Source organism: Solanum lycopersicum, chromosome 5 (assembly GCF_036512215.1).
Source record: "Solanum lycopersicum chromosome 5, SLM_r2.1".
Classification (NCBI taxonomy): Eukaryota; Viridiplantae; Streptophyta; class Magnoliopsida; order Solanales; family Solanaceae; genus Solanum; species Solanum lycopersicum.
Window position 1 is genome coordinate 29,416,922 of NC_090804.1, and position 72,089 is coordinate 29,489,010.

Consider the following 72,089-nt stretch of genomic DNA (forward strand, 5'->3'; position numbering starts at 1 on the left):
TCAAATTTTTTATAGGAAAAGTTCACACTGAAATAACATGTTTTGTGCATGGATGGACGAACTCAATACTATGTGAACTCACATACCTCTTAGGAATGAATCATTAATGAAATGTGCAACAAAAATCTGAAGAACTTGATGAATCTTTACCTTACTCCTGTGTTCTCCGCTTGAGTTCTTTCTCTAAGAACCCTAGTGTCAAATTTGAGTGCTTAAACTGAACTAATATAGTTAGACACCAAATAAGATAGTAAAAACGAATTAGTATAATTGTGTACCAAAAAGACCAAAATGCCCCTCTAAAATCCGGGTGACTTTCCGTGTTTACACAGCCCGAATTAAAACATGCAAGTATCCCTCATACGAACCCAAAAATGAGTTAACTCAATGGATTTGGAATGATAATTCAAGGACCTTTTATTTAATATCTTTTATCTCACCTAACTCATCTTGTGTTTAAAGTTATGATCGTTTGAAGTTGACATAAAACTGATTCTAAACATAACTTGATAAATTGTAAATTTTCATTATTTCCAAAAATGGTTCTTTCTTAGTCTAGCTTTTCCAAATAGTGGGATGTTACAATATATCCCTCTTGGGAAGATTAATCCTCGAATGAGATAACTCTAAGTAGACTATGGGCATAACATCTAATATTTTTCTCAAACACCCAACAAGTAAATCTAAAACATCGAGTATTATATCATGTAAAAAGTACTAAGAAGAGAATTAGTACCTTGATCTGGATTCTTGATGGACTCAAAGATATGTGGGTATTTCTTCTTCATATCTTCCTTACCCTCCCAAGTAGCTTCCTCAACTAACTGATTTCTCCATAAGACCTTGATTTAAGCTACCTCTTTGGTTCTCAATTTAAGAAATTGGTAATCTAGAATTTGCTTGGGCATTTTCTCTAAAGAAAATCTATCCTTAGTACCAATATCTTTAGTAGGTATGAGCACTGAAGGATCGTTCATACACTTCTTCAACATAGAAACGTGAAATACTATATGAACTGCTGCTAACTCTTGCGGTAGCTTCAACTCATAAGCTACATTGCCATTCCTTTTAGATATTTTATAAGGACCAATATAACAGGGACTAAGTTTCCACTTATTACAAAATGTCGTAACACCTTTCATAGGTGAAACTTTCAAATATACTTAATTATCTACTTCAAACTCTAAGTCCCTTCTCCTAACATCTATGTAGGATTTCTGACGACTTTACGTTATTTTCAACCTTTCTTAAATAACTCTCACTTTCTCCATAGTTTGATGAACTAAGGATTGTCCTATCAACCCAGATTTTCCAACGTCTATCCATCTTATAGGATATCTTCATCTTTACCTAAAAAAATCCCCATATGTACTCTAGAGTGGTAACTATTGTTGAAAGTAAACTCAATGAGAGGTAGGTGATCATCCTAATGTAACACCTTGAAAATTCAAGATTGGTAGTAAAGCCTAATGTATGTGTGATAAGGTCTAAGTACTGTTTTTAATTCTATTATAATGAATATAGGTCATTTAGAAAGTTTAAGAACCAAAACGTTCAAGAACGTCCATCACCCGCGGGAAGTTGGATCAAAGGGATAATAGAATGCCTTAGCCTATTTTACTAACTTTTAGGAGTCGGAAATGTATGAAACTTTGTGGAAGGGTATCTAAAAGGTGTTTAGGTGGTTCCATGGTCGAAATTTATGGGTACGACTCCCCAAGGACCGACTCAGGGCCCTTGAGGAGGACCCTAGCGTTTGAAGCAACACTGCCTGGCAGTGTTGATCGACGGGGCAATAGACGGTCTATATGTGGACAAACGGGGATTCAATGCCACCATTGTCCCATACTTAACGATTATGAGGAAGCCCTTCACCTGCACAGTCTCTAACTAATTAATAGAGTGCAAGATGAGAGGGGAAGGGTCCGTAGACTCACAGATGGCCCGTCATTTGGGGTCTCATATGTGAGGGTCAACTTTTTTTACTTTAATTAAGTTTGTCTCATTTGATTAGTTAGGGGGATAGGTGATTTAATAAGGGGTTAAGAGAGTCTAATTAAGTTGATTTAAGACCAATATAAATACTCCTAACCCTCATTAATCTAAGAAAATTATCAAATATAAACTCTCTTCCTTCACTGTTCTTTCTCTGCCTACTTGAACTCAACATTGAAGACTAGTAGGGAGAAGGGTTTGGGGACGAAGCCATCAAAAAAAAATTATCAAATGTTAAGGTATGAGATCTAATTCACCTTTGAGACTCTTTACTCATAGGGTTCTGATATATCGTGGTTTCACGGTATTTTTAATGCTTTGTTTCTTAAGTTTATTGTGTGCCCAAAAGCCTTTTTGTATTAATTTTTATGTAAGTTTCTCTTTATTTGAGGAAATCTGTCTAAACATAAAAGCGGAAGTTTTTGAGCAAGAAATGCAAAAAAGTTACCACCTGCGGAGCTTGTGACGGTCTTGCGTGCCTCTGACAGTCTGTAGGTGGCATCGTAGTGAAGCTGCTGAAGAAAGATGGGGAAGTCTCACCAAGTGTGGGGTTACAAAGTAAATGACGGACCGTCGTAGCCATGATAGTCCATCCTGTTGGTTCATCATAATGATCAGAGAAGTAGTCCCAGTACCCAAATTGCAAGAGTATAAGTGTTATGGAATGGAGACCCTTGACGGACCGTCGTGCCTAATATGGTCTGTCATACCTTTTCGTAGAGGGTAATAAAGAAACCAGCCGAAAGATCTGTAAAGTATAGGATGACGGAGGCCATGACAGCCCGTCATGACCACGACGGCCCGTCACGAGGTCTGTCGACCCAGCCGCGTTTTCACAGATTTTCAGCAAATAGAGTCCTTCTTTCATTAGTTTTTTTTTTATATATATAGTTAAAAAAAACCTCATTTTGGGGTTAGACTCTCATATTGTTATACTTTTGTGGGTTAAACACTTTTATGTTAGAGTCTTTGTTAGTAGATTATTTTTGATATTAGACTTTGGATTGTTACACTTTTCTGTGGAGTTGATTTTTGGTTATTTTGTCGATTAATCAAGTAAATTTCTAGATTTTATTCTTTATCATTGAAGTAATTGCATTAATTCTTATATTATATATATATGAATATTTTGATTATGACAACGGGTAACTAGTTACCATAACTAGGGTTGTAGGAACCATGGGTGAATAATGAGGTAAAATCTAACTAAAATAACACTTCTAGAATAGAGTCTTGCATGTATTTATAATTCTTTGGTTAGAATTTTTAACGGATGGATGACGTTAGAACTCGCCTTAGTGCTACTTGGCGGACCAAGGAGGTAGATAATAGGAAAAGAATTATCAACATAGATTTAGTGTATACTATCTAATAGGCTAGTATTTATTGGTACGAGGTAATAACTAAGTGAAATATCAAATACACTGCTTAATGCGAGGTAAACGTAAGAATTAGTACAACAACACACGTAGCCGAACCAAGGTGCGGAGTAAAATTTTCTAGATGCCGGACCAAGGATTTAGAAATACATAACTTATCACTTTGCATGAAAGATACTAGGAAAGAATTGTTATAGTTAGAATTATCAAGTTAGGAACCTGTGGGGAACACTTAAACCCTAGTTACTTTTATTAATTGATTAAACTCCAACATTTGAATCTGTTAGTTGCCTACTTCAACTTAGCTAGCTATTTTCATTCATATAGAAATATAAAAAAACCCTTTTATTGTCGTTGTTTTTTTAGGAAATGATTAACTATATTATAGTAATAATAGATTGAAGTTAAGTCTGAACTATTTTCCTCGTGGGAACGATCCCAGCCTCATTAGTTGGGTTCTTTACTTGATATGACCGCTTTACTTCTTATTTGAGAAGTAAGTTTTAGCGTATCAAATTTTGGCGCCGCTGTCGGGGAAAGAAGCTTTTAGATCAACTTAAACTTATTACTATAGTTTAGTCGATATTTTCTTAATTTTACTTTGTCTATTGTTTTTTTATTCTCGCAGAACTATCTTCCTTGTATGCCAAATACACATAGAGAAAGAGAACCCTTGTTTCCCTACGATCACGAATTAGAGCGTATACTACGCAACATGAATCAAAACTTAGGTATTAATGATGATGATCCAAACCAGAACATCTCAGCTCCGGTTGATGTTCATGGTCAGTTATCACCCGATGCTCCGTGTGAAAACAAACAGAGGGGACCAAATCCCGCTCCACGTCCTCAAGAATACTACAGAGGCTATGACAATAGAAGACTCCAATGGATCAATTTTGTTGCCCCCCTACCACTAGGCCACACCTTTGTGGTAACTAGTAGCCTAATGCAAATGCTCACTGCCAGATGTTTGTTTTCAGGTCTTCCTTCTGAGGATCCACATGCCCGTATAGCTAAGGTAAGGGTAGTGTGTAAAAGTTGTGAAGGGAGGCCTGATTTGGATTTGGATGTAATAGGGCTAAGAGTCTTTCCTCTCTCACTGATGGGATAGGCTGCTATTTGGTTTACTGAGCTCCCTTATAACTCAATTTTCACTTGGAACCAACTAAGGAACGTTTTCTTAGCACGTTACTACCTGGTCTACAAAAAACTAAACCACAAAGACAGTGTGAACAAATCTGTGGCACTACCAAGAGAGTCAGTTAGTAGTTCTTGGGATAGATTCACCTCGTTTTTTAGAAGCGTCCCAAATCGCCGTATAGATGATGAGTCATTGAAGGAATACTTCTCTCGGGGACAGGATGATAATAATAAAGAGGTGTTGGATACTATAGCGGGTGGATCCTATGGGGAGTGTCCTTATGTTGAGATTGTCGAAAAGTTAGAGAAAATATCCTTGAACAATAAAGCTAGGAGTACTAGGAAGTCAAATACTGGGAGATATACCTTCGCAGTGCAATCCACTCACAACCCAACCACAGATGAGATTCGTGAAGAGATGGCTCAGATGAGAACTGAGCTTGGGTTGGTATTAAAACATATCACTAAGGGTGTAGAAAAGATAAATGTAGTTAACTACTTGTCTAAACCACCGCCACCAATTGATGATTGATATTATGAGGAGAATTCTGATGTGGTAAATGAACAGTCGGGGGGTTTTCGACCGATTTCCCAAGTCGCAAATCAGGAGAATTGGCGCAAAGGTCAAGAAAGCCAAGGTCGGATCTATGGTAACAATAACCGGGAGGGTCATTATGTCCGAGATGGAAACTACAACCGAGACAAAAACATCAACAGGGGTAACTTATAGTGACAGAAATGATAGGAATGGGCCCTATGTCCCTCCTCAAAATCGTGAAGTTACTCCTGGGGATGGTGGAGATAGTATGGCGCGAGTTGAGGATATCTTGCACAAACTGATGAGGAGGTTCGATGCTAATGATGAGAACATTAAAGAGTTAAAGAGTGATTTAGCGGGTATTGGGTAGAAAGTCGATACAGAAGCAATATCGATTAAGATGTTTGAGTTGCAATTGGCCCAATTATTTGCGACTGTGAACACACGGCAACCGGGAACTCTTCCTAGCAACACTGTCCAAAATCCAAAAAATGACGGACACTATATGGCAATCAATACTCAGGGTGGTAAGTAGATCATTGACCCACCTATGCAATCTAAGGAGGAAAAGGTGATAAAAGATAATGATAAGGTAGTAGAGGATAGTGATGAAGTAGAAGATAACACTGGAAAAGATGATGAAGTGCCTATAAAGGTAATTCCCATGCCTAGACCACCACCCCTTTCCTCAAAGATTAGTGAAAAAGACTAAGGATGGTAAATATCGGCATTTTATAACAATGTTGAAGAAACTTTTTAACAATGTCCCTTTGGTAGAAGCTCTAGAACAAATGCCTGGTTATGCCAAGTTTATGAAAGACCTGGTTACAAAGAAAAGATCGGTCACTTTCGAGGATGATGATAGAATGCAACATTGTAGTGCTATTGCTGCAAGATCTATCATACAAAATAAAGAAGATCCAGGTGCATTCACTATTCCTTGTATAGTCGGGTCATTACATTTTGTGAAAGAATTATGTGACCTGGGGGCAAGGATAAATCTCATGCCCCTCTCGATTTACAAGAAGTTGGGTTTGGGTGACCCAAAGCCCATTGCGATGCGGCTACTAATGGCTGATCGAACAGTGAAAAGGCCTATAGGGATACTCCACGATGTGAAGTCATTCATATTTCTGGTAGATTTTGTTATCCTTGATCGTGACGTCAATTTTGAAGTGCCTATTAGTCTTGGGAGGCCATTCCTTGCTACGGGTAGATCCTTAGTTGATATGGAAAAGGGAAAGATAAAATTTTGGTTGAACAATGAAGAAGCGACCATGAACATTTGTAGGTCCAAGAGGCAGACTGGTGAGCTCCAATCGGTATCTGCTATATCCCACAAAGAAAAGATGAAGAAGCACCATGATCTAAAAAGTGGAAAACAAGAGTTTATGGTTGGGGATTTGGTGATTTTATACAATTCAAGGTTATGTTGGTTTCCGGGCAAGCTCAAGTCCAAATGGACTGACCCTTACTTGATTACCCAAATATTCCATCATGGAGCAGTTGAGTTAGAAACCAAGGAGGGTGTGCGGTTTAAGTTAAATGGACAACAAATGAAACCCTATTTTGGGCATGCTGAATCAGCGAATGAAGGAATCGAGGCATACCATCTTGATGAAGTCTGAGTAATCAAGCGTCTTCAGTCGTGTCGCGACGTTAAATCAGGCGCTTGTTGGGAGGCAACCCAATACTTATAGTTTTATTTCTAGTAATGGTAGCATTTTCTACTAATGGGTTTTAAATTTGCAGGCACATCACTAGGAAATTATGCAGAAAATCACACTGCAACAGTCATTGACGGACACATCGACAGACTGTCACGCGCGCGATTGATCGTCGCATGTATCCATCGTGCCAGGTACGTCTTTCAATTATTTTCAAACTAGGGCATATGTGACAGAACCAATGATGAACCATCGCATTTGCGACGGAACATCATCAGGGTATCTTTGCGTCATTAATGAGCATACTCGACCCGACCCGGTTGGGGGTAATTTAAAAAATTGGCAACCTTTAAAAAACCCACCCCTTCATTTCACCCATTTCCTTCCCTATTTCTCCCATTTCCCTCCCTTTTCAACTTCCTACTTCCTACCTCTCTTCTCTATCAATTGATCACTTGCCCAATTCCCCAAATTGCTAAAATCTACCCTCTACTAGTCGGAGTCTGCTGCTGTGGTTCTATTCTTGCTAACCAAGTACCTTCCTTTCTTGTTTTTCTCAAATTCTTAACTATGTGTCTCTGATCTCTACCTATTTACATTGCATTTTTGTTTTTTTAATTCGTATTAGGTATTTCTTTTTGGTGGGTCTTCATGCTTTGATCCAATTTTGTCTGACCCAGGTAAAGAATCCTTACATTCATTGTTAAAACTCGAGAAATAGGTGATTTAGCATTGCTATTTTGCTAGGTATTTGGGTTAGAGACATGTAGGTTAACACTATAAATTCCATTTGAGTCATCGGGGATGATTGTGGCATCTACAGTTCTATCACTGAATGACAGAACGAGACCCCGATGACGGACCCTCGTACCCACTACGGATCGTTATAGGGTCTGTTCCAACATCCCACTGTACGTTTTCTCCAACTGTCCACCAACGGATACATATGACGGACCGTCATTCCCACAACAGTCCATTCTGCACAACCGTTCTGGTTGTTAGAGACCTTTTTTCTAAGGGTCTCCTACTTTTTCTAAGTGTCCTCTAACTGACGTCTACGACGGACCGCCATACCCTCGATGCTCCGTGCTGCACAACCATCGTGACGGTCAGAGATCCATCTCATGAGGGTCTCCAACTTTTTCTAAGTGTCCTCTGATGGACATCTACAACAGACCGTCACACCCTCGACGGTCCATCCTGTACAATCATCGTGATAGTCAGAGACCCCTCTCCTAAGGATCTCCACAATGGACATCGATGACGGACCATCCTGCTTATCCGTCATACTTGTCAGAGACTTTTTTCAGGGGTATCCACATCAACATAGTTGAAGTAAGACATGACGGACCCCATGACGGTCCGTCGTACTCACGACGAGCCTTCACCTTGTCCGTCGTGTTTCACTATTACTGCAGAAAAATCATTACAGCTTAGCTCTTATATTTATTTTATTTTTTTTTGATCGTCTTGTTTGCTCCTTCTTGTACTAATATTGATTCTTTACACGTACTATCTCTTATAGAACCAAAACAAGAGTGAGTTTACACACGTGGGCAATCAAAGTATGTCGCCCCATCTACCTGCCTGGTCATTGGCTCTGATAATGAGCGGGACCCCGAGTACGTGCCCCAGGCACTACGACTCCATCAAAGGTGGAATGTGCTACAAGAGCTACGCCCAAAAAGGTGCCGTCCAGCGTAGACACTACATCCCAGTCTGATGAGGATCGCAAACTGAACGGCACACCTTATGGGTCAGCTACTCATGAAGAAGGAGCATCTGGCTCATTAGGAGTTTCATGGTCGGAGGAAGCCTCCGGGTCTGCTGAAGTCCCTGCACCCGCCACACCTGCATAGTCTGCCTCATCTGATGAGGCTGACAGTTCTACATCCACTCCCGGCTCACCGATTCGTGCTCTCACCCCGGTTTCCCACCATCCCAATCGGTGGTGTGTCGACTGGACCCTTACACAGGAGAGACGGGTCCTTACGGGAAGTCTCCCTACCATGCCAGAGATCCACAATCTCTTCACCAGACACTGACTGGAGTGGACAGCGCGTTCTTTGGGCCATTATAGTGAAGAGTTTGTCTGAGAGTTCAACGCCTCTTCCGTGGCTACTCTCAGATCACAAATTGATAGGCGGACTGCCCCCACCAAACAGTCCCCACTTGAGAATGTCCGAGTATGTGGCATTCAAGTTGATATCTCTCTACCTGCCATCTGCTGGTATCTATACGGCGAAGATGTTGATGTCAACCGAACTACTCTCACCGTCGAGTTAGACTACCGGTGGCAAATTGTCAAAGATGGCCAATTCTCGCATGAGCCATCACTAAGAGAGACCACTAAGAGGTGGATAGCCCTGCACTTGTCTGTTTATGGAGAGGGTGTCGACTCGGTAACAGAGTCGAAGGGAGCCATCAAGAAGGCTAACTTGACCTTCACGGCTATGTTCTTATGGTTTATTGTCCGCCACTGCCTTTTTCCCACTGCTGCTGATAATATAGTCACATGGGATCGTGTAGTTCTGATGGCAGTGATGATAGCCGGGTTTGAGGTGGACTTTGCTTGGCTTCTATAGGCTTCATGCAGGAGATGGATTTCAAGGTCATTACTACTTACCTTTTCCCCTGCATGATATTTTCCTTATGCAGGTCCGCAGGTGTCCCTATTTGGCACATTGATCAGCTCAAGACTCCGCAGGGCACTATTGATATCGGCCTCAACAGGGATGAGGCCAATGAGTTGGCTCGACGTAGAGGGAACCGTGAAGAGTTGCCTCCACTTGGTTAAAATCTTGCTGATATGGTATCACAAGCTCGCATGGCTATGCATGCTGCTTTGGAAACCACTGTCACTACCCCGGTCGAGTCTATCCTGGGTAGTAGCACTGCCCCGAGCTCCTCTTGCTCAGCCCCTTTCTTCACTCTGGTCGCTGCTAGGGTCCAAAAACTTGAGGCACAGATGGCTACACTTCTGCATCACATCCAGCCTTGTATGCAAAGGTCTATTGCTGAGGCAGAAGAGCGCTTGGAGTGGAGAATGGTCCAGCACACCGAGCGGAAGATCTCGGAGGTTCATCAGTGCTTGGACGCTTTTGAGTTGCGGGTGCTAGCCCGGCCAGCCCCTCAGGTGGATGTATCGACCCTTCAGGCTGCGGTCGAGAGTCTTCGACTGGAAATTGATATGATCCTAGAGGCTAGGGTCCCTGAGTCTGAGGCCCCTTCTTCAGAGCCTGCTGAGGACACTGTGATGGCGGCCTTATTCGCCACTTCTCGAGAGCATTCCAAGAAGCGGAGGGTTGAGAGGAGGATGAGTCTAGAGCACGAATGAAGGAGCGCCGTGATCTAGAGGTTGCGGGGAGAACCTCGGTTGCTGATGAGGAGGCGCGTCAGATTATGGTTGTAGAGTCAGCTGCTGGGGCATTTAGCTCCAGAGATGTGGTAATACTGCTGATAGTGTTGTTGCTGATGTGGACACTACTGAGGGTGTCCAAACTACAGAGGTAGTAGGTTCCGGGGATTCGGACCCACCAGCATGCTGATCGTCGGTGGTTTGCGCCCCAGGTTTTCTTCACCTACCACTCTCATTTTTCAATTTGTTTTATGCGTTGGGGACAATTGCATGTATTTTTGTTGGGGTTGGGTTAAATGGAAAGTGAGTGCTAGGGTGAACTGTGAGTAGCCCAATTCACTATCCTCTTTTGGGGTTTTCTTGCCAGTGTTCTTTTTACACAAGAGAGTGATTATTTTTATTGTTGACCCGGCATGTCTATATCTTGTGTACATAGTTTAACTCTGAAGCATGATGGCTAAAATGATATCTTGATAAAATGAAAATGATGCATGATTAGGCATAGTAATTGATAAATTTGTGCTCTAAACATGACATAGAGATACACCATTGCATAACCCTAAGTCTAAAAATTAAAACTAGGTGTCTGATAATCTGGTAGAGTAATGGGATGTCAAGTGAGTGTGAGGAAGATTTGAATAGTTCACTATTTGTACTAAGCTATAACTTCCCTATTTAGTCATGCTAAAAGTAAGCTGTAATAGAGAATTACGAAAGGATCATAGGCCCTTGTTCAATGTAGCCCAATTTTAGCCTAAAAACAAATGAAATCAATCCTTCTTTGATCCAAATGATTTGAACATAAACTAGACCATTCTTTTTCACCCCAACTGTTCTTTTCTGGGAATAATGTGTTGGCCCTGATCTCTCCTTGGACATGTGCACCTCAGTTTATGCCAAATGCATAAGTTGAGGGTGGCTAATGCAGTAAACAACCTTTTCATGGCCCTGACCCAATTTTGGGTATTGTGTACTTTGACTCATGGCATAGCCATGAGTTAAGGGTGGCTATTATGAGGGATGCTCTAGAAATTGGGGTTGAAAGAACAAAGAGAGAGAAAAAAAAGTAAAGTGACTTAAGAACCAGTTGAACGAAAAGTGAAATACTAATAAAAAAACAAATACAAGAAATATAAGCAAAAAAAGAAGAGTCACTTACACAAATGAAGAAAGAGGGGAAAATAGCAAGGTAAAAGAATATGAGAAATTGGTTGAAATAAAATGATGAAAAGAGGTATGTTTAGCCGATACGTCAAGGAGGGCAAAAAGTCACGAAAGTATACCTAAATATACCTTAACTGACCCCGAGCCTATGTTACAAGCTAAGAAAGTCCTATCGTGATCCTAAAAGTTGTATAGCAAACTTAAGCAGTTAAAATAAGGGCAAGCTTATGGAAATATGTACGAATGAGTTGTGAATTTGTTCTGAGATTGAATTTTGAAAATTAATCCTTATACTCAAACTGAAATCATTGTGTGAAAAATGAGGATGTTGTTTTGAAGTGAGGACAGTAGTTGCAATACCGGAAATATTAGCACCTTGGTGAGAAGTTGAAGAGGATAGATGTTAGTGCGTGGTTAGTCTGTGTCATGGTCTGATTCTACATAATTCAGGACTAATAGTGATAACATGCATAAATATGATGAGACTGATCGCAATTGATAGCCAAATGATTCCGAAAGATAAAACATGGATACTATTGTACAAAGATTTTTTAGTGAGTCAAAGTGTGCCGCTTGAGGACAAACTACGAATTTAAGTTGAGGGTGTTGATATACCGTGGTTTCACGGTATTTTTAATGCTTGTTCCTTAAGTTTAGTGTGTGCCCAAAAGGTTTTTTTGTATTAATTTTCATGTAAGTTTCTCTTCATTTGCAGAAAATCTGTCTAAAGATGAATGCTGAAGTTTTTGAGCAAGAAATGCATAAAAGTTACCACCTACGGAGCTTGTGATGGTCCGTCGTACCTTTGACAGTCCCTAGGTGGAATCGTAGTGAAGCTGCTGAAGGAAGATGGGGAAGTCTGACCAAGTGTAGGGTTACAAAATGCATGACGGACCGTCATAGCCATGACGGTCCATCCTGCTGGTTCGTCGTAATGATAAGAGAAGTAGTCTCAGTACACAAATTCCAAGATTTAAAGTGTTATAGAACAAAAACCCTCGATGGACCATCGTGCCTGTGGAGGTCCGTCATACCTGTTCGTCGATGGTAATGAAGAAAGCAGTAGAAGGATCTGTAAAGTATAGGATGACAGAGGCCATGATGGCCCATCATGACCACGATGGCCCGTGACGTGGTCCGTCGACCCAACCACGTTTTGATAGATTTTCAGGAAATAGAGTCCTTCTTTTATTAGGTTTTTGTTTTTTATTAAATAGTTCGAAAAAACCTCATTTTTGGGGTTAGACTCTCATATAGTTAGACTTTGGTGGGTTAAACAATTTTATGTTAGATTCTTTGTTAGTAGATTATTTTGGATATTTGACTTTGGATTGTTACACTTTTCTCTGGAGTTGATTGTTGGTGATTTTGTCGATTAATCAAGTAAATTTCTGGATTTTATTCTTTGTCATTGAACTAAGTGCATGAATTCTTATATAATATATAAGAATATTGTGATTAAGACTATGGGTAACACTTAAACCGTAGTTACTTTTATTAATTGATTAAACTCCAACATTTGAATCTCTTAGTTGCCTACTTTAATTTAGCTAGATAGTTTCATTCATTTAGAAATAACCCCCCCCCCCCCCTCTTTATTGTTTTTGTTTTCTAAGGAAATAATTGACTAAATAATAGTAATAATAGATTGAAGTTAAGTCTGAACTAGTTTCCTCGTGGGAACGATCCCAGCCTCATTAGTTGGGTTCTTTACTTGATACGACCGCTTTACTTCTTATTTGAGAAGTAAGTTGAGCATATCAGGTTCCTTCAAAATGGGTTTTAAAAGTGGAGTTTACTTATGGGTTTCATCCAATTACAAAATTGAAGTTACGGATTGATTTGGATGATTTCTTTAGGTTATATTGAATAGATTAACAAGTGATTTAACTTGTTTATTGTAATTGTTAATGGTTTGGTCTAAATTAAGAACATGATCCTCAATCCCTAACCCTCGGTTGCGATCTTGATCTATATTGTATGGCTATCATTCAATTGTCTTTTTTATTGATTAGATTACTATCCTATGGTATTATTATGAATAAATTAAGATGAATCATAGGACTATCATGCTAGTTATTGAGATATGATTTAGGTTATGAAGTATATTGTGAAATTAGCCTATGTATCTTGTCTTAAACTATGATCTAGTGTTGAATTGGGTTCTAGAGATGCAATTGGTCTTTTTATCTTATTGGTTATCTTTGTCTGATGATGTTACTCCCCGAATTGGGTTGAGTTATGGGTTTATGGTAAGACCTTGATGATGAACTATGAGGAAGACTTAGTAAGTCTTAGAATCTCTATCTTTAATTTTAATTGTGATTAATTATGGTTAAGTCATGATGTTACATTGGAGTATGCCTTATAATAGGAGGATAGGGTGGTATTATGTGACATTTAAATATCTTGACTACGCTATGAGGTTTATTAAGGAGTATGTAATATAACGATGGTGAAAACTATCAATGTGGCTTGATATGCTACGAATTGCTAATGTGTTAACCTCAATTATATGAATTGTTATGAAAGGATTTATCCTCATACAATTCTTGTTGAGCTATTTATGAAGATGATTATACAAGGGATAAACCCTATGACCTAAACTAAGTTGTGATTGGTAATTAAAGTCTTAAAGACATTTCAAAAAGGGACACTAGCTTAGCACTGTGTGAACTAGATTGAGGGGTATCCCTTCCCACATAGGGAAGGTAGGAGCCCTACATTACTCTTGAGATTGGAGACTATAACGCATTGCGCATAAAGAGGGTCCCAATTATATCTTCTAGTTCTTGATAAATGTTGCCCAAATAGGAATACTAGCTAGTGGATCCACATAGATTCTATATTTCATGTATTGGTACTACTTTTGCAAGTAGTCCGCCTTCTTTCAATGTAGGGTTTTATGACACCGGATTCCACAATAGCTAATATGGTCTATATCGGTTAGTGCAAGATATTCCCAAAAAGTAAAATGAATTAAAGGACTTGAAATATAACTTGGATAACCTAAGAGGTCCAAATTAATCTAGGTAGGGGTATGGGACTCTACCTAAGCATTGCATAATATATGATGATTAGTTTATTTATGAGTATGTCTTGGGTTATAATGTTAAGATAAGATGAAATGTAAATCTAAGTGTTATGTTATGTAAAGTGGTCGTTGGTCATGGTGTCTTGTTGAGGATACTTGATTGAGTGAGGTTATGGGCTTCGCTTGGTCATTCCACTTGTTGACTTGATAAGGATTAATGAGTACTTGTCTTGCTTATTATGATATGATTAACTCTTATTCATTGTTTTGATGTTATTCCTTGATGATAGGGATGTAGTAAATCATGGTTTCAAGTATGTTTTGGAAATGTATTACTTATTGAGATAGTAAGCATGTTTGGTTGGTTGATACGACTTGTTTGGCTCTGCACTAGGTTCCTAAAGGGGTAAAATGACATGTTTTGACTAAAAGTCCTTTTTAGCATGTTTTTCTTTTACATGTGCATAAAATCTCATACTTATGACATGTGGAGTACTAACCCATTTTCTTCCCTTTTCCCAAACATTTGCTCCGATCGTTGAAGAGTTTAGAAATCGACATTGTTGAAAGCTTGGATTCTTCATTTTATCCAAGTGAGATAGGTCCTCAACTTCCGAGGGGAATGCCACCATCTATCTACGAACTTGTTGTGAGCTTAAAGACTCTTTCATTTCTTTCCTTTATGAATTCAGTATTATACTTTCGTGTGACCTATATGTGGTCTTGTTAGATTGATGTAAGGTCTATGCCCATATTTTTTATAATCGTTAAGATGGTATGAGATGAGACAATCGTTGAGACTATTTTTATATTTTGTATATATATATATATATGTTTGCAATAAAAGTAGAAGGCTATGTAACCTTCCTATACGAAGGGTTTATGTATACTCGATATGATTATAAATTATGCGTATGTAGAGGTGTATGTAAACCTCCAAGTAATTTTAATGAACGTTTTAAATTTTTCCGCATTTCTTAACCTATGAATGTAATGACATGAGACTAAGAGGCTAGTCTTAGTCCTTAAATAGGACTACGACTCCGGTTACATCTAGGGGGTAAACCCGGATGTGACAAATTTTTTATCAAAGCATGAGGTTGAATATCGTTGAGTTATATCTATCTCTCTATACTACATCTATGTAGTTTGGTATTAATAATTGTGAAGCGTTCCACACGTATGAGTAGGAACCTACATGATGCTTAGGAATCAATCTCTTTCATGGAAATCTTATATCATGCTGATAGAGTATACTTATGGTTTGCTTTTGCATTTAATCCGATTGTTATGCTTATAGGAAGCATGAACACCCAAAGGAATGCGTCTCGAAGACTTGAAGACGAAATTGACAATGCGGGAGATCCTCCCCATGGTTAAAAACTTCCTCCACTTGAAGAAAATTCTAATGTGGAGCCAGCACAGGTCAATACTCCTTCTTTGACAGAAAAGGACCACTCTTCTTCAAATGGCCCAAGCTATCACCACTCAAGCATAAGCGGCCACGAGTCAAGGCCAACCAGTGACGTTTCAAGAAAACCAGGAGGTTCTGCCCCTTCCTCATCAACAATTCACTACTATGTCTTTCCGTCTAAGGGACTTCACTCGAATGAACCCTCCTGCTTTCTACGGGTCTAAGGTTGATGAAGGACCCAAGAATTCATTGATGAAGTCTCTAAAATACTACTGGCTGTGGGGTTGTCCATAAGAGAGAAAGCCGAGTTTTCCAGATATCAACTCAAGGACGTGGCGCAATCTTGGTATGTGCAATGGAGGGATAATAGGCCATTGAGGGGTGGTCCGGTTATTTGGGAGATCTTTAAGGAAGCTTTTCTAGATCGGTTCTTTCCTAGGAATATAGGGGAAGAAAAAGTGGTCTAGTTCATCAACCTTCGTCAAGGAGGAAGGAGTGTCCATGAATACTCTCTGGAATTCATTAAGTTGTCCAAATATGCTCATTCCTTGGTTTCCGATATTATAGACCAAATGAGTTGTTTTGTGATAGGGGTGTCGGAGGACTTACAGGAAGAGTGCCATTAGGCCATGCTACATGACAACATGCATAGGCTTAAAGGGTTGTGACGATCGTTCTCGTCTTATGGTGCATCCAAGAAGGGTTGAGGAGGCAAGGGCTAAGCTAAGAGTAGAGATTCTAAGAGAGAAACATCCTATGACGGAGGTTCCTCAAGGACTAGGTTTGAAATACAAGACAAGCCTTAAGAAGCGGGTTTCTAATTAAGTCCCTTCCAAGTTCCTAGAATATAATGGTGATAGGGTGTATAACCCTAAATTCAAGAAGGGAAAAAGTACTAATTCAACAACCGAGAATCCAACTTGTGGAAAGTGTGGTAAAAAGCACCATGGTGATTGCCTTAAGGGAAAGGATGCTTTAGTTGTGCAAGAGTGGTAACAAGATGAGAGATTGTCCAAATTTGAAGAGTCAAGATAAGAGTTGTCATCAAGCTCAAGCAAGTGGTTCTAGTGATGCTCCAAAGAAGCACCACTTCTATGCTCTCGACTCTACAGGTGAGAAATAGACTTCTCCCGATGTGGTGACCGGAATGTAGAAAGTCTTCTATCTTGATGTATATGCCTTACTTGATCCCGGCGCTACTTTATCATTTGTTACACCTCTAGTAGCTAAAAATTTTGATATTTTACCCGACATTTTGCATGAACCTTTTTATAGTGTCTACTCTGGTGGGTGAGTTAGTTGTTGCAAATAGGGTGTAAAGGAATTTTCCAATAATGTTACCCAATAGAGTTTCTTATGTTGATCTAGTAGAACTCGATATGTTTTATTTTGATGTTATATTGGGTATGGATTGGTTGCATGCATGTTTTTCCTCCATTGATTTTAGGTTAAGGGTGGTGAGGTTTAACTTCCATAATAAACCCACTGTTGAGTGGAAAGGGGGGAATTCTATTCCTAGAGGTCGTACTATCTCTTGTCTAAAAGCATGAAAAATGATCTCAAAGGGTTGTCCATATCACATCGTAAGAGTAAAAGTTTTAGACTCCGAAATTCCTCCCATGGAATCGGTACCCGTAGTGAGTGAGTTTCTAGAGGTCTTTCTAATGACCTTTCCAAAATTCCTCCCAAACGGGAAATTGTCTTCGGCATTGATTTGCTAAAAAATACATATCCCATATCAATTCCTCCTTATTGGATGGCTCCGGACGAATTGAAGGAGTTGAAGGCTCAACTCAAGGATTTACTAGATAAGGGTTTTATAAGGCCTAGTATTTCTCCATGGGGGTGCTCCAATTTTTTTTTGTGATGAAGAAGGATGGGTGCTTGAGAATGTGTATTGCTTACCGTCAACTCAACAACGTCACGATTAAGAATAAGTACCCTCTCCCTCGGATTAATGACTTGTTTGATCAACTCTAAGGGGCTAGTTACTTTTCAAAAATTGACTTGAAATCAAGGTATCACCAACTTAGGGTGAGAGGTGAGGATATACCAAAGATGGCTTTTCGGACTCGGTATGGGCACTCTGAGTTCTTGGTAATGTTGTTTGGTCTCACTAATGCTCCGGCGGAATTTTCGGACCTAATGGATAGAGTGTTTTGAAATTACCTAGATTCATTTGTCATGTCTTCATTGACGATATCGTGGTATATTCGAAGAATGAGGGTGATCATATGGGACATTTGAGAGTAGAATTTCAAACCCTTAATGAACATCAATTGTATGCCAAATATAGTAAGTGTGAGTTTTGGTTGAAGTCGGTGACATTTCTTGGGCACATCATCACTAGTGAGGGAGTTGAGGTAGACCTAAGGAAAATGGAGGCGGTGAAGAATTGGCCTAGACCTTTGACTCCTACCAACATTAAGAGTTTCTTGGATTTAGCGTGTTATTATCGGAGGTTCGTGGATGGTTTTGCATCCATTGTGTCTCCTTTGACTACTTTGACCCAAAGGGTAAGAAACTTGATTGGTTGAAGGCATGTGAGAAAAGCTTCCAATTGTTGAAATATAGGCTTACTTGCACTGCGGTGTTGACTTTATTGGAGGGTACAAAGGGTTTTGTTGTGTATTGTGATGCACTCCGAGTGGGTTTGGGGTGTGTGCTTATGCAAAACAGGAAAGTGATAGCATATGCCTATAAAAAATTAAGCTACATAAGAGAAACTATCCCACTCATGATCTTGAGTTAGCAGTCGTAGTGTTTGTTTTGAAATTTTGAGACATTACTTGTATGGGGTTCATGTGGATGTCTTTACTGACCATAAGAGTCTCCAATATGTGTTTGCCCAAAAGCAGTTGAATCTTTGACAATGGAGGTAGGTAGAGTTGTTGAATGATTATGATATGAGTGTCATCTATCACCCCGGCAAGGCTAATGTGGTTGCGGAAGCCCTAAGTCGTATAACTATGGGTAGTGTATCCCACCATGACGAAGCCAAGAAAGATCTAGCAAGGGAAGTACATAGGTTGGCTAGGTTGAGGGTGAGGTTGGAAAGTTCTCGGAATGGGGGAGCTATAGTTCATCATAAATCCGAGTCATCTCTAATGGTTGAGGTGAAGTCCAACAACAGCTTGATTGATAAAGATGAAACAATGAAAGACACAAAGAAATGAAAATATGTGTGGATTAATACTCAAGTTATTGAATTTATGGGGAAAAAGGGACTAAAACCCTCACCTCCCAATTGTCTTCAACAACCTAAATTCAACCCAAGAAAGAATAATGAAAGGAAACCAAGAATCACAAAGTGGTAACACTTAGATTAATCAAACTCAAGAAGATAACTAGCAATCCCAATATTCACCCTAAATACTCACTAAGAAGATATTATAATTTGAGAGTCAATATTCAATATAGTCTATGTCTTGCAAAATGATAAAAGACTAATATTTATACAAAGGAAATAAAAAAGACACTTCTTTGTCAATTTTCCCTTAATGAGGTAAGGGCCTTGTTTGATTGCCTTTTTTTGTGAATTCTTTAATTCATGAAATGGCCATTTGCACACTTGGCCTCTTTTCTTCTTCCTTATCAATTTGATGTAATGTAAATACATTGTATGTCCTTCTTTGTTAACCTTCAATCTCCTCTAATGCTTCCCTTTTCATGAACATTTCTTGTAGGCCTTGGAGATCCTTTGCTTGACTCCGTGTGAATTGTCTTGAGGGGTACATGTCACTCATGTTAGTGTCATCCATGCTGCCAAGGCCTCCCCATAATTCTTCTCACAACACATGAAAGATTGGCATTCATGTTCAAGTCTTCATCATCATCTATCAAAGACTTTTCCTTCTCCATGAATCAAGCAAAATTCACCCTATCATCCAACCTTTCTTCTTCATCCCCTGAAGTACCTTCCTCTCATTCACCCCTATCTCCCTCTCCTTCATTTTTTTATTCTCCCTCATCTTCATTTTCTGTCTTATATCCATCACGAAGAGCAACCACTATTCTTCTATTTGGACACTCACTATCAAAATGTCCCCGCCCTTGACATCTAAAGCATTGAATTGTAGAGAGTCGAGGAATGTTTGGTTTAGCATAGTTACCGCTTTGTGGTTGCTCAATTGCCTTGGATTTGTAATCGAGATTGACTTGGTTAGCTTGACCTCCACCTTTATCTTGTTCGTTGGAGTCGTCTTCCAATTATCACGACCTTTGCTCTATGTAGAAGTTAAAGAACTTTTGGCCTTGTATGAATTTTCTTCTTTCAAATCTGCTTCTACCTTTGAGGCATCATGGAAAGCCGCTTCAAGAGTTTTATAACTTAAGCTTCATGGGCTTCAAGATATCATATATCATGTTTGCCACAAATCGTAATACAGTACATTCCATATTCTCTACAATTTTAGACTTCATCATCAAGTTCTCAAACTCATCATAATATTCTTCCACACTTTTGGTACCTTCTCTCAACATGTACACCTTCTTGAGAACCTCTTGGTAGTGGTTTGGAGTCAAGTATCTCAACTCCATAAGTGTAATCATATATAGCCAAGTAGGTAACTCATAGTTATGATGACTCTCATTTTCCCTCCTCTTGGACTCCCACCAAGTTGGTGTGTACCCCTCAAACTGCGTGAGAGCGTACTTCAACTTCGAAGATGCAGAGATATTATTTCTAAGAAAGATCCGCTCACTTTGTATTTTCCATTCCAAGAACTTATCGTTGTCACTACTTCCTTTAAACCTTGGAAGTGTGACCTTGATAGTGTTCAAGCTTGATCATCCTCTCCCTAAACCTATTTCCTCTATTTCCAATCCTATCGCCTCTATATTCCATCCTATCTCCTCTATATCCAATATTATCTTGATCTCCCTTGCCTTTGTGCCACCCCAAGTCCCGAGGTCTTACTCATTCTCTTTGTACTCCATTTCCATATCTACCCCAAAACTCATCATTCTTGAACTCCTCATTAATCTCATCATAGAGAGAATTTTTGTATTGGTAGTCTTTGTAGGGAATTTGTGGTGCATTTTGTGGATGTGATTTTTAGGTTTGATGAAAAGATGGATTTGAATCATTTCAAAATGGAGTTTGGTATTGGGCTTGGTTGGCCAAAAAAAAGGAATATTCTCTTGTGGTGGGTGATAAAGTTGTGAATTTGGATGTGGTGTAGGCTGTCTTAGGTGATTTGGAGGGTTGGGAGTTTTAAAAGTGGGGAGTTGGTAGTTTTGGATATGACTTTGTGGAGGAGAACATAGATTATGAGCTTATACTGGAGTAAGGGTGGTGGAATGCACCGATGTCCTCCTTATCTCCTCATTTTCGTGTTTAATTGATTTGCTACCTCCCATCCTTCTATTCATTTCTGCTACTTGCTTGGACATGTTGGCAAGAACCTCCATGATGTTCTCCGAGCTCTCTTCAATTGGATTTGTATTAGCCATGATACCTAAAGAACTCAACAAATGAGGTTAGTAGCAAAAGTCTCACTTCACTCGTAGGTAACTCTCAACTCACCATCTATCGTGTCCTCTCAAAATTGATAGTGAACTACCTAAGTTCAATCAACTCAAGATCACCTATCCTTTGTGCTGGAATAGATTCTTGTGACTCTTGAACGAAGGATGACCAAAAAAAAACTAACGACCTTGAATCAAGAAGGTTATCAACGAATTAAGATGAGAAAAGTAGAATAAAGAAGTACCAAAAGATTCGGACTCAAAATAAAATAAGTAAGAAAAGTAGAAGATTGCTACTTGTTACCTAATTTGAAGGATCAAGGAAATGATTTGATGCTTAAAACTAGTTAACAAATAATAAAAGATGTTAATTAATAGTTAAATAGTGGAAAATAGAACGAAAGTGGGTTTAGAAGAAGAAGAAGTGAATTTGGACACTTAGAAAAATTTCAAGCCTCAAAAAAAGTTCATCACTTATAAGATATTGATTGGATGATTTGATGATCAAAACTAGTTAACAAGTAATTAAATATGTTAATTAATTTTTAATTAGTTGAGGAGTTGATTGGAAAAATCATAAAAAAAATTAAGAAGTTTGGACACTTAGAAAAATTTCTAGGTCCAAAAACCTTCCCATACATGTAATATTTTTTGGTTGTCAAGGGAAAATTTGCACATTTCATCCTTTGAAAGTGAGCCCCACGCACTGACTAGGCGTCTGGGCCTTGTTGGCTGCCTCTCTGCTACGCTGGATGCTGATGCAATGCCGTGTGGCGCTGGCGTGGCAGATATGTCAGATGTGACTACTGACGTGTCAGTCCACGTGGAAAAAATTATTTTTTTCAAATTTTGAATTTCTTTTTTTTTCAAAATTTCACTGATGGACCCCAAAAAACACTTTTGACTAACTATGACTTAAAAAGTTGGATCAAATGTACTTTCTTCTTTCTTCTTGTTCAAGAACAACTTGAAGTACACCAAGAACACACACTTCACCCCAATACACTCAAATCAACTCAAAATTGGCTCAAATTTTAGGATTTTCTTCTCTTAAACTACATGAACAAATCCCACTAATTATTAACCTCCAATTTCTACTCTATCAGAAGACACACTTTCAAAATTTGAAAAGTGTGAAAAGCTTGAAACCCTTTAATGGTAACTTCACTTCTACAACTCCAAATTGAACAAAATACACTAGGGAACAAGGATCTAGTGTCAAAAAAAACACCAAAAAAAATCAAGATTTTTTTTAACTTAAGACCAGATTTGTAAGAACAAATTTAAACTTAGGCTTTGATACCAAATGATAAAGATCAAACAATGAAAGACACAAATAAATAAAAATATATGTGAATTAATATTCAAGTTATTTAAATTATGGGAACCAAGGGATCAACACCCTGACCTCCCAATTGACTTTAAAAAACTAAATTCAACCAAAGAAAGAATAATCATAGGAAATCAAGAATCACAAAGTGGTAACACTTAAATTAATCAAACTCAAGAAGTTACCTTGCATTCCCAAGATTCACCCTATTTGAGAGTCAATATTCAATATAGTCTAAGTCTTGCAAAATGATAAAAGACTAATATTTATACTAAGGAAATAAAGAAGACACTTCTTTGACAATTTTACCTTACTTAGGTAAGGGCCTTGTTTGGTTGCCTTCTTTGTCAATTCTTTAATTCATGAAATTGCCATTTGCACACTTGGACTCTTTTCTTCTTCCTTCTCAATTTGATGTAATGTAAATACATTGTATGTCCTTCTTTGTTGACCTTCAACCTCCTCTAATGCTTCCCTTTTCATGAACATTTCTTGTAGGCCTTGGAGATCCTTTTCTTGACTCCGTGTGAAATGTCTTGAGGGGTACGTGTCATTCATTTTAGTGTCATCCATGCTGCCAATATTAAGGGCCTTCGTTGGTTGCCTTCTTTTGTGAATTCTTGAATTTATGAAATGGCCATTTCCACACATGGCCTCTTTCTTTCTTCCTTCTCAATTTGATGAAATGTAAACACATTGTATGTCCTTATTTATTGACCTTCAATGTCCTCTAATACTTCCATTTTAATGAACATTGCTTGTAGGCCTCGGAGATCCTTTGCTTGACTCCGTGTGAATGGTATTGAGGGGTACATGTCACTCATGTTAGTTCAAATAAATCATCAATCTAGCCTTAACGGAATTGAAAAAAATGGTTCTCGCCAAGTAAAATGAATCAGTCTCATTAGAAAAGGATGGTGTGTTAAGGTACCAAGGGAGATTGTGTGTTCCCGATGTAGATGGGTTGAGGGATCAGATCCTAGAAGAAGCATATGCGACCCGCTACTCAATTCATCCGGGTTTGACAAAAACGTACCATGACCTGAGGGAGATATATTTGTTGAAAGGTCTAAAAAGGGATATAGCGGAGTTTGTCACTAAGTGTCCGAATTTCCAAAAAGTAAAGGTCAACACCAAAAGTTGGGTGTCTTGCTACAAAAGATCCAAATTCCTACTTGGATGTGGGAACACATCAATATGGACTTTGTAGTAGGTTTACCTCAGACTCAAAAGTCATATGATTCCATATGGGTGGTTGTGGATCGATGGACTAAGTTCGGTCGCTTTATTCCAATCAAGTTTATGTATTCAGTAGAAGATTATGCATGGATCTTCCTATATGAGATTGTGTGCCGTCATGGAATTCCATTATCCATCATACGGATCGAGGCGCATAATCACATCTAGATTTTGGAGATCATTTCAAAAAGGGTTGGGTACTACGGTGAAATTGAGAATCGCTTTTCATTCCCAAATGAATTGACAAGCGGAGCATACTATAAGAACCCTTGAAGATATGCTTAGGGCGTGCATTATTGATATTAATGGGAATTGGAATAGACATTTGCCTTTTGTGGAGTTTGCCTATAATAATAGTTTTCATTCATCCATTTTCATGGCTCACTATGAAGCATTGTATGGTAGGAGGTGTAGGTATTCTATTGGATGGTTTGAAGTTGCTGAGCCATCGCTTCTTGGTCTTGAGTTGATTTATAAGACTTTAGCAAAGGTTTGTATCATAAGTTTTCGGTTACAAACATCCTAAAGTTGGCAAAAGTATTATGGCGATCATAGGGGAAGGGATTTGAAGTTGTAAGAAGGTGATAAGGTGTACTTTAAAATTTCAGCAATGAAAGGGGTAGTTAGATTTGGAAAGAAAGGGATGTTGAGTCCTCGTTATGTTAGTCCCTATGAAATCCTTCAAAGGGTTGGTAAGGTTGCTTATGAATTGAAAATTCCTAGTGAATTGGCTTCGGTTCATCCGATTTTCCATGTTTCTATGTTGAAAAAGTGTATTGGTGATCCCGATTCCATTCTTCCTATTGAGGATTTTGGTGTTAAGGATAACCTCTCTTATGAGGAAGTTCGGTTTAAATTCTTGATAGGCAAGTCATGAAGTTGAGGAATAAAGAGGTGGTTTTCGTAAAGGTGTTATGGAAGAATCACCTAGTCCAGGGTGCAACATGGGAGGCCGAGGCCGACATGAAGTCCCGTTACCCTCATATTTTTGAGAATTATGGTTAGTCATTTTTTAATAGTATAAATATGACTAGAATTTAAGGTTTCTTGATTTTTTGGGGTGAAGTTTTACAATGTATGCATTTTTGAAAGATTAACGATGAAGTTACTGTAATATTGCCTTTGAAAACTTGAAATTTTGCTTTATGCTTGTTTTGAGTTATATTGTGCATTTTGATATAGTGAGTCTTTATAAATTATATGTATCATGTAGATAAGATGAACTCTGTGCTGATTGATTCATGCAATTATTGACCTCGTGTGTTAAATACCTCATGATGAAATGTTTGAGCATTATAAGTGGTTATTAAAGATTTTGGAATTACCTTGTTGAAATGATATGATTTATGTTATTAGATGTTGTTGATTGGTTGGGCTTCTAGTCTTGAGTCTATTCCTTCCTTCAAAAGAGTTTTGGTGTCATTCAGGGACGAATGTTCCTAAGGGGGGATAATGTAACACCTTGAAAATTCAAGATGTGTCGTAAAGCCTAATGTAGGTGTCATATGGTGTAAGTACTGTTTTTAAGTCCATTATAAATGAATATAGGTCATTTAGAAAATTTGAGAACCAAAACGTCCAAGAACGTCCATGACATTCGGGAAGTTGGTTCAAAGGGATGTTAGCGTGCCTAAGCCGATTTTACTTATTTTTAGGAGTAGGAAATGTACGAAAATTGGTGGAAGGGTATCTTATAGGTGTTTAGGTTGTTACGTGGTCGAAACGTCCTGGTACGACTCCCCAAGGACCGACTAAGGGCCCTTGGAGAGGACCCTAGCGTTTGAAGCAACACCACCTGGCAGTGTGCATCGACAGGGCAATAGACGGGTTGTGAGTGGACAAACGGGGCGTCCATTCTACCGTTGTCCCATACTTAAACATGATGTGGAAGCCCCTCGTCTAAACAATTTCTGCACTCATCGAGAGAGTGCTGGATGAAAGGGGAAGGGTCTGTCGACTCACAGACGGCCCGTTGTTCGGGGTCTTGTCTATGACTGTCAAGTTTTCTGCTTAAATTAAGTTGGTCTCATTTAATTAGTTAGGGGATAGGTGGTTTAATTAGGGGTTAAGGGAGTCTAATTAAGTTGATTCAAGACCCAATATAAATACTTCCAACCCTCATTAATCTAAGACAATTCTCAAATATAAGCTCTCTGATTTCTCTCTTCTTTCTATCTCTACTTGAACTCACCATTGAAGACTACCAAGGAAAATGGTTTGGGGATGTAAAAGGGATGAATTTATCACCACATTGTTATCAAACATTAAGGTATGGGATCTAATTCACCTTTGAGACTCTTTCCTCAAAGGGTTCCTTCAGAATGGATTTCAAAAGTTGAGTTTCCTTATGGGTTTCATCAAATTACGAAATTGAAGTTATGGATTGAGCTATTTATTATTTATGTATGTTATGTTGAATAGATTAACATGTGATTTAACTTGTTTATGGTAATTTTTAATGGTTTCGTCTAAATTGAAGAACATGATCCTCAATCCCTAACCCTGGGTTCTGATATTGATCTATATTATATGGTGATCATTCAATTGTCTTGGCTATTGATTAGATAACTATCCTATGGTTATCATTCTATTTCTTGAGATAATATTTAGGTTATGAAGTATATTGTGATATTATCCTATATATCTTGTCTTAAAATATGATCTAGTGTTGAATTGGGTTCTCGAGACGCAATTGGCCTTGTTATCTTATTGGTTATCATGGTGTGATGATTTTACTCCCGTAATGGGTTTAGTTATGGTTTGATGGTAAGACCTTGATTATGAACTATGAGGAAGACTTGGTAAGTCTTAGAATCTCTATCTTTACTTTCAATTGTGATTAATTGTGGTTAAGTCATGATGTTACATTGGAGTACGACTTATACTGGATGATAGTGTGGTATGATGTTCAATTGAAATGTCTTGACTATGTTGTGAGGTTGATTAAGGTGTATGTGATATAGGATTGTTAAAACTACCAATAATCCTTGATATGCTACGAATTGCTAATGTGTTAACCTCACTTATATGAATTGAGATAAAAGGACTTATACTCATACAATTCTTATGGAGCTATTGATAATGATGATTTTACAAGGGATAAACCCTTTGATCTAAACTAAGCTATGATTGGTAATTAAAGGCTTAAAGATATTTCAAAAAGGGACTCTATCTTATCACCGAGTAGACTAGATTGAAGAGTTTCCCTTCCCACCTAGGGAAGGTAGGATCACTACATTACTGTTGAGATTGGAGAGTATAATCCATGGTGCATAAAGAGGGTCCCAATTATATCTCCTAGTTCTTGAACCATGTTACCCCCATAAGAATACTAGCTAGTGGATCCACATAGTTCCTATGTTTTATTTTTTGGTACTACTTTGGCAAGTAGTCCGCCTACTTTCGGTGTTGGGTTTTATGACACCGGATTCCACACTAGCTCATGTAATCTATATCGGTTAGGGAAAGATGTTCCCAAAAGGTATAATGAATTAAAGTACTTGAACTCTAACTTGGATAACCTACAAGTTCTATATTAGTCTAGGTAGAGTTATGGGACTCTACCTAAGCATTGCACTAGTTATCCTTGAGGGGACTCTTAGGAGGAGGTTCTTATATATGTTTATATTATGATGATATATGATATACATATGATGACCTTGGCATATTGTTCATACTATATGTTGATTAGTTCATTTATGAATATGCCTTGGGTTATAATGTTAACATAATATGAAGTGTAAATCTAAATGTTATGTTATGTAAAGTTGGACATTGGTCATGCTTTCTTGTTGAGGATACTTGATTGAGTGAGGTTATGTGGCATTGCTTTGTCATTGCACTTGTTGACTTGATAAGGATTCATGAGTAGTGTCTTTCTTATTATGTTATAATTGACTCTTATTCATTCTTGTAATGTTATTCCTTGATAATAGGGTTGTATTAAATTATGGGTTCAAGTATGTTGGGATAAGTATTACTTATTGAGATCGTAAGCATGTTTGGCTGGTTGATACGATTGGTTTGGCTTTGCACTAGGTTCCTAAAGGGGTAAAATGGCATGTTTGGACTAAGAGTCCCTTTTTAGCGTATTTTGCTTGTATATATGCATAAGGTCTCATACTTAGTACATGTGGAGTACTAACCCCATTTTATTCTCTTTTTTCAAACATTTTATGTTCCGGTCGTTGAAGAGTTTTGAAGGAGACATTATTGAAGGCTTGGATTCTTCATTTCATCCAAGTGGGGTAGGTCCTCAACTTCCGAGGTCAATGCCACCATCTATCTTACGGACTTGTTCTGAGTTTAAAGATTCTTTCATTTCTTTCCCTTTTCAATTGAGTATTATACTTTTGTATGACCTATATGTTGTCTTGTTTGATTGATGTAAGGGTTATGCCCATATTGTGATAATCGTGTAGATTGTATGAGATGAGACAATCGTTGAGACTATATTTATATTTTATATATATGTATGCACAATAAGAGTAGAAGGCTATGCAACCTTCCTATACGAAGGGTGTATGTATACTCGATATGATTATATATTATGTGTATGTAGAGGTCTATGTAAACCTCCAACTAGTTATAATGAAAGTTTTAAATTTTTCTGTAATTTTAAAACTATGAATGTAATGACATGAGACTAAGATGCTAGTCTTAGACCTTAAAAATGACGAAGATGCCGGTTATGTCTACGGGGTAAACCCGGATGTTACCTTTGATATCAATTAAACAAGCCCTCAAAATATTTTCTAAAGTTTTAATAGTATGCTCTGCTTGACCGTTAGTCTGAGGAAGAAAAGCCGTACTCAAGTTCACCTTTGAACCCTAGCCTTTCAGAAATGACCTCAAAAATTGTGCAGTAAATTGTGCACCTCTATATGAAATAATTGACAATGCAAATCCATGAATTCTAACTACCTCTTTAAGATAAATGATGGAATAATCCTCTATCACCTGAATGAGTAATCTTCACTACAATACAATACCAACATGTATTTACCAAGGACTCAGTAAAGCTCCAAATCAACCTGGAGCTCACCAAAAGTATCATAGTGTCGTATGCTCCTACTGAAGAGGTCTACTAGCTGGAGTGCATGTGCCTGCATCAAGAAATGCAGCGTCCCCAGTAAGGGACATCAGTACAAAAAAAATGTATTGAATATGTAAGGCAATATAGCATATGTAATACGAGGGTTCAAATGAAATCAAGTATCAACATATGAGTGCATAAATAAGGAGAGAAGACCACCTTTGCTTACTCTTGTGAGATCATGTAAGTTACATTGTTTTCTTTACTTTTGTGTACGTTATAATCTTTGTAGGGCATTTTATACAAGTGACAAGCTAATCAGTGGTGGAAGAGGATGACCCATGCTAGGCATATTAACCCGTGGGTTGCGGTCCTCATAATTACACAATTTGGGATTGGCCCATGCTAGGCTTTCTCCCCTGAGCTGCCACCCTTATTTACCAGTTGGGATCGACCCATGCTAGCTTTCACCCTTGGGCTCCCACCTGTAATTATATAGATTTCGTCACTTAGATTTCTTTAATCCTTGAGATTCATTTTTATCATTTCATAACTCTTTTGGGATCGTTCTTTGGATAATCGTAACTCTTTTGAGATGTTATTTTGGTGGTCATAATAAGTTTGGAGATATGGAAATTCGGACAATTAATAGAATACATGAAAATAATACTTCAAGGCAATAATAATGACATAAGCAGGTAAGCAACTTAAGCACATTATTTAAGAGTTTAATGACACAATTGACTTCAAACAACAAAGAGGGGGGAAATTTTGTTAGTTATTTGGAGACAGTACGCTGCCACTATGTTTCCTTTTCCAGGAATAAAATTTATGAGATTCACTTCATTGGTATTAATCGCAAGTATCAAATTTCATGCCAAATGGTTATAGAATCGAATAGCCTTACATACCTTATCCTCAAACTTATATACTATCACGATTCAACCTCTCCTTTATTGTTTTAATATACAATTTAAGTCATGGAAAACTAAAATTAGCAGTTATCACACCATGAGCCTCGTAAAACAGTAGCTAAATTTGAAAGATAATGATCCCATACAACCCTTAACGTAATGTGTATCACCACACCGTCATTCTCTTGTACAAATAGAACAGCCCCAAATATTCTTTATCACACAACCAACTATTGAACTCACCAACCCCTTGAGTTCTTCATGACAGCACACCACTAATTCCTCACTCAAACTCTTACACATGGAAGACAAAAATGGAGCAGTCACCTTACCTCAATTTTGGCAACTCCTTATAACTTGAATTCTTTTAGAACTTCAGCTTCCCTTCATACTTAAACCAAAGAAGAAAGAAAGGCATTTTAATAACTGAGGAAGTGAGCAGTAGCTGCTAGAAATATTCTGCATTTGTAGTTATATTAGAGCATGAATAACATGTTCCCCTAATCATTCATTGGAGAATTAAGCTAAATCCATGAGTTTTCACTTGCCTTGATTTGCATATATGAGGGTTTCTTCATGAACCCTAGAAAACTTTAAGGCTGCTGGTTAATCTTTAAGAGAAAAGAGAGAGAGAGAGAGAGAGAGAGAGAGAAAGACAGAGAGACAGCGAGAGGGAGAGAGGGAGAGAGAATGTGTGTGTGTGTGTGAGAGAGAGAGAGAGAGAGAGAGAGTTGGAGTAATTCTTATTTTTATGTGTTAAAATGGGTGAAGGATATCTGCTCATATTGGATATATATGGAGCTTGACCAAAAAAATATCCTCTAGAACCTCCTTTTCTTGAGGTCCATTTTCAGCCAGTAATTGGTCAAGTAGGTGATGGACCTGCTTATGCACATCAAGTAGCTCAAAAGATCAAACAAGGTGATGCACCTAGTTGCTTTCACTTGCGATTTATCTATATTGGGCCTTGGCAGATTTTGGTACTGGACTTTCTTTTATTTTTATTTTCTTTTTAATAAATTTGGGCTTCAAGTGAGACCATTACTATAATTCTAAATCTGGTCCATCAAGCTTTGGCCCTTTATTATAGCTCAAGTAGGTGATACAGCTGCTAGCTTAATAAATCCAAGAAAGAAGCTCAATTATTTTATTAAATTTTATGAATTTTACATCCTTTTTCTTCAACTTAGAACTTAACTTTCAAATTTAATCTTAATTACCACCTTAGTGTCTCTAGTTTAAATACATCTAGCGGAGTCAACTTACAATAAATACATTGAAACGTGCATATCACGATACATCACTTTCCGGCTAGTTTAACCAACACTAATCATATAAGGAACATGATTCCTCATCTATACTATAAGGCCATCCGTATCTCAAGAATAGAACAAGCATATGCATAAGACGGGCTATTACATCCTCTCCTCCTTAAAACATTCATCCTCGAATGTTACCATAGTTATCCAGCCCAAACAGATTCAAGCCTAAGTTAGAACTACAATTAATCACATAATTCATATAGATGTATACTTACTAGTCGGCACATAAACTAAGCATTTTCATCTTTCTCTTGGATCTGAAAGAGATGAGGATACTTCAATTTCATTGCTTCTTCCGCTTCCCATGTAACTTCTTCTACTTGTTCGTTCCTCCATGACACTTATGCAGAAGCTACCTCTTTATTTCTTAACTTCCTAACTTTATCTAGAATAGCAATGGGTACTTCTTCATAAGTGAGATCTCCCGTAACATGTACATCTTCAGTAGGAGTAACAGGAGATAGGTCACCTACGCATTTTCGTAGCATTGAGATATGAAACAACGGATGAAATGATGAAAGCTCTTGTGGTAGTTCTAACTCATAGGCTACTTGGCCGAATTTTCGAATAATATTTTATGGACCTTATAGCGTCGACTCAACTTTCCCTTTTTACCAAACCACATTACCCCTTTCATTGTAAACACCTTGAAGAACACCCAATCCCTATAGAAAACTCTAGTCCTCTCCTTCTATTATCCGCACATGATTTATATCGACTTTGAGCTGTTTCTAGCCGCTGATGTATTGCTTTGACTTTTTCCATAGCTTGATGAACAAGATCTATCCCAAATAAGGCAGTTTCACCTGTTTCAAACTAGCCAATTAGTGATCTACACTTTCGACTATATAAGGCTTCATAAGGTGCCATTTTAATGCTCGTATGGTAGCTATTGTTATAAGCATATTCAATAAGAGGTAGGTGATCTACCAGCTACCCTTGAAATCTAATATGCAAGCTCGCAGCATATCCTCAAGTGTCTGAATTGTACGTTCTGCCTGGCCATCCATTTAAGGGTGAAAGGTTGTATTTAAATTCACTTTTGTTCTCAAACTCGTTTGGAACGACTTCTAAAAATTTGTAGTGAACTACGCTCCTCTATCATATATTATAGAGATTGGCACTCCATGTAGTTGAACTATCTCTTTAATGTACAACCTCGCATACTCTTCAACTGTATAAGTAGTCTTCACCAGCAAGAAGTGTGCTGCTTTGGTGAGTATGTCGACTATTACCCATATGGAGTCAAACTTCTGGAATGAGCGAGGCAAATCAGTGACAAAATCCCTGTTGATCATGCCCCATATCCAAATAAAAAGTTCTATATGCTTCATATAACCTCCTGGCCTCTGGTGCTCTACTTTTAATTGTTGACAATTTGGACACTGAGCCACCAATTCTGCAATGCTCCTCTTCATGTCCCCCCACCAATACATTTCTCTCTAGTCATGATACATTTTAGTTGACCCCGAATAAACAGAATATCTTAAATGATGCTTCCATCATGATCCTCTTTCTTAGTTCATCTACATTATGTACACACAATCTGTTTTGACATCGAACTACTCCCTCTTGCCTTTGTCAAACCATGTTGTTTATTCTCCTTAAGCTGTAAAAGAATAGGATCAGTGCACTGCTTCTCTTTCACTTCCACTACTAATAAGAATTCTGCCGCATTTTGCACAATAACCCCTTCATCTTACAATTCATGAAGGCAAACCCCCAAACTAGCTAATTGACATAGATCCTTAGTTATTCCTTGTCAATCCACAGACTACCCAAAAGTACTTGCTAGTATTTTACGGCTTAAAGCATCAGCTACTACATTTGCTTTACTGGGATGATACAAGATATCAATGTCATTATCTTTTAATAGCTCCAGCCACCTTCACTGCCTCACATTTAATTCCTTTTGCTTAAAGATATATTACAAACTCTTATGATTAGCGTAAATGTCAATATGAACTACATATAAGTAGTGGCGCCATATCGTCAAAGCAAACACAATTGTTGCTAGATCTAGATCATGGGTTGGATAATTTTTCTTATGTGGACGCAGCTGGCTTGAGACATAAGCTATAACTTTACTATGATGAGTCAATACCCAACCTAAGCCCACTCCCGAAGCATCAATATACACTGCATAGCCTTCTGTGCCTTCTAGAAGTACCAACACAGGTGTAGAAGTTAATTTACTCTTCAGCTCTTTGAAGCTTCTTTCACACTCATCACTCCACTGAAACTTGGTTTCTTTGTGTGTTAGATTTGTCAACGGTGAAGCAATGGAAGAAAATCCTTCAACGAACCTTCTGTAATAACCTTCCAATAAAAAAAATACGGATCTCTGTAGGTGTTGTAGGTCTTGGCCAGCTTTTCACAGCTTCTATTTTCTGGTTATCAACCCTTACTCCTTCCTCGGATACAATATGACCTAAGAATGCCACAAATTTCAACCAGAACTCACATTTAGAGTTTACTTTGCTTATAGTTTACGATCACAAAGAATTTGTAAAACCTACCACAAGTGATTAGAATGATCCTCTTCCAATCTTGAATTCACAAACATGTCATCTATGAACACTATCACTAACACATCTAAAAATGGCTTGAACACCGTATTCATCAAATCCACAAAAGTTGTTGGTGCATTTGTTAGCCCGAGTGACATGATTAAGAACTCAAAATGACCATACCGTGTTCGTAAATCTGTCTTGGGTATATCTTTGTCCATGACCCTCACTTGGTGATAATCTGACCTCAGATCGATCTTTGAAAAACGCCTAGAACCTTGTAACTGTCAAACAAATCATTACTTCTAGGGAGGGTATATTTGTTCTTAATTGTTACCTTATTCACTATCGGTAGTCTATACACATTCTTAATGATCCATCTTTCTTGCGTACAAATAAAATTGGTGCTCCCTATGGGGACATACTAGGCCTTATGAATCCTTTTTCTAAGAAATATTTTAATTGCTCCTTCAACTCCCGTAGTTTGGCCGGAGTCATTCTATACGGAGGAATTGAGATAGGTTAAGTATCTGGAAGCACATCAATACCGAACTCTACTTCACGTTATGGAGGCAAACCATGAAGATATTCAGGAAACACATCTGGAAAATCATTTACCCCGAAATGGATTGAAGGGTTGGTGACTCCACATCTAAATTTTTTACTCTAACCATATGAGATATGTATCCTTTGGAAATCATCTTCTTTGCCTTATGATAAGAAATAAATTTACCTCTTTGCGCCCCAATACTATATTTACATTCGAGTACTACCTCTTTTGGAAACTAGAAATGCACTATCTTAGTTCGGCAATCTACCGTGGCATAATAATAAGCTAACCAATCCATAGCCAATATAACATCAAAAGCTACCATGTCTAGATCAACAAGGTCAGCCAATGTATTATGATTACAAACAGTTACAATACAATTACGATAAACAATTCTAGCTATAATAGACTCACCAATTGGTTTAGACAATTCAAATGGCTTCGGAAATAATTTTGATGCTCTTTTGAACTTTCCAGCAATCAACGGTGTAACATATGATAGTGTAGACCCCGGATCAATTAATGCATATACAATATGTGAAAAGATGGACAATGTACCTGTAACCACATCTGGCGAGGCTTCTTAATTTTGTCGATCTCCTAGTGCATATGTACGATTCTGACATCCACTAGAGCTTGTTACTCCCCTAGTTCCGCTACCACAACCTCTAGGAATCTGTACCCCCCTACCCAAAGACGGTGTTGATGAGTTTGATGCAACAACTGATCTAGTTGGCTGTGCAACGCCACCCATGCCCCTATGAGGGCAGTTTCTCATATATGCCTTGGTGCGCCACACTAAAAACAAACATATGTCCTAAACCTGCATGCACCGGATGATTCCTCCCACACTGTTTACAAGGCTGTCGAAGAGGCCTTGATTGGCTCGTACTTCCCTGTTTCTAACTCTTGTATCCTTCTAAGAGCCTTTTACCCTCTAACTTTTTCCCAAAGGCCTTCATCCTTGCTATATCCATATCTTTATTCAATGAAGCAGTGGTACAGTCTCCAACTAAATATGGTTCTAATTTATCCACATATCGATGAACTCTATCCTCCGTGGTAGCTACTACATTAGGAGCATATCTTGCTAAGGAAATGAATTTGAGACTATACTCTCTCACGCTCATACCTCTTTGGTGGAGATTTAACAACTGATCCGCATGGGCCTTTCAGATCTCCAATGGAAGATAATGCTCAAGGAATGCCTTTTTGAACTCTTTCCACGTAGCTGAAGGTGCATATATTCCCCTAGATTACATCAAAGCTTCATAATCTATATGCTGCTAGCTCAAGTGCTTTTATACCACTAGCATGCATAATATCCAAAACTCATTTATCTGATCTATAAAGTCTTGCATCCTTCATTAGGATCTGACTTGGTGAGTGATGGAGGGTCCAAGTTAAGAAAATCATGTATCAGTGTTCCAGCTGCTCTATCTACACCACTATACGAGTTAATAATTGGAGTACATTCCTCAAATCTTGCTCGGTAGCATTAATAGGATGTTCCTGAGGTTCATCTTCCCTCCTTAGTTCTTCAGGAGATGGAGGCGTCGGGGAAGTCTGCGATAGAGACTCATCTTGAGATGCACTTTGAACAGCTTGACTTAGTGGTGGTTGGTTGGGTCCCTTCTTAGGGAGCCACATCTACTCTCTTACCAATAATTTTACTCCTTCTCGTAACCAGCATCTTTGTTATAACAAAACAATTTAGAAATTAAATATAATTCACCTACAACATTGGTTCTATCGCACTAACTAAGAAATGAGACAAATCTTACATGTCCCGTAGCCTCCTGTTTATAGATATGGTGCACGACACATCCATAGGCAAGACCCTACACAGACACAGTTTTGTAGACTCCCTAGTATGACTTGCTCTGAAACCACTTTTGTCACGCCTCAAAAACAATTAAGATGGACAGACACCCGAAGCCCTAAGGTCCCGAGAGAACCAACCTGAAGTCTGTTCTTACTTTGGATATAACTATAACAATCATGACAAGTTCATAAAGGACACAACGATAAAAACCACATAAGTAGACCCAAATATTTATATACAAGACTTGGCCATTGAGGCCACAACACCTTAAGACACAACTATAATACAATACCAACATGAATTTACCAAGGACTCAGTAAAGCTTCAAATCAACCTGGAGCTCACCAAAAGTTGCACAGTGTCATATGCTCCTACTGAGAAGGTCTACTAGTTGGATTACATGTGCCTGCAGCATGAATACAGCGTCCCCCGTGAGGGACGCCAGTACAAAAAAATGTACTGATTATGTAAGGCAATATAGCATATGTAATAAGAGGGCTCAAATGAAATCAAGTATCAACATATGAGTGCATAGATCATGAGAAAAGACCACTTTTGCTTACTCTTGTGAGATCATGTAAGTTACATTATTTTCTTTACTTTTCTGTATGTTATAATCTTTGTAGGGCATGTGATACAAGTGACCAGCTAATCAGTGGTAGAAGAGGATGACCCATGCTAGGTATATTAGCCCCTTTGATGCAGTCCTCATAATTACACAATTTGGGATGGGTCCATGCTAGGCTTTCGCCACTTAAATACCACCCTTCTATACCAATTGGTATCGTCCCATGATAGACTTTATCCCCTAAGCTACCACCCTTATGTACTACTTGGGATTGACCCATTCCAGGCTTTCGCGCCTAGGCTGCCACTCGTAATTATATAGATTTCATCACTTAGATTCTTTAATCTTTGAGATTGTTGTTTATCACTTTGTAAAACTTTTGGGATCGCTTTTTCGAGAATCGTAACTCTTTTATTATGTTATTTGGTGGTCATAATAATTTTGAAGATATGGAAGTACAGGCCAGTAATAGAAGACATGAAAAAAAATACTTAAAGGCAATAACAATGACATAAGGATCCATGTAACATAAACACATTATTTAAGAGCTTAATGACACAATTGACTTCAAACAACAAATAGGAGGATTCACCAGACTTGCTTTTGATAATACCATTTCTATACCAGCCCGGGGGTGAATAATTACACAAGTACAAGATAGTGAACATATAAAGAAGTAGTTCTATGCACTATAGAGAGGGGGGAAATTTTGTTAGCTATTTGGAGACAGTACGTTGTAACTATGTTTCCTTTTCTAGGAATAGATTTTATGAGATTCACTTCATTGGTATTAATCGCAAGTATCAGATTTCATAGTCTTACATACCTTATCCTCATAGTGATATACAATTATGATTCAGCCTCCCCTTTATGGTTTTATTCTACAATTTAAGTCATGGCAAACTAAAATTAGCAGCTATCACACCATGAGCCTCGAAAAACAGTAGCTAACTTTGACAGATAATGAGACCATAGATCCCTCAACATAATGTGTATCACCACACCCTCATTCTCTATCCATCACATACATTATACATCATTTCCCCAAGATCAACCAACTTGCGCCAACAGTAATACACATAGAACAGCCCCAAATATTCTTTATCATACAACCAACTATTGAACTCACCACCCCCTTTAGTTCTTCATGACAGCACAACTCTAATTCCTCACTCAAACTCATACACAAGGAAGACAAAAATGTAGCAGTCACCTTACCTCAATTTCGGCAACTTCTCCTTATAACTTGAATTCTTTTAGAACTTATGCTTCCCTTCACACTTAAACCAAAGAAGAAAGAAAGGTATTTCAATAACTAAGGAATTGAGCAGTAGCTGCTTGAAATATTCTGCCTTTGTAGTTATATTAGAGCATGTATAACATGTCTCCTTATCATCCATGGGAGAATTAAGCTAAATCCATGAGTTTTCACTTACCTTGGTTTGCAGATATGAGGGTTTCTTCAAGAACCCTAGAAAACTTTAAGGTTGCTGGTTTAATCTTTAAGAGAAAAGAGAGAGAGAGAGAGAGAGAGAGAGAATTGGAGTTAATTCTTATTTTTATGTGTTAAAATTGGTAAAGGATATCTGATCATATTGGATATATATGGAGCTTTATTGACCACAAAAATATTCTTTAGAACCTTTCTTTTCTGGGGTCCATTTTCAGCCACAAATTGGTCAAGTAGGTGATGGACCTACTTATGCACATCAACTACCTCAAAAGGTCAAACTAGGTGATGCACCTAGTTGCTTTACCTTGGGATTTATCTATATTGGGCCTTGGCAGATTGGGCTATTGGACTTCCTTTCATTTTTATTTTCTTTTAATAGGTTTGGGCTTCAAGTGAGCCCATTACTATAATTCTAAATCTGGTCCATCAAGCTTGGGCCCTTTTATTATAGCTCAAGTAGGTGATGCAACTTCTAGATTAATAAAGCCAAGCAAGCAGCTCAATTATTTTATTCCATTTTATGAAAATACGTCCTTTTGATTCAACTTAGAACTTAACTTTCAAATTTAAGCTCAGTGACCACCTTAGTATCTCCAGTTTAAATACATCTGGCGGAGTCAACTTATAGTAAATACTCTAAAACGTGCATGACATGATGCATCACTTTCCAAAAAATTTAAACCAACCCTAATCATATAAGGAATACGGTCCCACATCTATACTATAAGGTTAGCAGTATTACAAGAGTAGAACAAGCATATGAGTAAGACGGGCTGTTATAACGGCTATTAAGTAATAAATTCCATATTGATCATCTCTCACTTACATTGAATCTCTATATTCTGAGCCATACCACCAGGCATTTAGTGTTGTACCTTAACTTGTTGACAATTCGATCATTAGCAACAAACTTTGCAATGTCTTTGTTAATTCTACTCCACCAGTAACTCTCTCTCTCTCTCTCTCTAATCATGATACATCTTTGTGGAACCTGAATAGATAGAAATCTGGAACTATGAGATCTTATCCTCTCATGGAGCTCATCCGCCCTTGGCACACACAATCTACCTTGATACCTCAATACACCATCCCCCCTTTGTTGAAAAGTCATTACTTTCTGCGTATGAACATTAACCATTAATTCTAGCAAAATAGAATCTTGGTCTTATTTCTCTTTCACTTCTAACAGGAATGATGATTCAGCCTCATTCATCACCACTAATCCTCCTTCGTTGGAATCCATCAAACAAGGTCCTTATCGTTCAAGTATATGCATATCTTTTGCTAAGTATTTCTTGTTTCCATCAACATGTGAGGTACTACCCATATAAAACCTGCTCAAAGCATTAGCAACAACATTATCCTTACATTGGTGATAAAGAATACTCATATTAAAATCCTTGAGTAAATCCAACCACCTTCTTTGTCTGAGATTAAGCTCTTTCAAACTAAGCACGTACTGAAGGCTCTTATGATGGTTGAACACATATACATGAAAACCATATAGATAGTGACACCATATTTTCAAAGCATACACTATGAAAACCAACTCTAGATCATGGATAGGGTATTTTTCTCGTGAACTATAAGTTGTCTGGAGCCATAAGCTATAACTTTGTCATTCGGTATCAACACACAACCAAAACCAACTCTAGACACATCACAATATATTATAATTCCTTGTGTACCTTCTCGTTATGTCAATATTGGGGCAGTAGTCAACCACTTTTTCAATTTCTGAAAAGCTTCATACTACTGAAACTTAAATGTCTGCTTAGTCCACGTAGTCAATGGGGATGAAATAGATGAGAACCCCTCAACGAACCTTTTATAATATTAGTAGGAGATATAGGTCTAGGAAAATTCTTTGTTGCCTCTATTTTCAGAGTATCAACTCTAATCGATCACCAGAAACAATATGGCCTAAGAATGCCAGAGACTCAAGCAAAAATTCACACTTTGAATTTTTTTTATATTACTCCATATCCTTAAAAGTTTGTAGAACTACTAGGATATGTCTAGCACGATCTTCCTCATTCTTCAAATGGATCATAATGTCATCAATGAATATGAGAACAAACATATCTAAATAAGGTTTGAATACTCTATTCATAAGGTCCATGAATGTTGCATGAGAATTGGTCAAACAAAAGGACATAACTAGGAACTCATAATGACCATAATTGGTTGTCGAATGTTGTCTTAAGGATATCACTTTCTCTAACTCTCAACTGATGATAGACAAATATGAGGTCTATCTTACAAAAACAAGTGGCACCCTAAAGTTGATCAAAAAGATCATCAATTCTCAGAAGATGATACTTATTCTAGACAGTTACATTTTTCAAATAAAGGTAATCTATGCACATTCTAATAGAACCATCCTTCTTCCTCACAAATAAGATTGGAGCACCCCAATGTGAGACACTTGGTTGAATAAAACATTTCTCAAGGATATCTTTTAACTCTTTCAACTCTATTGTAGTCATTCTATATGGTGGAATAGAGATAGGACGCGTATCGGGAAGAATATCTTACAAAAGTATATTTCTCTCTTAGGAGGGACTCCGAGTGCATCATCTCGAAAGGCCTCTATAAACTCAAGAACAACTGGAACTGACTCAATAGAAGGTGTCTCAACACTTGACTCATTAATTTAAACTAAGTGTTCGATACAAACCTTAGAAACTAACTTTTTCTCCTTAAGGTACAAAATGAAATGACCCTTAGGTAGTGTTGAACCGCTACTCCACTTTATTACTAGCTCATTAGAAAAGTGGCACCTAACAACTTGAGTTCGACAATCAATTGAGGGATAATAGGCATGAAATTAGTGGATGCCTAGAATGACATCAAAATCTACCATATCCAACTTATCTAATTCAATCATGGTATTCTTGTGATTTAAAAAATGGTACAATCATGACAGTCCCTTAACTAGAATAGACTCACAAATAGGTGTAGAAGCACTGAAGGGTTCAAGAATTTGCTCATGAAGAATATCAAAATTTAGTGCAATATAAGGAGTCAAAAAATATAGAATCGCTCATGGATCTAGAAAAGCATAAAAATCAAAATTAAAGACTTTGATCATACCAGTGACAACATCTGGGGAATTCTCTTGCTCTTGGCAACTAGTGATAGCATAAAGACGGTTTTTTTGGTCTGCTAGTCCTCCTGTAACACCTTGAAAATCAAAGATGTGTCGTAAAGCGTAACATAGGTGTCATAAATTCTAAGTACTATTTATAAATCCAATGTTAATGAGTATAGGTCATTTAGGAGGTTTAAGAACCAAAACGTCCATGATGTCCGGGAAGTTAGTTCAAAGGGGTGTTAGTGTGTTTTAGCCTATTTCACTAACTTTTAAGAGTCAGAAATGTACGAAAATTTGTGGAAAGATATCTAATATATGTTTGAGTTGTTTCATGGTTTAAATGTACGGGTACGACTCCACAAGGACGAACAAAGGGACCTTGAGGAGGACCCTTGTAGTTTGAAGCAACACTCCCTGGTAGTGTGCATCGATAGGACAAAAGACGGACCGTGTAGATCGACAGGGTGTCGATGCCACCGTTGTCCCACACTTAAGTTGGTGGAGAAGGTCCCTTCACTTGCACAAACTCTGAACTCATCGAGGAAGTGCAGAGGTGCAGGCTACAGTCCATGTGTGGATCGACGAGGCGTCGATGCCACTGTCATCCCACACTTAGACAATTGAAGGAAGACCTTGCCTGCACAGTCTCTGACAAAGATGACGAAGTGCAGGACGGAGGGGGGTTATCTGTTGACTCACCTACGGCCCATCGATCATGGTTTCGTCTGTGAGGGTTGAGTTTTCTACCTAACTTAAGTTGGTCTTATTTATTTAATTAAGTGGTTTAGAGGTTAGTTGGGGGTTAAATGGAGACTAATTAAGTTTATTAAGTCCCACTATAAATACCATCACCTCGTTAACCAAAAGACTACTCTCAAATAAACTCTTTTCTTTCTCTCCTATTTCTCTCTCTACATGAACTCACTATTGAAGACTAGCAAGGACTAGTGTTTGGGGGATGGAAAGGGACAAATTCACAATAAAATTGTTGACAAACATTAATGTATGGGTTCTATTAACCTTTGAGACTCTTTCCTCAAAGGTTCCTTTAAAATAGATTTCAAAAAGTTATGTTTTCCTATAGGTTTCTTTAAATTTCGAAATTGAATTTATGGATTGAGTTTTTGATGATTTCTTAGGGTTATATTGAGTATATTAACATGTAATTCAACTTATTATGGTAATTTTTGATGGTTTAATCTATATTGAAGAATATAATCCTTTATCCCTAACCCTATATAGTGATCTTGACATATATCATATTTTGAACATTAAATTAAGTTGGTTTTTGATTTGATTACAATCCTATGGTGTAATTGTGAATAAATTAACATGAATTATAGGCCTATAATTCTAGTTCTTGAGATGTGATTTAGGTTATGAATTATAATATGAAATTAGCCTATGTATCTTTTCTCAAGTTGTGATCTAAAGATGAATTGTGTCATAGAGATGCAATTGGCCTTGTTATTCAATTGGTTATCATTGTGTGATGATGTTACTCCCAAATTTGGGTTGAGTTATGGGTTGATGGTAAGACCTTGATGATAGACTATGAGGAAGACTTGGTAAGTCTTAGAATTTCTATTTTTAGTTCCAATTGTGATAAATTGTTGGTAAGTCATGATATTACATTTGAGTAGTCCTTATACTAGGATTATAGGGTAGTATGATGTTTAATTTAAGTGTCTTGACTATGTTTTGAGGTTGATTAAGGTGTATCTTATATAAGGATGGTTAAAACTATCAATGTGTCTTAATATTCAATGAAATGCTAATGTGTTAACACTTGTATGAATTGTGATGAATGGACTTATACTCATATAATTCTTATTGAGATATGGAAGATGATGATAATATAAGGGTTAGACCCTATGGCCTAAATTAAGCTATGATTGATAATTAAAGGCTTAAAGACATTTCAAAAAGGGACTCTAACTTATCACTGAGTGAACTAGATAGAGGAGTGTCCCTTCCCACATAGGGAAGGTAGGAACACTACATTATTCTTGAGATTGGAGACTATAAATCATGGCACATAAAGAGGGTCCCGACTAAATCTCTTAGTTCTTGAACTATGTTGCCCCCATAGGAATACTAGCTAGTAGATCCACGTTGTTTCTATGTTTCATGTTTTGGAACTACCTTGACAAGTAGTCCGCCTTCTTTCATTGTAGGGTTTTATGATACCGGATTCCACACTAGATCATGTGGTCTATGTCAGTTAGGGCAATATGTTCCCAAAAGGTAAAACGTATTAAAGGACTTGAATCTAACTTGGATAACCTAAGGGGTCTAGCTTAGTCTAGGTAGGGTTATGCGACTCTACCTAAACATTGCACTAGTTAACCTTGAGGGCAGTCTTAGGAGGATGTTCTTATATTTTTTTGTTATAATAACTTATGATGTATTTGTGATGACGAGGGCACATTGTTGATATTATAGGCTGATTAGTTCATTTATGAATATGCCTTGGGTTATAATGTTAATATATGATGAAATGCAAACCTAAATGCCATGATATGTAAATTTGGACATTGATCATGTTTTCTTGTTGAGGATACTTGATTGAGTAAGGTTGTGGGGCTTTGCTTGGTTACTACACTTGTTGACTCAAGAAAGACTTGTGAGTAGTTTTCTTGCTTATTATGATATGTGTGACTCTTATTCATTCTTGTGATATTATTCCTTGATGTTAGGGTTGTAGTAAATCATGGTTTCAAGTATGTTGGGATAAGTATTACTTGTTGAGATAGTAAGCATGTTTGGTTGATTGATATTACTTACTTGACTTTGCATTAAGTCCCTAAAGGGGTAAAATGGCCTGTTTTGACAAAAAGTCCATTATAGCATGTTTTGCTTGTGTATGTGAATAAGATCTCATACTTAGTACATGTGGAGTACTAATCCCATTTTCTTCCCTTTTCCCATATACTTTAGGTTCCGGTCGTTGAAGAGTTTAAAAGGCAACATTGTTGAAGGCTTGGATTCTTCCTTTCATTCAAGTGGGGCATGTCCTCAACTTTCGTGGGCAATGTCATACTCTAGCTTACAGATTTTGTTATGAGCTTATTGACTCAATCATTCCTTTCCTTTTTAATCGAATATTGCACTTTCTTATTACCTATACATGGTCTTGTTATATTGATGTAAGGTCTATGCCCATATTGTGATATTCGTTTAGATGGTATGATATGAGACAACCATTGAGACAATTTCTATATTTTACATATATTTATGCGCAATAAAAGTCTATGTAATCTTCCTGTATGAAGGGTCTATGTATACTCGATATGAAAATATATTATCTGTATGTAGAGGTCTATGTAAACCTTTAAGTAATGATAATAAATGTTTTAAATTTTTCCATATTTTTCAACCTGTGTATGTAATGACATGAAACTAAGAGGCTAGTCTTAGTCCTTGAAAAAAACGACGATGTCGGTTACCTCTAGAGATAAATCCGTATGTGACAAACTTGGTATCAGAGCATGAGGTTGAATATCATTAAGTTATGTGTCTCTCTCTACCACATCAATGTAGGTTTGTAATCATAAATGTGAAGCACTCCACACTTATGATTAGGAACCTATATGATGCTCAGGAATCACTCTCTTTCTTGGAAATCTTATATTGTGCCAATAGAGTATACTTATGGTGTGTTTTTGCATCTAATCCTATAGTTGTGCTAATAGGAAGCATGAACTTTCAAAGGAATGTGGCTCGAAGTCTTGAGGAGGAAGTTTCTAATGCTAGAGCTCATCTCCATGATGAGCAAGTTCCTCCACTTGAAGAAGATGCTAATGTGGAGCAAGCCTCGGCTAACCCTCCACCCATGACGGAGGCTGAGATGAGGGCTATTCTTTCTCAAATGGCCCAAGCATGACTACTCAAGCACAAGACACGACGGTTCAAACCCAAGCTATGACGGCCCAAGCCAATCGTGATATTGCTCACCGTCCTCATCAATAAGTTACTACTATAGCTTCCCATCTAAGGGACTTTACTCGAATGAACCCTCCTACTTTCTATGGGTCTAAGGTTGATGAAGACCCCTAAGATTTCATTGATGAGGTCTATAAGATACTAAATTCTATAGGGGTGTCTTCAAGTGAGAAGGCCGAGTTGGTCATATACTAGCTCAAGGATGTGGCTCAAGCTTGATATGTACAATGGAGGGATACTAGGTCGTTGATGGGTGGTCCGATGACTTGGGAGATCTTTAAGGCGGCTTTTTTAGATCGGTTTTTCGCTAGGAAGATAATGGAGGATAAAGTGACGGAGTTCATCAATCTTCACCAAGGAGGAAAAATTGTACATGAGTACTCTATGGAATTCATTAAGTTGTCCAAATATGCTCCTTTTTTGGTCTCTGATCCTCTAGACCAAATGAGCCATTTTGTGACGGGGGTGTCAGAGGACTTACAAGAGGAGTGCCAATTAGCATGCTAAATGACAAACATGAACATTTCCTGTCTTATGGTTTATGCAAGAAGGGTTGAGGAGGCAAGGGTTAAGCGGAAAAGTAGAGATGCTAAGAGAGCAAGGTTATTTGATGGAGGTTTTTTTAAAGAATAGGATTGAGAGTACTAGACAAGCCTAGATTTAAGAGGCGGGGTTCTACTAAAGTCCTTTCCGAATTCCCAAAAGCTAGTGGTGATAGGGTGTCTAACCCTAGATTTTACAAGGGAAAATGTACTAATTTACCAAATGAGAAGCCAACTTGTGGAAAGTGCGGTAAAAAGCACTATGGTGATTGCCTTAGGGGGACGGATAATTGCTTTAGTTTTGTCAAGAGTGGTCACAAGATGAGAGATTGTTCAAACTTGAAGAGTCAAGACAAGGGTAGTTTCCAAGCTCAAGCAAGTGGTTCTTGTGATGCTCCAAAAGAAGAACCACTGCTATTCTCTCCACTCTAGGGGTGAGCAAGAGACCTCTCCCGATGTGGTGACCAGTATGTTTAATGTTTTTTGTCTTGATGTATATGCCTTACTTGATCCCGCCGCTACTTTTATCATTTGTTACACCTCTAGTAGCTATAAAGTTTGATATTTTACCCGATATTTTGCATGAACCATTTATAGTGTCTACTCCGATGGGTGAGTTGGTTGTTGCAAAAAGGGTGTATCGAAATTGTCCTATAATGTTGACCAATAGAGTTTCTTATGTTGATCTAGTAGAACTCGATATGCTTGATTTTGATATTATTTTGGGTATGTATTGTTTGCATGCATGTTTTGCATTTATTTATTGTAGGACAAGAGTGGTGAGGTTTAGCTTCCCAAATGAACCTGTGGTAGAGTAGAAGGAGGGAAATTCTATTTCTAGTGGTCGTATTATTTCTTGTCTAAAACCATGCAAAATGATCTCAAAAGGTTGTTTGTATCATATAGTAAGAGTCCAAGACTAGACTCTGAAGTTCCTCCCATTGATTCGGTACTCGTAGTGTGTGAGTTACCATAGGTCTTCCCTAATGACCTTCCCGGTATTCCTCATGAACAAAAATTGACTTTGGCATTGATTTGCTACCGGATACAAATCCCATATCAATTCCTCCGTATCGGATGGCTCAAGCTGAGTTGAAAGAGTTGAAGGATCAACTCAAGGATTTACTAGATAAGGGTTTTATAAGACCTAGTATTTCTCCGTGGGGTGCTCCAGTTTTGTTTGTGAAGAAGAAAGATGGGTCCTTGAGAATGTGTATTGATTACCGCCAACTCAAAAAGGTCACCATTAAGCATAAGTACCATCTCCCTCGGATTGATGACTTATTTTACCAACTCCAAGGGGAGAGTAACTTTTCAAAGATAGACTTGAGTTTGGGGTATCATCAACTTAGGGTGAGAGGGAGGATAAACCAAAGACGGCCTTTTGCACTAGGTATGGGCATTATGAGTTCTTGGTCAGGTCTTTCGATCTCAGTAATGCTCCGGCAGCATTTATGGACCTAATGAATAAAGTATTTCAAAATTACCTACATTCATTTGTTATTGTCTTCATTGACGATATCTTGGTATATTCGTAGAATGAGGACGATCATACGGGACATTTAAGGGTAGTGCTGCAAACCCTTAAAGAACATCAATTGTATGCCAAATATAGTAAGTGAGAGTTTTGGTTGAGGTCCGTGACTTTTCTTGGGCACATCATCTCTAGTAAGGAGTTGAGGTAGACCCAAGGAAAATGAAAGGGGTGAAAAACTGGCCTAGACCATTGACTCCGACTGACATTAGGAGTTTCTTGGGTTTAGCGTGTTACTATCAAAGGTTCGTGGATGGTTTCCCATCCATTACGTCTCCTTTGACTACCTTGACCCAAAAGAGTAAAAAGTTTGAGTGGTCAGAGGCATGTGAGAAGAGCTTCTAATTTTTGAAAGATAGGCTTACTTCCGCTACTGTGATGACCTTGACGGAGGGTACAAAGCGTTTTGTGGTGTATTCTGACACATTCTGAGTGGGTTTGGGGTGTGTACTTTTGCAACATAGGAAGGTGATAGATTATGCCTCTAGACAACAAAAGGTACATGAGACAAACTATCCCACTCATGACCTTGAATTAGCCGTGGTGGTTTTTTCTTCGATAAATTGAAGGCATTAATTTTATGGGGTTCACGTTTATGTTGTTACCGATCATAAGAGTCTCCAATATGTGTTTATCCAAAAGGAGTTGAATCTCTGACAAAGAAGGTGGCTGGAGTCATTGAAAGATTATGATATAAGTGTCCTTTATCACCCCGGCAAGCCTAATGTAGTTACGGATACCCTATGTCACGACCCAACCCGATAGGCCATGATTAGTGCCCATTTTGGACACCCACATACAAACCTGCTAAGTATGACCAACTGAAACTAAGACAATATGGAATTTAATCAAATCAAGCCAACCCCAACGTCATATATATATAAGAGGACCTGTCTCATAAGGAGTCATAACCGTTCAACCATAACAGCATAAGCGAGCCGACAAGGCCGCCACTATTCAAAGCATAATGATGTACGCAGCCGACAAGGCTGCCCCTGTACAAACGGACATCCCAAACAAACCATGTCCAGACCATTATCCAAAACATATATATACAACCCACATAATGTCCACAGACCTCTAAGAGTACATTAGTGAAACTCGACGGGACAGGGCCCCGCCATACCCATAGACGAGCAAAAGACTACACAAAAGTTATGTACCAAAACGACTAGGCTCCAGAACAGTGGAGCTCTCCCAATCAGCAGAGTAGATATCCTAGGCGGGAGGATCACCGAACTGCGCATCTACACCTGCGGGCATGAAACGCAGCCCCCCGAGGAAAGGGGGGTCAGTACGGACAATGTACTGAGTATGTAAAGCATAAGGTAAAGATGACAGGATACCAATGTGGCAACTCGAAACAAAATATCGCTACACATATACTTTTTAAGTGAAAATCATGCATATATTTAACATTTAAGGTGCCCAGCTTCCCTAGTAAGGGGCTCGGCAAAATAATCATCACGTCATCTCCGTCATCATCATCATCATAACCATCCTCATCACCAATCATATATATAATATACATACCCGGCCCTCTAGTGAGGAACTCGGTGACATATGCAAGAAACTCCGCACGAACATTACCCGGCCCGGGACTCGGTGAAATGATAAATGACTCTATGCACGAGCAGAATATTATGAGCAACCGTATGCAAATAAAAATCATTTCTTATAACTCAATAGAACAATCAACGTGAACCAGCAAGGAGTATTACCAAAGATTAATGTTTTATCAAGATTATGAACCTCTAATACGATATGGAAACGTAAAATCTCAATGACTCTAAGAAGCATTACCATAGATATTAGAGATCATCATAGCCTTAGACATAGCCGATATATAGAGGAATAATTGTGGAAGCAAGAATATACATCACCTAGACGCTTTAGAGGTAAGTATCAAATCTGTCTGTTATTCGCTTATTTTTAAAAGTCATGCCAAGCAAAGAAAGAAGGGACAGCGTTACATACCGTATAATCGAGCCGCACGTCCAATATTTACTGCTCAAGCTATTAATCTATAACAAGCAACAATCGTGCCGCAATTAGATAAACATCGTGCTTTACTTTCTTGTAAGCTAGCTAATAATCTAACGAAAATTCGGCAGCACCTCCCCTATTTTCCTTACTTCGTCCCAATCCGACAACAATCCAAATTATCCACAGCAATACCAATAACACATATAACCCAAAGAATCATATTAAACAGCCCCCTCCCCAAAACAGTTCCATCTCGGCAACTATATCAGCGAAGCAACGACACACCGAGTGATAACTCGTTTTATAATTCGTAACACATCTACCTTATCGTATTCATCCTTTGGAGTATTTACTCATAATCACATTCAACATATACATAATGCCAAAACAGAATTTTCCTGCAGTTTGCTTTAATCAAAACAGCCCAAGCACCAACACGACACCACTAATAATCCGATTATGGTTTCCATTCATACTTAGTACATTCAATAACTAAAACAAACTTCCTAAGCTACTGGTCACGCCCCCTTCTTAAAATTAATGGATAATTAACAAGGGTATTCTAAAGAATTAACACACCAAACAAGGAGATTACTAACCAAATTATTTGCAGCTGCTGGCCAAGAGTTGCAGGGTTGGTTTCTCCATTTCCATGGCTGCCTAAGACAAGTGGTGAAGAAGAAGATGATATGCAGCAATGCATTTCACCACTTTATATAGCATGGAGTGGATTTCTCCACCTCATTTAATAGTATGAAGTGGAGGCAGCCCCCCTCTACACCTGTCCACTAAGGCCAGCCCACAATCTGATCCCTTTTTAATTTTTTTTGCCTTGAGTGGTGGGGCCCATTGAATTAAATCAGTCCAAATTAGCCACTAATTAATCCCTCACTTAAATTTAATAGCACTTACATTAGCCAACTCATACTTAATATCACATTTGGAAATAACATCCTTGCCTAATATTTCTTTATGTCTTCTAGATCACGATGCGCACTACGTATATAAAAAAAAATACGAGGCATAACATCCTTCCCCCCTTAGGAACATTCGTCCTCGAATGTTAAGTTAGCGTCTTGCAAAAACAAATTCCAGCGAGGTCTCTCTAAAAGTTATACCTATCAACCTGCATTCCGTAACTTACAGATGCCTCACAGCTACATAATCTCATTATCTATCAATATAGTCAAGCTAGGAATTGAATTACCTGCAGGTACGGGGAACAAGTAAGGATACTTATTCTTCATTTCGTCTTCCGCTTCCCAAGTCATCTCCTCCCTATTGTTATTTTGCCACAACACTTTGACGGAAGCCACATCCTTAGTACGTAACCTTCTAACCTGACAATCATGTATAGCCACGGGTTTCTCCTCATATGACAACTCCTCTGTTACCTGAATATCATCTACAGGGAATACTCTAGAAGGATCACCAATACATTTACGTAGCATCGATACATGGAAGACTGGATGTACCGCCTCCAAATCAGATGGTAGATCCAACTCATAGGCAACCTTGCCTATCCTACGAACAATCTGATAAGGCCCAATGTATCTCGGACTGAGCTTCCCCTTCCTCCCGAATCTCATCACACCCCTCATGGGTGATACCTTCAGGAATACCCAGTCACCAATCTGAAACTCCAAATCTCGACGCCGATTATCTGCATATGACTTCTGTCGACTCTGGGCTGCTAATAATCTTTCTTGAATAAGCTTCACCTTGTCAACAGCTTGCTGAATCACATCCGGGCCTATTAACTTAGTCTCGCCAACATCAAACCAACCAATAGGTGATCTGCACTTCCTCCCATATAAGGCCTCGTACGGTGCCATTTGGATACTAGAATGGTAGCTATTATTATAGGCAAACTCAATGAGCGGCAAGTGGTCATCCCAGCTACCTTTGAAGTCAATAATACAGGCCCGCAACATATCTTCTAGTGTCTGAATAGTACGCTCAGCCTGCCCATCAGTCTGAGGGTGAAATGCTGTGCTAAGGTTCACCTGTGTCCCCAATCCCTTCTGAAACGATCTCCAAAAGTTGGCTGTAAATTGAGCTCCTCTGTCTGATATAATGGACGTGGGAACCCCATGAAGTCTCACTATCTCCCTGACATATAACCTCGCATAATCTTCAGCCGAATAAGTAGTCCTGACTGGAAGAAAATGGGCCGATTTCGTCAGCCTATCTACAATAACCCATATAGAGTCATACTTCCGTTGAGTGCGAGGTAAGCCTGTAATGAAGTCCATATTAATCATCTCCCATTTCCAAGTCGGGATCTCTATCTCCTGTAATAATCCACCAGATCTTTTGATGTTCGATCTTGACTTTTTGACAATTTGGGCACTGAGCAACAAACTCTGCTATGTCCTTTTTCATGCCATCCCACCAATATAAGCATCTGAGGTCATGATACATTTTTGTTGACCCTGGGTGAATAGAATAACGGGCAGAGTGTGCCTCTCCCATAACTTGCCGTAGTAGCCCCGCAGTATCGGGTACACACAATCTGCCTTCATATCGTAACACTCCATCAGGTGTAACCTTAAATGGGGTCTTTTCCTTTTGAAGAGCTGCATCTCTATACTGTGCCAGAATAGGGTCCTTGTATTGGTGTCTCTTTACCTCATCTATGATTGAGGACTCAGCAACCTCTCGAATAGAAACTCCACTATCTTCCGAATTAGCTAGATGGACTCCAAGGCTGGATAGCCGCTGAATCTCCCGAACCATATCCCTCCCTTCTGGTTGTACATCTGTCAAGCTACCCATGGACTTACGGCTAAGAGCATCTGCTACAACATTCGCTTTCCCTGGATGATATAAAATATCAACATCATAATCCTTTAGCAACTCTAACCACCGCCTCTGTCGTAAGTTCAGCTCCTTCTGTTTAAAGATATATTGGAGACTCTTATGATCTGTATAGATGTCCACATGGACACCATATAAATAATGTCTCCATATCTTCAAGGCATGAACCACGACCGCTAACTCCAGATCGTGAGTAGGATAGTTCTTTTCATGCTTCCTAAGTTGTCGGGAGGCATAGGCTATAACTTTGCCATGCTGCATCAATACACATCCTAGCCCAACACCGGAAGCATCACAATAAATAACATAGCCGTCTGGTCCCTCTGGAAGAGTTAGGACTGGAGCTGTAGTCAATTTGTCTTTTAATAGCTGGAAGCTTCGCTCACAAGCATCTGTCCACTGGAACTTGGCTGCCTTTTGAGTTAGCCTTGTCAAAGGCACTGAAATTGAGGCAAACTTTTCTACGAATCTCCTGTAATATCCTGCTAACCCCAAAAAGCTGCGTACCTCAGTAGGTGTCGTAGGTCTGGGCCAAGTCTTTACTGCCTCAATCTTCTGCGTATCTACCCGAATACCATTAGCTCCAATAATATGCCCCAAGAATGCCACTGAAGTCAACCAGAACTCGCACTTAGAAAATTTAGCATACAACTTCTGGTGCTGAAGCACCCTAAGTACCGTCCTTAAATGATCTGCATGCTCCTCTTCTGAATGTGAATAGACCAGAATATCATCTATAAATACAATAACAAACATATCAAGGAATGGTTTAAATACTCGATTCATTAAATCCATAAACACCGCTGGAGCATTAGTCAGCCCAAAAGACAGCACTCTAAACTCATAATGCCCATATCGGGTCCGGAATGCTGTCTTTGGAATATCTGCCTCCCTTACCCGCACCTGATGATAACCTGACCGCAAGTCTATCTTTGAAAAACACTTTGCACCCTGCAACTGGTCAAATAGATCGTCAATCCTTGGGAGGGGATACCTGTTCTTTATTGTTACTTTGTTCAACTGCCTATAATCAATGCACATCCGCAGCGACCCATCCTTCTTCCTCACAAACAGTACTGGTGCTCCCCAAGGTGACGTACTAGGCCTGATGAAGCCCTTTTCTAGCAAATCCCTCAATTGCTCTTTCAATTCTTTCAACTCAGCGGGTGCCATTCTATAAGGAGGTATAGATATAGGCTGGGTATCTGGCAGTACATCTATAGTAAACTCTATCTCCCGTTCTGGAGGAAGGCCTGGAAGTTCCTCGGGGAATACATCAGGAAATTCATTAACTACCGGGACTGATTGAAGAGTCGGTGCCTCTGCCTTTATGTCATGCACCCTAATCAGATGGTAAATATAGCCTTTTCTAACCATCTTCCCGGCCTTGAGGTATGAAATGAACTTACCTTTCGGAGATACTGTACTTCCCTTCCACTCTATAATCGGTTCCCCTGGAAATTGAAATCGAACTATCTTTCCTCTGCAATCAACATTAGCATAACAAGCAGCCAACCAATCCATGCCCATGATAATATCAAACTCAATCATATTTAACTCTATTAGATCTGCTACGGTATGACGACTATATATAGCTACTGAACAATTCCTATATACTCGCGTAGCTATGACAAAATCTCCTACAGGTGTAGCTACCTCAAATGGTTCTATCAACTCAGACTCTATTCCGATCCTGTGATCACATTAGGTGACGCCTCTTGATCTTGCCTATTAGTCAAAGCATATATACGGTTTGAGGGACCGCTAGAACTGGAAGCTCCACCACGTCCTCTACCACGGCCTGCTGGTGCCTGAATACCCTGCCCCGTAGGGCGCATAGCCACAGAAGAAGATGAACCAGCAACGGACCCTGTAGGCTGTGCCATACCACCTGCACTACCTCTAAGGTGACACTCCCTCATAGTATGGCCCTGACGGCCGCAAGAAAAACACGCACCTGTAGCCCAACGACATTCCCCAGGATGGGACTTACCACAACGAGAACACCGAGGCAAAGGTGGCCTCGACTGGCTCAAACCCCTGCCCATCTGTGACCCTGACGCCCTAGAGCTCTGACCAGGTTCCGAATATCCCATACGATCGAACCCCCTAACCATGAAACGTGGGGGTGCACTCTGTGCTGGATGGGAAGAAAATCTAACATGCTGCTGAGACTGCCCGCTTTGAAACTCGTCAGGATAACCTGCTGATCTAGCCCTCTTATGCTGGCCTCTATTATAATCTCTATCTGGCTGACGTCCCCGGTGCCGATCCTCTACCCCCTGTGCATATGCCTGCACCCGAGCAATGTCCATACCTGGCTGAAGAGTCACTGCCATACAACCGTCAATCAGATAACGATCCAATCCCATCACATAACGATGTACCCTGTCTGCCATATCAGCCACAATAGTAGGCGCATGCCTAGCCAATGAATCAAACTCGAGGCTATACTCTCGAACGCTCCTGCCATTTTGCTTCAAACGCAAGAATTTATCGACTCTAGCTCGCTTCATCTCTGGAGGCAGGAAGTGGCCCTGGAAAGCCTCCACAAATTCATCCCATACCGCTGGAGGGGCACCCTCACCCCTAGATAACTCCCAAGACTCATACCAATTAATAGCTACATCCCGCAAACGATACGTAGCCAACTCAACAGACTCGGTCTCCGAAGCCTTGATTATCCTCAATGTACGCTGCATCTGACGAATAAACTCTTGCGGATCATCCTGTGGCCTTGACCCAAAGAACTTTGGAGGATTACAACTTAAGAAGTCACGAGCCCTTAAGCTATCAGATCTGTCCGCATGATCAACTCCTAGTCCATGCCTGCGAGCCTGATCTGCCACTAATCTAGTCAGCAATTGAACCGCATCTCTCATGGCCCTATCCTCCGCCCCTGACTGAGGAGCTGGAGGTTCAGATGTTGGGGCCTCGGGGGTTGGTGGTGTCCCCCGAACTGGAGCTGCTGCTGCTCTAAGCTCTTCTGGCGGTGGGGGTGTAGCAGAGCTCTCCGACTGGAGCATAATACCAGGCATAGACTGGGCACGGGCCCTAGTAACTCTCCGGGTCTGACTAGTACCTTCTGCTACTGATTTTCCCTTCTGGGCGGCTGTCACTTTCTTTGGAGGCATAGCTGAAAACACACGGATTCGTTAGAGAGGGATTATCCTGTTAATATAGCTCTATCGCACGATCTAGAATAAGAAGAAAGAATGACATCATAAATGTCCTGTAGCTTCCTGTTTATAGATGTGGTGCACAACACACCGATAAACAAGACTCTACTAGACACGGTCTGTAGACACTTCCGAGGAAGAACCGCTCTGATACCACTCTTTGTCACGACCCAACCCGATAGGCCATGATTAGTGCCCGTTTTGGACACCCACATACAAACCTGCTAAGTATGACCAACTGAAACTAAGACAATATGGAATTTAATCAAATCAAGCCAACCCCAACGTCATATATATATAAGAGGACCTGTCTCATAAGGAGTCATAACCGTTCAACCATAACAGCATACGCGAGCCGACAAGGCCGCCACTATTCAAAGCATAATGATGTACGCAGCCGACAAGGCTGCCCCTGTACAAACGGACATCCCAAACAAACCATGTCCAGACCATTATCCAAAACATATATATACAACCCACATAATGTCCACAGACCTCTAAGAGTACATTAGTGAAACTCGACGGGACAGGGCCCCGCCATACCCATAGACGAGCAAAAGACTACACAAAAGTTATGTACCAAAACGACTGGGCTCCAGAACAGTGGAGCTCTCCCAATCAGCAGAGTAGATATCCTAGGCGGGAGGATCACCGAACTGCGCGTCTACACCTGCGGGCATGAAACGCAGCCCCCCGAGGAAAGGGGGGTCAGTACGGACAATGTACTGAGTATGTAAAGCATAAGGTAAAGATGACAGGATACCAATGTGGCAACTCGAAACAAAATATCGCTACACATATACTTTTTAAGTGAAAATCATGCATATATTTAACATTTAAGGTGCCCAGCTTCCCTAGTAAGGGGCTCGGCAAAATAATCATCACGTCATCTCCGTCATCATCATCATCATAACCATCCTCATCACCAATCATATATATAATATACATACCCGGCCCTCTAGTGAGGAACTCGGTGACATATGCAAGAAACTCCGCACGAACATTACCCGGCCCGGGACTCGGTGAAATGATAAATGACTCTATGCACGAGCAGAATATTATGAGCAACCGTATGCAAATAAAAATCATTTCTTATAACTCAATAGAACAATCAACGTGAACCAGCAAGGAGTATTACCAAAGATTAATGTTTTATCAAGATTATGAACCTCTAATACGATATGGAAACGTAAAATCTCAATGACTCTAAGAAGCATTACCATAGATATTAGAGATCATCATAGCCTTAGACATAGCCGATATATAGAGGAATAATTGTGGAAGCAAGAATATACATCACCTAGACGCTTTAGAGGTAAGTATCAAATCTGTCTGTTATTCGCTTATTTTTAAAAGTCATGCCAAGCAAAGAAAGAAGGGACAGCGTTACATACCGTATAATCGAGCCGCACGTCCAATATTTACTGCTCAAGCTATTAATCTATAACAAGCAACAATCGTGCCGCAATTAGATAAACATCGTGCTTTACTTTCTTGTAAGCTAGCTAATAATCTAACGAAAATTCGGCAGCACCTCCCCTATTTTCCTTACTTCGTCCCAATCCGACAACAATCCAAATTATCCACAGCAATACCAATAACACATATAACCCAAAGAATCATATTAAACAGCCCCCTCCCCAAAACAGTTCCATCTCGGCAACTATATCAGCGAAGCAACGACACACCGAGTGATAACTCGTTTTATAATTCGTAACACATCTACCTTATCGTATTCATCCTTTGGAGTATTTACTCATAATCACATTCAACATATACATAATGCCAAAACAGAATTTTCCTGCAGTTTGCTTTAATCAAAACAGCCCAAGCACCAACACGACACCACTAATAATCCGATTATGGTTTCCATTCATACTTAGTACATTCAATAACTAAAACAAACTTCCTAAGCTACTGGTCACGCCCCCTTCTTAAAATTAATGGATAATTAACAAGGGTATTCTAAAGAATTAACACACCAAACAAGGAGATTACTAACCAAATTATTTGCAGCTGCTGGCCAAGAGTTGCAGGGTTGGTTTCTCCATTTCCATGGCTGCCTAAGACAAGTGGTGAAGAAGAAGATGATATGCAGCACCATTTCACCACTTTATATAGCATGGAGTGGATTTCTCCACCTCATTTAATAGTATGAAGTGGAGGCAGCCCCCCTCTACACCTGTCCACTAAGGCCAGCCCACAATCTGATCCCTTTTTAATTTTTTTTGCCTTGAGTGGTGGGGCCCATTGAATTAAATCAGTCCAAATTAGCCACTAATTAATCCCTCACTTAAATTTAATGGCACTTACATTAGCCAACTCATACTTAATATCACATTTGGAAATAACATCCTTGCCTAATATTTCTTTATGTCTTCTAGATCACGATGCGCACTACGTATATAAAAAAAATACGAGGCATAACACCCTAAGTCGTGTGACTATAGGTAGTGTATCCCATCGTGACGAATCCAAGAAGGACCTATCAAGGGAAGTACATAGGTTGGCTAGGTTGTGGGTGAGGTTTGAGAGTTTTCCGGATGGGGGTTCTACAGTTCATCATAACTCCGAGTCATCTTTAGTGGTTGAGGTGAAGTCCAAACAACACCTTGATCTAGCCTTAATGGAATTGATGAATTGGTTCTCGATAAGTTGAATGAATCATTCTCCTTAGGGTGGGATGGTGTTAAGGTACCAAGGGAGATTATGTGTTCCCGATGTAGATGAGTTGAGGGATCGGATCCTAGAAGAAGCACATGGGTCCCACTACTTAATTCATCCGGGGTCGACAAAAATGTACATGACCTAAGGGAGATATATTGGTCGGGAGGTCTAAAAAGGGGCATAGAGGTGTTTGTCGCTAAATGTACAAATTGCCAACAAGTAAAGGCCGAACACCTAAAGTCGAGTGGCTTACAACAAGAGATCCAAATTCTTACTTGGAAGTGGGAAGACATCAATATGGACTTTGTAGTAGGTTTACCTCGGACAAAAAAGTTATATGATTCCATATGAGTGGTTGTGGATCGATTGACTAAGTCCGCTCGCTTTATTCCCGTCAAATATTCATATTCAGCGGAGGATCATTCAAGAATCTCCTAGATGAGATTGTGTGCCTCCATGGAATTCTGTTATCCATCATATCGGATCGGGGCGCACAATTCACATCTAGATTTTGGAGGTCGTTCCAAAAAGGGTTAGTTACTACGGTGAAGTTGAGCACCGCTTTTCATCCCCAAATGGATGGTCAAGAGGATCGTACGATAAAAACCCTTGAAGATATGCTTAGGGCTTGCATTATTGATTTAAAGGGAGTTGGGATAGGTATTTACCTATTGGTGGAGTTTTTCTACAACAATAGTTTTTATTCATCCATTTCCACGGCTCCCTATGAAGCCTTATATAGTAAGAGGTGTAGGTCTCCTATTGGATGGTTTGAAGTGGGTGAGCCATCTCTTTTTCATCCCAAGTTGATTTATAAGACTTTGTAAAAGATTCATATCATAAGGAACCGGTTTCAAACGTCCTATAGTCGGTAAGGTGTATTTGAAAATTTCACCAATGAAAGGGGTGGTTAGATTTGGCAAGAAAGGAAAATTGAGTCCTTGTTATTTGGGCCCCTATGAAATCTTGCAAAGGATTGGTAAGGTTGCCTATGAATTGAAAATTCCTAGTGAATTGGCTTCAGTTCATCTGGTTTTACATGTATGTTGAAAAAGTGTATCGGTGATTCCGAGTCCATTCTTCCTATTGAGGGTCTTGGTGTCAAGTAAAACCTCTCTTATGAGGAAGTTCCGGTTCAAATTCTTGATAGGCAAGTCAAGAAGTTGAGGAATAAAGAGGTGGTTTCCGTAAAGGTGTTATGGAAGAATCATCTAGTTGAGGGTGCAACATGGGGGGCCAAGGCCGACATGAAGTCCCGTTACCCTCATTTTTTTGAGAATTAAGGTTAGTCATTTTTTTAATAGTATAAATATGACTAGAATTTAAGATTTCTTGATTTTTTTGGGTGAAGTTTTACAAAGTATGCATTTTTTTAAAAAAAACTTACAGTGAAGTTACTGTTATGATGTGCATTTTGATATGGTGAGTCTTTATAAAATGATAGGTAGTATGTTGTTAAGTTGAACCTTGTGCTAATTGACACATGTAATGAAATGTTGTGAGAAATGCCTCATGATGAAGTGTTTTGAGCCTTATGTGTGGTAATATGAGTTTTGATATTTGCATTGTTGAAATGATATGATTTATGTTAATTTGAAATTATTTATTGGTTGGGCTACTAATCTTGAGTCTATTTCTTCCTTCAAAAGAATTTTGGTGAAATTCAAGGATGAATGTTCCTAAGGGTGGGATAATGTAACACCTTGAAAATCCAAGACGTATGGTAAAGCCTAAAATAGGTGTCATAAAATCTAAGTACTGTTTCTAATTCCAATGTTAATGAGTATAGGTCATTTAGGAGGTTAAAGAATCAAAACGTCCAGGCAGTTGGTTCAAAGGGGTGTTAGTGTGCCTTAGCCTATTTGAATAACTTTTAGGAGTAAAAAATGTACGAAAATTGGTGGAAAGGTAGCTAATAGGTGTTTGAGTTGTTTCATGATTGAAACATCCGGGTACGACAACCCAAGGACCAACCAAGGGCCGTTGAAGAAGACCCTTGTAGTTTGATGCAACAATGTATGGCAGTGTACATCGACAGGGAAGAAGATGACTCGTGTGTGGATCGACGGGGCGTCGATGCCGCCGTCGTCCTACACATAGGCTGGTGGAGAAGGCCTCTTCACCTGCACAAACTCTCAACTCATCGACAGAGTGCAGAGGTGCAGGCTACGGTCCGTGTGTGGATCGACGGGGCATCGGTGCCACCATCGTCCCACACTTAGACAATTGGAGGAATCCCTTGCCTGCACAGTCTCTCTGAACAAGATGATGGAGTGCAGGACAGAGGGAAGGTTGTCCGTCGACTCACAGATGTCCTGTCGATTGGGTTTTCGTCTTTGAGGGTTGAGTTTTTTGCCTAATTTACGTTGGTCTTATTTAATTAATTAAGTGATTTAGGTGTTAGTTATGGATTAAAGGGAGACTAATTAAGCTGATTAAGTCCCACTAAGAATACCCTCAACCCTCATTAACACAAAGACTACTCTCAAATAAACTCTCTTCCTTCTCTCTTATTTTTCTCTCTACATGAACTCACAGTCTAGCAAGGACTAGGGTTTGGAGGCTAGAAAGGGACGAATTCACCATCAGATTGTTGAAAAACGTTAAGGCATGGGTTCTATTCACCTTTGAGACTCTTTCCTCAAAGGGTTCCTTCAGAATAGATTTCAAAAAGTTAAGTTTTCTTTGCATTTCATTCAATTTCGAAATTGAAGTTATGGATTGAGTTGTTGATGATTTCTTAGGGTTATATTGAGTAGATTAACATGTAATTCAACTTATTTATAGCAATTGTTGATGGTTTGGTCTAAATTGAAGAATATAATCAATTATCCCTCACCCTATGTGGTGATCTTGACCTATATTTTATTGTGATCATTCAATTGAGTTGGTTGTTGATTTGATTACAATCCTATGGTGTTATTATAAATAAATTATAGGCCTATCATTCTATTTCCTGATATGTGATTTAGGTTATGAATTACAATGTTAAATTAGCCTATGTATCTTGTCTCAAGTTGTGATTTAAAGATAAATTGTGTCATACAGATGCAATTGTCCTTGTTATTCGATTAGTTATCGTTGTGTGATGATGTTACTCCCAAAGTTGGGCTGAGTTATGGGTTGATGGTAAGACCTTGATGATATACTATTTGGAAGACTTGGTGAGTCTTAGAATTTCTATCTTTACTTCCAATTATGATTAATTATTGTTATGTCTTGATATTACATTGGAGTATGCCTTATACTTGGATTATAGGGTGGTGTGATATTGAATTGAAATGTCTTGACTATGTTGTGAGGTTGATTAAGGTGTATGTGATATAAGGATGGTAAATACTTTCAATGTGCCAATATGCTATGAAATGCTAATGTAACCTCACTTATATGAATTGTGATGGAAGGACTTATACTCATACAATTTTTATTGAGCTATGGATGATGATGATTACACAAGGGGTAGACCCTATGTCCTAAATTAATCTATGATTGATAATTAAAGGATTAAAGACATTTCAGAAAAGGACTCTAGGTTAGCACCGAGTGAACTAGATAGAGGAGTGTCTTTTCCCACATAGGGAAGGTAGGAACACTAAATTACTCTTGAGATTGGAGACTATAATGCATGGCGCATAAACAGGTTCCAAACTAAATCTCTTAGTTCTTGAACTATGTTGCCCCCATAGGAATACTAGCTAGTGGATCCACGTAGTTTCTATGTTTCATGTTTGGTAAGGGTTTTATAACACCGGATTACACACTAGATCATGTGGTCTATGTCGGTTAGAGCAAGATGTTTCCAAAAGGTAAAACCAATTAAAGGACTAGAACTTTAACTTGGATAACCTAAGGGGTCTAGCTTAGTCTAGGTAGGGGAATGGGAATCTACCTAAACAGTTCACTATTTAGACTTGAGGGGATTCTTATATATGTTTATGTTATGATAATATATGATGTATTTTTTATGACCATGGCACATTGTTGATACTATATGTTGATTAGTTCATTTATGAATATGCCTTGGGTTATAATTTTAATATATGATTAAATGTAAACCTAAGTGCCATGATATGTAAAGTTGGACATTGGTCATGTTTTCTTGTTGAGGATACTTGATTGAGTAAGCTTATGGGGCTTTGCTTGGCTACTGCACTTGTTGACTCAATAAGGACTTGTGAGTAGTTGTATTGCTTATTATGATATGTTTGACTCTTATTCATTCTTGTGATATCTTTCCTTGATGTTAGGGTTATGTTTGACTCTTATTCATTCTTGTGATATTATTCCTTGATGTTAGGGTTGTAGTAAATCATGGTTTTAAGTATGTTGGGATAAGTATTACTTGTTGAGATAGTAAGCATGTTTGGTTGATTGATATGACTTACTTGACTTAATATTAAGTTCCTAAAGGGGTAAAATGGCATGCTTTGACAAAAAGTCCTTTTTAGCATGTTTTGCTTGTGTATGTGCATAAGATCCCATACTTAATATATGTGGGTATTAAACCCATTTTCTTCCTTTTCCCTATACACTTTAGGTTCGGTCGTTGAAGAGTTTGGAAGGCGACATTGTTAAAGGCTTAGTTCTTCCTTTCATCCAAGTGGGGTAGGTCCTCAACTTTCGAGGGCAATGTCATACTCTAGCTTACGGATTTTTTATGAGCTTATTGGCTGTATCATTCCTTTCCTTTTTAATTGAATATTATACTTTCGTATGAACTATACATGGTCTTGTTGAATTGATGTAAGGGCTATGCCCATATTGTGATATTTGTTTAGATTGTATGAGATGAGACAATTGTTGATACTATTTTTGTATTTTACATATATGTATGCCCAATAAAAGTAAAAGTCTATGTAACCTTTCTATATGAAGGGTCTATATATACTCAATATGAATATGTATTATGTGTATGTAGAGGTCTATGTAGACCTCTGAGTAGTGATAATGAAAGTTTTTAAGTTTTTTGGCATTTTTCAATATATGAATGTAATTAAATGAAATTAAGAGGCTAGTCTTAGTCCTTCAAAAGGATGACGACGCCGGTTACGTCTGGGGGTTAAACCCGGATGTGACACCCTCAAGTAGCTCCTCTAAGTGAAGCACTATCTAGTGGAAAACTGAAGAAGATTTGGCTCTATTTCCATTGCGCTACATTTTCGTAGGACACTATTTTATGCGATGACCCTCTTGAAAACACATGAAACAACCAGTGGAGCCATCGCGACAACTACCCTTTGGTTCCTACCACAATTAGCACATGTAGGATCCCAATTACCTCCTTGTGCCGCACTACCTTGAGACCTTGAATGTCTAACTTTGAAATTTTGTGTACTCTATTTGGTACATGTGCACTAGCAGAAAATGGAGAAGGTTTCTTTTGCTTAATTTTGGAATGATGACCGGCTAGCATTATTCTTCTATTATCCGCACATATCTTCCTCAACCTGTTCCAAATTGATCATCAACCTTGCTATGTCCATGTCCCCTATAAGCATAGCTGCCTTGCCCTATTGACTAGGTAGACAATACAACCCAGCAAAAAATAGACTCATCTTGTTCCTCATGTCAGCAAGCATCTTCAAGGCATAACGGAAAAGTTGGGTGAACTAAAGGTTGTACTCATGCATGTTCATCGATTCCTGCTTAAGATTGAGGAAATTGTACCTTTGTTTCTCTCAGTTCTCGGGTAAATAAATGCCCCAACAAGGCCTCTTAAAACATAACCCAACTCACAAGTGGTGCACCTCTAGCTCTATTCTTCTTCTATTTATCAAACAAGATTCTAGAGACACCCTTCAATTGGTATGCCGCTAGCTCTACTCTACCGGCATCTGCAACATTCATAATCTATAAAACCTTCTAAATTCTTCAACAAAGTATTCCAAATCCTTTGTGAGAATCAAACTAGTGAAGATTGGAGAATTCATCCTAAGGAACTCACGGATTCTAGATGTATTAGTCACATCTTGTCCAACCCATCTTTGTTGACACACTTTGTTGGTCACGGCTTGAATCATCATTTGGATAGCTTCCCGAAATTCAACATTAGTGACCTCTCCTTTGGGTTGCACTTATGGTGCATTAGGTACCCCTTTTTCTTGTGGTTCAACATTCTTATTAGGAAGACAACCTCCGGGAGCTCTTCGTTGAAGCATGATTTGTAAGATACATGCAAGCACAAATTAGAAGAAACAATTTAGAGATAACCTTTATCGCATGAAATTATTATATATGAAAGAAGTGAGATAGTTACTCAATGTTGAAGCCTCCTAATTATACATGTGGCGTGCTTCTCACAAAAAGGACTCTACAGGCACGACTTCATAGACACCCCAGGACTCTTGAACTATGTCTTCTAATACGAAGTTTGACACGTCCCAAGCCTACACCATGGGCGGGACTGACACTCGAGAACCATTATTGGCCCCAAGAAAACCTTTAGCCTGACTTACTACTCAGCAGAAGACCTTACTCAATGTTAAAGACAACTCAAAATATAAATTCATAAATCAAAATAAGAATGTATAAAGGAAAATATTCAATTTCCTTAAAGTCAACTCAAGTCTTATGATAAGAACAATTGAAATGATTAAGACTAATGAACTACTACTGTCTAATTGTTTATGAGGCCTCTAATACTTAAAAGGGATGTTGGGACAAGACCTCCGATAATCGTAACAACTAAAATAAACAAGGCAATAAAAGGGGATCCTCCAAAAAGCAAGGAGACTCACCCAATGACTCTGAAATGCTTAATTAGATGGATGTTGATCATGATTACCCATATATGCATCATAACATGATTTAGGACAAATGACGTCAGTACTATGAATATACGAGCATGCGAGGGGGAAATTAGACATGACATAAGTTTGAACTTAATTATGAAAGAAACACTTATCCGAGCTTTACTCAAGTCATGGATACTTAACTGAATGCAGAAATAAACAATAGTAAAGATGCAGTTTATATAAAGCATTTATACAATCAGTAACAATTCAATGTATGAAAAAATACAATAAAAACTCAATTTATATATAACAAAGTAATATGATTCTGGATAATTTTATATAACAAACAATCATCACTATAAGCTATGTGATGATACACGATCTCGCCCACGATGCCAGGACTACCCTATAACTTATACGCCTAAGCTAAGTGGATCCACTACTCTATGCTAAAAATATTAAGGAATAATGTAAAAACTATGACTCTTCTACCCACATTAGCTACGTGGTTTATGAAGCATTGAGTTATTATGAACTCTCCCCCATATCGGTGCACAACACTACTCCCAAAATATAGTCAGCTTATATGCTTAAATAACATAACTCTTCTGTGGTTTAAGATTATATCTCAAATCTCAAAAACTAGCTCAAAAAATCTCTTGGAAATCGGTGTTTTATTTCCTGTTTAAATGTGAAAACCTTTTTTCTTTGAGAATACCTACTCCCATATAGTCTTTTGAAGAAAGTGAGCTTCAGTTGTACTCTTACTCAACTCAATGCTCAAGTATTAAAACAAGCTTGAAATATATGCAAAAGACTTTTGAAATGACTCTAAGAACTATCCAAATTTATCTCTTAACTTTCCTTGAACTTGAATTTATGGATTCAAGGTTATGATTCATGTCTACGGATGATTTCTAGATGTTTAGAAGTACTTTAGAGTACTCATAATCGGTGGGTAGTGCTAGTACACTTTAGAAGGACACAAACGAGCTAAATGACGAAAATGGGTGGGGGCATGCGACTCTGGTGTACGGTGTCATCCCGTAAAGTTTAGAGACCCATTTGCTGGCACATCAGTAGTGCGTCATTCTACACCTCCCCCAGTTTGATCCGATAAATATTTCTTCACATTTTCTAACCTTAATTCGATTAGATTTAATTCTTTTTCCCAATGTCTTTTTAGATTCAAATACCAAAACATGTATAAAATAATATAACTCAAACAACTCTAATAATCGACACAAATATCTCAAGAAACACATCAATCTTAGTCCAATTGAAGAACGAAGCAAATTCAACAACACACATCAAGCATGTAACATCAAACTTCCAATTCTGCTTAGGAGGAATTCACAGCGAAATAAACATGTTTGGCGCGTGGATGGATGAACTTAACGCTATGTGAACTCACATACTTCTTAGGACCAATCCTTGGCGAAATCAGTAACCAAAATCGCAAGAACTTGACGAATCTTGACTTTCGTCCTCTTTTCTCCTCTTAAGTTCTTTCTCTAAAAAACCCTAGCGTGAAATTTGAGTGCTTAATCTGAACAAATTCATTTTAAGCCCCAAATAAATTACAAAAAATGAACTAAGCAAATTCTATAATGAAAAGACAAAAGTACCCCTTTGAAATTTCGGTGACTTTCCTTATTGAGACATCCCAACTTCAAACAAGCATATCTCCCTCATACGAACTCGAAATTAGCAAACTCGGTGAGTTGGAAAGATAATTTAGAAAAATTTCGTTTGATATCCTTTAACTCACCTAACTAATCATGTCTAGAGAGTTGTGTTCGTTTGAAGTTGAAAAAAAACTCATACGTAACATAACTTGCCCAGTTTCTGATTTTTATTATTTTCAAAAGTGGTTCTTTCTAATTCTTTGTCTTTCAAATAGCGGGATGTTTCAAAACTCAAACATAAAAGACTCGGGATTTAATATCGGTAGGGGAAAATGGTAAATTCATAAAACTTTCCAAAAATGACTGACCGGATCACTACAATTTTAGCGTGGTAACCGAGATCATTAATCATGACCTCAAGTTTATGAATGAAATTTTCACGCGTGGTTCATTCAAATTCTTTGAGATCTCGTCTGCAAACAAATTTTCGATATCGAAATACTCTTTAAATTGATAAATATTAATTTATCAATTAAATAATACATCTAAAAACAAATAATATTTCATGGTTTCACCTAAATTAATTTAGTGAGATTTTACGTTATAATCATATGTTATAATGTTGATTCCTTAAAAATAATTAACAAATATGGAGGTTGATTGACAATGTCGTAATTTCAGATGCTAATTCATCGTTGTATCACAACTATTGCACAAGATTTGATTTTGTGTACTGAAAAAGAGAATGTATATTTTATGTTTATGTTTATAAATGACGAAATCATGCTCAGTCCGTGAGTCTTTCGCAAACATCAAAGAGGAGATGGTGGAAAGAGTTAACATCGAAGCTTTTCACTTTTAATAATATTGTTATTTATTTATTTATTTATTTATTTATTTATTTTTATTTTTATTATTATTTGATCTCATAATATAATAGCAAGAAGTTCTTTTCATTTACTTTTTAAATTCAATGGCTAATTTAAATTAATATTTTGATGGACGAATTTATTTAATTTTATTTATTTATTTATAAAATTTATCATAGATGCGTTAATTTATTTTTACAGAAATAAAAACTAAATTACAATATAGCCACAATAAAATGGTGTAAATTTTTTTCTCAAATAGTAATAATCAAAGAAGTTAAAAAATAATTTATGTGTGAGAAAAGTCAAATACGTGATTTTAAAAAAACATTAAAAAAATTATAACTTTTGTACCGAAGAAAATATATGTGAAACACTTATATAACAAAAGGTATATATCAACTATAAAAAAAATGTTGAGCGATATACCACACCCTTTTGACTTGTTTTAAAGTAAACCAAATATAAGATTTAGATCCACAAAAGTATTGATATACAATATTCAATTGTATATAGACTAGATAATATAACTTGTGAATAAGGCTAAACCTATGGTTGTCAAATAATCGAAGAAATGTTGTTTTCACCGCCACCACCACCATCCCCTTCCAAAAAAAAATTCCTTAAGTTTATTATTCCATCCAGGGACAAAATTAAATCTCATGACCAGCAATGGAACACCTGCCTCTGAATTGGATCTTTTTCATAAATAATATGATAAATTATACGAAATATTTATATTATATTTTAATGCATATTATCTCTATTTTAAAATCAAATACATACATCTTTTTACATATATATTAGACAAATATAATAAGGTACTTCTTTTGTCAATCAAAGTCCGAAAACTAGTTTTGTAGCAACCCATAACTATCTGTTGCAAAAGAAAATATTTAAATCCTGAGTCCTTATATTATAAAAATCGTACATAATAGAATATTCATTGAACTAATTAGTAAATTTAAGGTAATTTAAAATATAACAATACATTGATAAAGTCCTATAAATAAAATTAAAAATTGGTTATTCTATTAAGGGTTTTTGAAAATATGTGTGTTTTACTCTTTTTTAAATAAAAGTTTTGAATAAAAAATATATTTATCCTATTAGATTAACAGTGCATATTTGAAGTGTTAAATGTAGGGGGTTTATTTATCTACACGTACACCACTGCATATTTGAAGAACTAGCGTAGGACGTAAAAGATGCACATTAAAATCTTCTTATAATTATGCTAAATTTGATTTATATCTGTCCTTATACTAAAAGAAAATTAAAGGTGCCTATCTTTGATAATATAAACAAATATTAATAAGAGTATGATCTGGTAGACAAAATATATCATTATCCTTGTTTCTCTCAATCTTTGCAAGCCAAAAATATTATCGCGGTTGATTTAGCTCAATCTAATATAGATTTGATCAAGTTTTTTATTGGCCTAAATCAAAAGTCATCACTTATGGGTGAATTATTAGTTTTTAAAAAATTCATAACTTACTTTTGATTTTCAATATGCATATAAGCTTTAATTTGTCCACACCACATGAGTAGAATTGAAATTTATAGTTTTTTTACGTAGTTTTTAAATATTAAAATTTTAAAATATTATATTAATCTAATCCTATATAGGTTCAAAGATAAGTCAATTAGACTCTCGAGAGATAAAAAAAAGTCACATTAATTGAAACGGTGAATAGTTGTTACATGCATTGTCATTTCACTATTATTCCATTAAACCGGCCAACTTTATAGAATATAGGATTGTAATTCGAAATCATGAGAACGGTTTGGACGCCTTCATTCTTAAAATTACGAGTTTGAACACTAATAGTAGAGAAATAACTCTACTATGTTAAAAAAAGTATCCCGTGAGTTTTGACATGATGAAGAAGCACATCTTTATTCTTCACCTACCTTTGACGTATAACGAAGTTAAGGAATAACATATTTAATCTCATGCAAAATGCATATTTTAACTTGACTTTAAAAACAGCCTTATCTAGTTGGTGTCAAAGAATATATATCGTTTAAATTATTTTATTTTAATTAGGGGCAGGGGAAGAGAAAAGAGAAATGTGAAGGTGATTACAATGTGGGGAATCAAACTCTTATCTATTATGTGGAAGTAGGAATGAATCAAATCGTAAATCGAGTCAATTCGGAAAAAAAATCCGACTAGTGGTTGGTTTAACTTGGTTTGGTATTGGAAAAAAAAACGACTATATTTGGGTTGGTTTGTTTTAACTAAAAAAACCAACCTGACATTATATATGTAATTTTAAAATTTTATTTTATACATAAAAATATTTACTTTGATACCATTTAAATTATTTCTTATACTATTTTATAGTTTTTATCTTTTGATATTATTGAAGTTTTAAACATAAAATTGAATGGTCCAATAAAGATTATAGTTCATAGATGTTAATAATTATAATAAAAGTAAAAGAAAAATCAACTTAATACTAATGCAAAAAGAAAATCAATTGAACACTAAAAATGACAATAATATTGCATGTTTGTTATTTAGTTTTACATTGATTTAGGCAATTAAGATAGATAATCTAATTTTAGTTTTCCTTAAATAATTAGTAATTTAACTAATACTTATTAAACTTATTTTAGCATGATTTAGTACTTTTAAATTATGATTATTTTCATTATGACTTTATCATTTTTATTTTATATGATGATTTCATTATTATTTTTTATTGAATATTTTTATGTCATCAATACTCATCTCATATTTTGTGTTTTTTTTAAAGAAACACCGTAGATATGTGTATTTTGTTTGGACTAAAGAAATATTTGGAGCGCAAGTTAATTATATGTTTGTGCGCAAACATTACCGAAAAATCTAAAAATCTAGAAAAATCCGAAATTTATTAGTTTGATTTGATTTATAAATTTGAAAATTTGTCACAATGGTTTGGTTTGGTATTTGAATAACCCGAACCAGGCCAAGGTTGAAAAACCCAAAAAATTCTGAATTTTACTAGTTTTGTTTGGTTTATAAATTTAAAAAATTTACACTAATGATTTGATTTGATATTTGAAAACTACGAATCATCCCGATCATGTACACCATTATGTGGAAGTTTAGTGTCACAATCCAAAAATGATCGTGATAGCACTTATCTATTCCCACAAAGACAAGTCAGCCTCAATCCAAATGAAAATAAAAAAATGTGGAATATGGTAAAAACAAGAACAAGATAAAGCGAAAAACTTATTCTTCTATTAAATCCCTCAAAATCTGGTTGTCATGTCTAAAAGATACTCACTAAATAAGCGTGAAATTAAGAAATAAATACAAGTCTCAATCTTTGTTTCTCAAATAAAACAAAACATAAGAACAGGAAAAAGAGGATTCGCCAAATCACAAGAAGCTACCTCTTCAAATCCTTGACAAGCCTCAAGATCAAGAGAACAAGAAAGATATCACATGGGTCCAAGAGATCACATGGGTCCGAGCTTCAGCAAATTTTAAGTTAGGTTCATTTAGGTCCTTTTCCCATGCGTTGGAGTCTTAAACTTCATCGTCTTATTCCTAAAATACGTTATTTTACTTATTTTAAGCCTATAACTTAGTCATATATACACAGAACCCACATTCACCTAAAATCTTCCAAACTTTGAGAAAAAAGAAGAGGATAATTCGACCAAAATTACCAAGAAGAAGAAGCGGTGTTCTTCAAAGTTTTATCCCCAAAATAGAAGGATTTCTCCGTAGACTTCTTCACCAGGTATGTGGAATTGAAGTAGTAGATTCATTTCATCCACTAGGTTCATAGAATTGATAAATGAGATTCTTGCTTTCCTTTATCTTGTTTAGACCTAGGGTTTATAGAACTTACAAAATTGTTGCAGTTTAGCTGTAATTGTGTCCTTAATCAAATGATCATGTGTTCGCATATAATGTTGATTAGTTCCTTGCATAAAACTCAGAACTCTAGTTGCGTAGATTCTTTAGTTCATGACTTAAACTTACTAGGTCAGTTTAAACAGATAAACATGCTCCATTTAAGAATTTTTCATCGTTAGTATTTAAATGTTGCATTCTTAGATTTTCATGTCTGAACATTGAGGTATCTAGTATTTTAGTTTTGTTGTATCATGCACATTCCAGTTGGGAGTAGGCTTAGATCAAGTTGGACTAGGGTTCAGCATACCCTTATAGTCCTAGAACTATGCGCCCCCGTAGAATTATCAGTCCCCTCTGATGGGCATCTACTTTTGTGATCATGTCATTCTGCCTTTATACCTTTATTGAAACACCCTCAAAATGAATAGGATAAATTAGAGTTTCACATGAGTTTCTTGAGTTAATAACTTTTTTAAAATAATGAAGAATAGCTTTTGAATTCAGTTTTAAAGATTTGAAAGTCAAACATCAAGGGACGACCAAGACGTTCCAAAACTAATCTTTTGTGTGTTAGTGTTCTCTTGCATGTCTTATGTGTATTGGTGTGTCGTTTGGAGTCTAAAATGACGGAGGATAAACCTAGTGTGTAGAAGGTTGTGTTAGGGGTTAAACGTTTGGGTACGACTCCCCAAGAACCAACCTAGGGGTCCTTAAGGAGGATCCTGAGCCAACCCCAAAACCTGCCAAAATGGGGTGACCTACGGCCAATAGGTCACTACTAAAAAAACAGCGTTTACCGGCGGATATTAGCGACGAACAGTATTCTGTCACTATATAACAATGGATTTGCGACTGAATAATCATTTTGTTGCAAAATTAATAAATAATATTTTGATTTATAATATAGCAACATATTTACAACGGAATATATAATATGTCGATAAATATTAGTGCGAAAATTTGGTGCCTAATTTTCCCTACGGATTTAGTAAAGAAGTAGTGGTGACAAATTGAATTAGTATTAGGCGACGAAATTAGTGAAGAAAATTAGGTTGCTAAACTATCAAATATATTATCTATAAAATTATGTTATATAGTGACGAAAATATCCGTCAATGTAATTTTTCTAAATATATATATTTATTTGAAATCGATGGATTTTAGAATCCATCACTAATTTCGTTGCATACTCCAATTTCAGATTTCTATTACTTCATTTAATCTCGTCCGTCAATCATATTTTATCAAACTCCAAGAGTAAATCTCATCCGCTCATCCGTATTTATCAATGGCCCTGATTTAAGACCTTCGTT

The 72,089-nt window shown here is 37.8% G+C and overlaps 1 long non-coding RNA gene across 6 annotated transcripts; it reads right to left on the reverse strand.

The window, feature by feature from the left end:
• Window positions 1–22,654: 22,654 nt before the first annotated feature.
• Window positions 22,655–38,027, reverse strand: LOC104647407 (uncharacterized). 6 transcript variants are annotated; one of them, XR_011221245.1, is made up of 7 exons: window positions 37,891–38,027; window positions 37,673–37,734; window positions 37,281–37,335; window positions 36,232–36,292; window positions 30,012–30,070; window positions 28,985–29,250; window positions 22,655–28,835 (listed from the first exon to the last, which is right to left on the reverse strand). It is a non-coding gene; the product is annotated as an uncharacterized lncRNA (long non-coding RNA). The 6 variants fall into 6 exon arrangements; XR_003246875.2 differs by having other exon boundaries at window positions 34,620–36,292; XR_002027716.3 differs by lacking the exon at window positions 37,281–37,335.
• Between the last annotated feature and the right edge of the window lie 34,062 nt (window positions 38,028–72,089).